This window comes from Salvia miltiorrhiza, chromosome 1 (assembly GCF_028751815.1).
Source record: "Salvia miltiorrhiza cultivar Shanhuang (shh) chromosome 1, IMPLAD_Smil_shh, whole genome shotgun sequence".
NCBI lineage: Eukaryota > Viridiplantae > Streptophyta > Magnoliopsida > Lamiales > Lamiaceae > Salvia > Salvia miltiorrhiza.
The window spans coordinates 1,667,959-1,740,047 of record NC_080387.1 but is presented as its reverse complement, the minus strand read 5'-3'; the positions used below and the strand labels follow the sequence as shown (position 1 = coordinate 1,740,047).

General features: G+C 41.8%; 1 protein-coding gene and 3 long non-coding RNA genes across 6 annotated transcripts; 2 read left to right on the top strand and 2 right to left on the bottom strand.

Annotated features, from left to right (window-relative positions):
* Positions 1 to 27,907: 27,907 nt before the first annotated feature.
* Positions 27,908 to 29,755, bottom strand: LOC131007233 (uncharacterized). 2 transcript variants are annotated; one of them, XR_009095989.1, is made up of 3 exons: positions 29,635 to 29,755; positions 28,551 to 28,627; positions 27,908 to 28,240 (listed from the first exon to the last, which is right to left on the bottom strand). It is a non-coding gene; the product is annotated as an uncharacterized LOC131007233 (long non-coding RNA). The 2 variants fall into 2 exon arrangements; XR_009095990.1 differs by having other exon boundaries at positions 28,551 to 28,621; positions 29,635 to 29,732.
* Positions 29,756 to 35,591: 5,836 nt separating this feature from the next.
* LOC131007232 (uncharacterized) lies at positions 35,592 to 37,519 on the bottom strand. Of its 2 annotated transcripts, none has more exons than XR_009095988.1 (3): positions 37,310 to 37,519; positions 36,226 to 36,296; positions 35,592 to 35,916 (listed from the first exon to the last, which is right to left on the bottom strand). It is a non-coding gene; the product is annotated as an uncharacterized LOC131007232 (long non-coding RNA). The 2 variants fall into 2 exon arrangements; XR_009095987.1 differs by having other exon boundaries at positions 36,226 to 36,302; positions 37,310 to 37,516.
* A 6,319-nt stretch (positions 37,520 to 43,838) lies between these two features.
* On the top strand, positions 43,839 to 45,698 carry LOC131007150 (uncharacterized). Its single transcript, XM_057934310.1, has 8 exons — positions 43,839 to 43,921; positions 44,073 to 44,179; positions 44,413 to 44,555; positions 44,641 to 44,688; positions 44,775 to 44,827; positions 45,066 to 45,150; positions 45,237 to 45,443; positions 45,591 to 45,698. Coding segments are annotated over exons 1-8 (753 nt in total). The 5' UTR covers positions 43,839 to 43,919.
* A 255-nt stretch (positions 45,699 to 45,953) lies between these two features.
* LOC131007231 (uncharacterized) lies at positions 45,954 to 55,596 on the top strand. Its single transcript, XR_009095986.1, has 4 exons — positions 45,954 to 46,084; positions 46,563 to 46,613; positions 47,065 to 47,135; positions 55,390 to 55,596. It is a non-coding gene; the product is annotated as an uncharacterized LOC131007231 (long non-coding RNA).
* Positions 55,597 to 72,089: the final 16,493 nt, after the last annotated feature.

Genomic DNA, 72,089 nt, shown 5'->3' with positions numbered 1-72,089 from the left:
GATGAGAAAAAGGAATTACATAAAAGGTGGCATAAGACGAATAATGTGGCTATATGCTATATTATGAGTATAATGACACAAACCTTGTAGCTTCAACATCAGGGCATGGACGATGCTATTAGCATCATGCTGAATCTCAAGAAAGTGTTTGGAGAGTCGGACTGAGCTGCTCATTTAAATTTGATGAGAGTAATCTTGTTATTTTTATGAGTGAGCACAGCTCAGTGCACGAGCATGTCATGCATTTTTTTTTGATGGACTTGACTTGCTCAGTGGGAGTATCGACGGTGAGGCAAAAGTCGATATTATCCTGAAATCTCTTCCCAAGTCTTTTAATTAAGAACTTCTACCTCAACGCTGTTATGAGCAAGAAAGATAATACTCTTTTGAGTTGTTGAATGTTCTAGTTACAGCTAAGGAAGTTGTGGGGAAAAGATGTGCAAACACTTGTTATTGCCAAAGGATGGTCATCTTCTTCGTCAAAAGACGGGAAGAAGAAGGGTCCAAGGGGCAAGAAAAACAAGGGAAATAGTGGGAGTAGTGGTGTGATAAGATTGAGTATTGGAGATTTCTTCTTTCAATACTCAAGGTAAAGGGTTAAGGTACTTCACTTGCTATAGTAACTGAGACATGTCAGCTCGTTTTCTACTCAGTTGTGAGTAGTGGATAACGAGAGAAACTGATAATGATTGTTGCACCTTGCATGGCTTTTAGGCTGACAAGGAAGCTGAAAAGTGATGAGATGATTGTCTTCATAGGCAACGTGACTAGAGTCGCAGTTGTTGCAATTGGAGACTTGTCTTTAAGTTCTAAAGACATAGTTTAGTTTTTTGAGAGTTCCTTATCATGTTTCAAAATTTTGAATAGATGGATCACATGTCTTTTTTGATAGTGGTGTTTCTATCATAAGAAATGACAAAGTTGTCTATTCTGGTATTTTTTGAACATCTCTCTTCATACTATAACTTGTCTACAAAGTACCTTTATATTGCATTTACATCATCGAACAAAAGAAAGAGAAAAGTTAAGGCTAATCTCTCATGAGGATCTTACACATATATTGATACCCTAGATTAGGTCACATCTAACTTAACAGGATCCAAAGGTTCGTGTCTAAACAGTACATTGGATTCAATCCAGGTTATACCATTTGGAACCTGCGAATCCTGTATAGAGGAAGAGATGGAGACCGGGTCATTCATGGCAAAGGGGAATAAAGGGCCAATAATGTGTTAGGAATGATCTTTTCTGATTCATTGTCAGTGTTTGGGATTCCAACCCAGTTTACTACACCGTGTAATCCCTATATAAGATGGTGTGGTGGAGAGAAGAAATAGGTCACTCTTGGAAAAATATGTCCGATGATGAGTTATGCATTTTTGCAATTAGTCCTAAAGAATCAGAAGGTGGTTATTAGCAATGACACACGATTCTTAGTAGTGGACTATGGTAATAATCATTAATCCAAGTCAGATAGTGTGCTTCAAGAAATTGAAGACATTAGACAGGCGATTCCATCACCCAAGCCAAGTGTGCAAGAGTTTTGTACCACAAGACACTGCACGCACTATTGACACACATGTGCCACCACAGATCCATTGTAGTGGGAGGATTGTGGGACAACCCGATCGATTTATGTTCTTGGGAAGATCTTTGGATTCAGTCCCTGGTAGTGAATATAAGAGAATCGACCCAGATATCTACTTGGAATTAGTGGAAGATGAGAATGTAGATTCCTGGCACCCCTCAATGGAGCAATCCATTAAGAATATGGTTGTATACTAGAAAATCTTGCTACCAGGAGGCAGTAAAGCCTTAGGTTGAAAGTGAGTATACAAGATAATGACAGGCCCGAATGAGCAAGGTCGTAGCTTCCGAAGCTAGACTGGTGGCGAAAGGTTATGCCCAGTGTAAGGGTATAGGTTATGATGATATTTTCGTCAGTGCCATGCTCAGAACATTCGGATCATTTTACCCATAGCAGCTCACTTAAACCATCGAGGCCTGACAAATGGATGTCATATACATTACCTTGGAAAAGGTAAGGACATCCATGTGCAACGACCTGAAGGATACGTGAGGGAGGGAGAGAAGCATCTCGTGTCAATCGCTCTCGTGTCATCGGTGATGTGGTTTATCTTGCATTTTATGTAGATAATATCCTCCTAATTGGCGACAATATGGAGCTGTTGTCAAGACATAAAGTAATGGTTATCCGAACAGTTTCAGATGGAAGACTAAGGAGGTACAGTATACATCTTTGTGATCAAGGTTATAAGGGATCACTAGAAAAAGATGTTGGGCTTATCTCGAGTGTCTTACACTGATTCTGAGAATACTCGTTTTAGTATGAATACCTCCAAGAAAGGATTGCTACCTTTTAGATATGGCGTTCCTTGATCTAAAGACTATGTCTTAAGATGCCTATTGAGGTTGAGGAAATGAAGGCAATTTTCTACATTTCTGCAGTAGATAGCTTCATGTATGGATTGCTATGTACGAGATCTTATATTTGCTATGCAGTTAGCATGGTTGTAAGATATCAGTATAGTTCTAGTTAAGACTGAACTGTGGTAAATTATATTCTCAAGTCCTTGACTAGAGAATAAGGGTAGTTTACCAGTTAGACAGTTTAGTTCCCTTTTTGGATTATACGGTTTCGGATTTCCAGGCTGACCGGAACAAAGAATAATTACCTCGAGCTATGTGTTTTCCTTGGGAGGTAAAACCTTTTGGTTTGACCACTACCTCCAAGGTCTAAGAGTGATTCCTAGTTTGCGTGAGAGCATCACCTTCGTGGTACCTCAAGTGCAGTTGCAAACTCTAAGGAATCCAAGAACCACAAGGGGTCAAACACATGGAGAGTAAGTACCAAGTTATACGATTATTCGTAAATCGAGGTTATGTGCTCAAAGAATAAATTATCACATATTGGAGAAACCTACTGATCTTTTCACAAAAGGCTTATCGCAAATGGTCATTGAAAGATGGGAATGCGATTGATGCCAGATTGATGCCACCCACTTAGGAAACTTTAAGTATAAGTGGGAGAAGTGTTAGGTGATTGGTAAATAGACGCATTGTATACTAAAAGTTTGCTTTAGTATAAGTGGGAGATTGTTGGATTTGTATACTGAAAGCAAGAACGTTTTATGCTTGTATACAATATTTCCTAAGTTCACTATCTAATCTCCTATCTGATTGTGTTCATGATTGCATATGTATGTTCTTTATCTCTATATAAGTAGATTATATGGTGTGTTGTAGATCACAGAAGACCATATAATTGGAATAACCTTAAGAGATATAATATGATCACAGCCGAAATAACTCTAGGACAAGTTATTGGTTTAGGCTGCAGTATAGATGGAAGTAGTTTGTCTTGGCTACTTGTCTATACTGGTACGTCATTACGTATTGATAGGACCAACAGTGCGATGTATTCTTCTATCTGACATAAGTGAAGAATCAAGATCTCGGTGACTCATAAGATCTTAATACTAATAAGTATTCAGATATATATGTTAATTCGTATATCACTTTGACTTACTATGGGTGAAAGTTATATACTAACTCGAGTACTCTGTATCTTGGGTGATAGCGGTTAATATATGATATTTGATTATCTGTATTAGTACCCGTATCCGGTATAGGATAATGACATCCCCTTAAGGAGCTCAATAAGGTTTATTGCGCTAAACCCTGCAGGTTGATTAAGTTCAGGCGTAATAATAAAGTTTGAGTGGTACTGCTTAAGGATTTATAAAGAGATTAATTAATTTAAGCTGTCAGAGCTCTAATTAATTAATGGATGTCGGATATTTTAAATACGGAGATTTAATAAGTCTAAATACAAGCCCCCCGACTCATCACCGGCAATAAAGGGGTAAGTCAGTATCGGTTCTCTAGTGGAATGAACTGATATATATAAATTAATTATGGTCTGGGCTGACCATAGATAAATTAATTTATTTGAGGCCCGTCTTTATTCCCTGTATCTGGTCCCTGGACTGGCCCAAAGTCTCCTAGCCCTAGAAGAAGAGAAGGAACGCCTATTACAGATTTCTAGGCGCCACACGTATTTAATTTTAATTAAATACAGCTATCAGCTCTCAGGAAAACAGACTGATAAAAATTAGGGTTTTGAGAGCTGTGGGAGGCGCAGGAAAACGTGTGGAGCATTCTCTCTTGGGACTTTCATAGATCGTTGTCCATCCAACGGTGAAAGCTGAGTGGGATACAGTTCAGAAGATCTGAGCTGGAGTCAGATTTTCGCAGGAAACCAAGTTCTGGCAGTCTCCGTAAAATGGCCATAACTTCCTCCACAGAACTCCGATTCAGACGAATCAGGCGGCCACGGAAAGCTCTCTCGAAGACGAAGAAGTCGTATTTCTGGGCGAAATATGATTTGAGGACATGTGAGGCTTAAAACGAAGGCTTGAAGATGACTGGTCTGTTCAGATACGAATCTGCGAATTCTTCTGAATTATTCAGGTATTTCTGAACTCCAACGTGCAGCTATTAAATTCATAGGAGCATGTTAGGATTAATCTTTGTATGATAAATTAATAATAACCAAGAAACGATCATCGGGCAAAGCGGAACGTTAATTCAGTTTAATATTCCTTCAGAGGGACCATGCCGGAGTTGCCTTGCCCATCTGGGCTTTCTTCGATTTCTTTATAGGAGGTGTAAGTTCAGGCTCCTCTTCTTCCGGCTTCTCCAGTTGTTTTGACTCGACGGTTGCCCTTGCGACCTCCTGTTCCTCCTGCTGTAGGACTTCAGCACGTCCTCTGTCCTCGGGCTGAATAGTCAGCAAGGGGTCTTCAGTGACCTTGGTAGAGGTCTCTTCTGAAGTGGTTCGCATCGTAGCCCGCTTCAAAGGTGGGGGTTTGGTGTTCTTCCCTTTCGGTGGTTGGGTGCTTCCGGATCCCGTTCCTCCTTTGGTTTTTGCCATGATTTGTGATTTATGCTTAATTGTTCTAATTTTAGGGGTTTGAATGTGCTCATTGTAAGTTAAATCTTCTGGAAATTGGTGCGTTTTATGGTGTATTTGATGCTTTTCAGGAGATTTAGGTTTTAATGGTGGAAGAGTATAATTTTGGGGATTTTTGGCTAAAAATGGCGTTTTTACGCCAGACCAGACCAGAGCAGAGAAATCACTGGCCAGAGCAGAGAAATCGCTGGCCAGAGCAGAGAAATGCACCAAGTCAGAGAAGTGGTCTAGGCCAGAGGAATCATAGGCCAGAGAAATCAACCGCCAGAGAAATCACCCGTCAGATAACTCGCTAAGCCAAAGAAGTCACGCCAGAGAACTCGCTAAGCCAAAGAAGTCACGCCAGAGAACTCGCTAAGCCAAAGAAGTCGCGACAGAGAAGTCGCGCCAGAGAACTCGCTAAGTCAGAGAACTCGCTAAGCCAGAGAAGATAGCCAGAGCAGATAAATCAACCATTCCTCTGCAGAGAAGCGCCAGCATCAGAGAAGTCAGCACCAGAGAAATCATCCATTTCTCTGGCGTGACCCATTCCCCTGGCGATAGCCATTTCTCTGGCGAGAGCCGCGATTTCCGCCAGGGTGGAGATTACTTGCTGCGCGCGTCACAGCTGGAAGTTACCTTTTCATACACGATTCTATTTCCTTTTAGAGTCCGGTTTTGCATGGCAACTTCCATGGTGATCCTGGAGGATTTGAAGTCTATAAATAGGGCCTTACTTTTCATTGTAAGATATCATCATCATCATCATCATCATTCTTGTCCTAGTTTTAGATGCCATCTTTGCGATCTGTTGGCATCCGAAGCTTAGGATTTACTTGCTTTCATAGTTTTTCATAGTTTTCGAATTCATTGTTTTAAGTTAGATTTCAATTCAGTTTTTTAGTTTATTCTTGGATTGTGATTGAGTGACACAATTACACGTTCAAGACGTTTACGGTATTTCGTATTTCAATTCAATTTATTTTGTTTAATCATGTTTACGTTTTTCGTTTATGATCATGCTTTCTTTTTAATTATGCAATTTAAATTATGCACTTTAGTTTCATGCTTAGATTAGAAGTCTTTAAATTTACAAGTATTTAATTTCATAAGTAGGTTTAATTTAAGTTCTTTAAAATCTTGCCTAGGGTTTAATAGTTCAATTTGCCTAGTTAATTTTAAGTTCAGTTTTTAATTAAGTTTTTAATTTCAAGTTTTAGTTTAATAATCAAAACCTTTACTGCTTTCTTTTACTGTTTTTCCTGCGATACAATTAAAAGCCCTTTAAGACTTTCCTTGAGAGATGACACTGGGTCAACTTACCATCACTAGGATGTCCTTGTCCTATTGCAAGTCAATCTAGAGGTGTTTCTAGTTGAGTCAATTTGCAGAGATCAAAGGTTAGGTATTGTTTTTTCTTTCTTTTTACGCGGAAGTTTTGGATTTTGTGGGAATTTTGGAAACAAGGTTGGCTTTTTAAAAGGTGATCGGCAGTTATGGAAATTTAGGGTTTGGAGAGAGTGGAGATCGTGGTGTAGCAGTTTCGAAGGTTAGGGTTTGTGGGTGAAAATCGTGGGTTGAGGGGTTTAAAGAAGGTAAGAGTAGCCGTTGACACGCCTACGTCAGCCCCCTTCGTAAGCCCTCGTCCAGAATATTCAAACCCCAACACGCCACCTACACACTTTGCAATGCAAAGTGGGCTCAGATTCTCCTCTAGGCCTCCTTCCTAAACTTTTCTTGGCCCGACTTCCTGCAGGGTTAGTACATCCAAATAAAACAAAACAAACTTAAAAGAAAAGAAACTCTGGTAAAGACCATACCGAAGAACAACACTGGGTTGCCTCCCAGCAAGCGCTCTTGTTTCCCGTCTCGAGCTCGACTCTTCCTTCATCCTTCACTCGTACACAGGGTCGAGAAGGTGGCATTCCTCCTTCTCTTTCTCTACTTCAGCAAGTTCATGGTAGGGCTTCAAACGATGCCCATTCACTACGAATGTATCAGCTCCATTGTGATCGTACACCTCTATGCTTCCATTTGAAAAAATCCCTTTGATCACAAATGGTCCTGACCATTTTGAACGAAGCTTCCCGGCCATCATTTTGAAATGAGAATTGAAAAGTAGAACTTTTTATCCTACCCAGAATTCCTTCTTTCTGATCTTGGCATCATGGATTCTCCTGGTTCGCTCCTTATAGAGCACAACATTGTCGTAAGCATCCAACCGAAGTTCTTCCAACTCACTCAGCTGCAACTTTCGCGTTTCTCCTGCTTGACATTCCAATGGGTGTTTTGAAAGCAGTTCGGTATGCCCATAACGTGTCTCCCAAATGGTTACTCCAGTCCTTGCGGTTTGGGTGTACCACCTTTTCCAAAATGCTCTTTATCTCTCTATTGGAAATCTCAGTTTGGCCATTTGCTTGGGGGTGATATGCTGTAGTGACCTTGTGTGTCACCCCCACCTTCTTGGTTAGTGCTCTGATTATGGCATTACAGAAGTAAGATCCTTTATCACTGATTAGGATCTTGGGTACACCGTACCTTTCGAACACTTGTTCTTTCAGAAAATCTCCCACGGTGTGAGCATCATTGCTTGCTGTTGCCTTGGCTTCAACCCACTTTGACACGTAGTCCACTGCTACCAAAATATATTCGTAGTTCTTTGACTTTGGGAAGGGTCCCATAAAGTCAATTCCCCACACATCAAAGATCTCAATCGGCATGATTGGGACTTGTGGCATTTCATTCCTTGCGGTAATGCCTCCAGTCATCTGGCACTTCGGGCAGCTCTGTACCCACTTCCTTGCGTCCGCAAATAGAGTAGGCCAGTAGAATCCACTTTCTAGAATCCTGTGAGCCGTGCGCTTCCCTCCAAAATGCCCACTGCATGCTGTTCCATGACACTTGGGCATGCTCATCCTCTGGTATGCACCTCCGTATGACCTGATATGCTCCAATCCTCCATAGGTATGGATCTTCCCAATAGTAAAAACGGGCTTGTACAAGTAGCTTCCTCTGCTCGAACCTTGTCAATCCTGGGGGTAACTCCTTAGTAATCAGATAGTTAGCTATATCAGCATACCATGGCTCCTGGTTGGTAAGAGCATACATTTTTTCTCCTTCTGTTCGGGTGTATACAGAGTATAGCTTTTCGTCTGGAAAGGTATCAGTAATAGGCATACCATCATCCTCTTCTAGTTGCAACCGGCTCAAACGGTCCGCCACTAGATTAGCTGCTCCCTTCTTGTCTCTTATCTCAATGTTGAACTCTTGTAAAAGTAGAATCCATCTGATAAGCCGAGGTTTGGACTCTTTTTTGGCCATCAAATATTTCAAAGCTGCATGGTCCGTGTAAACAACCGCTTTTGTTCCCAAAAGGTAGAAACGAAACTTTTCTATGGCAAACACCACTGCCAAGAGCTCCTTCTCGGTAGTGGTATAACTGCATTGTGCTGGATTCAAGGTCTTGGATGTGTAGTAGATTACGCAACTCTCTTTTTCTTTCTTTTGCCCCAGTACTGCTCCAACGGCATGGTTGCTGGCATCACACATGATTTCGAATGGTAAGTCCCAAACCGGAGGTTGAATAATGGGAGCTGACACCAACTTGTTTCTCAAAGCTGTGAATGCCTCCTTGCAATCATCATCAAACTCGAATGGCACATCTTATTGCAGAAGTCTGGTCATGGGTTGAGCAATCTTGACGAAATCCTTGATGAATCGCCGGTAGAACCCTGTATGACCAAGGAATGCCCGTATGTGCTTTACTATCGTCGGGTAGGGTAGTTTGGTGATAGAATCGACCTTCGCCTTATCCACTTCGATTTTCCTCTCCGAGATCACGTGCCCCAGCACTATTCCTTCTCTTACCATAAAATGGCATTTCTCATAGTTAAGAACCAAGCTTTTCTCCACGCATCTCTTCAACACAAGCTCTAGATGCCTTAGACAAGTATCAAAGGAGCCTCCATAGACGGTGAAGTCATCCATGAAAACTTCAATACATTTCTCAAGTAAATCGGAGAAAATGCTCATCATGCACCGTTGAAAGGTTCCCGGTGTGTTGCATAGCCCGAATGGCATTCTTCGATATGCAAATGTTCCAAATAAACGGGTGAAAGTGGTTTTCTCCTGGTCTTCATGTGCTACAAAGATTTGCATGTACCCGGAATAGCCGTCGAGAAAGCAGTAATAGGCATTACCAGCTAATCTTTCAAGCATCTGGTCAATAAAGGGCAATGGGAAGTGATCCTTCCTGGTTGCCTCATTCAGCTTCCTGTAGTCGATGCAAACTCTCCATCCTATTTGCAAACGGGTGGGTACTAGCTCGCCCTGATCATTCTCCACAACTTGTATCCCCGACTTCTTCGGTACGACATGGATGGGACTCACCCCGGATATGGGGTAAATGATCCCCAATTACAACAGCTTGAGAATCTCCTTCACACCACTTCCTTCATGACTGGATTCATCTTTCTTTGTGAGTCTCAAACAGGTTTGGCTCCTTCCTCAAGATAGATGTGGTGCATGCACTCCATAGGACTGATGTCCTTGATATCAGCTAAGGTCCAACCGATGGCTTCCCTATTCTCCTGTAAGACTCTGACTAAACGTTCTTGTTGCACAAGGGTCAGATCTGCACTGATGATGACTGGGAGTGTCTTTTCTAGACCCAAATAAGCATACTGGAAATGCTTAGGAAGCTTCTTGAGCTCTAGTGTGGGTGCCTTCTGTATTGAGGGCAATAGCTGTTCGTTCTGCCCATACTGAGCCAATAACTCTGGCTTGCTTGCCTCTGTTCCCCCCTGGACAGACCTGTTCTGACACAAATAAAGACAAATGGCCCAAAAGTCGAAGACGCATCAAGTACCAATCATGTTTAGCTCTCGTTAGCGTTATCTTTTTTATTTTAGGCATTTATTTTTATTCTAATACTTCATATATTGTTATTGAGATCATTAATTTTATAAATTAAATAAAAATCAAAGTCTAATTCATTCTTTTATTAATTATTTGAAGTTAAAGGGAATATGAACAAATCGAACTTTGATTTTTATGTAATTTATTATTAAATTGAGGTTTATTATAAAAGAAAAGAGAAAAAATCCCCTGAATGCACAAAGACGCAGACTAAGGGCACGAAACTCGAAAGGAGATCGTAAAACAAAAAGTACCAAACCAAAACATCTTAGTACCGAAGTTTAGGATAATCATCCATTTCATCCGACCAACGCCCCTGTACTATATTATTCATTACCTGCATGCTGGGACTATTGCTACGGTCAACCACAAAATCTCTCGGCTTGTAATCCATTTCTTCCGCATTCCTGAGGCGACTTTTAATGCAACATTCTGGAATTGCAATCACAGGCTCCCTGCCCTTTCTCGAGCCCTTTGGACGTCCACGTCCTTGCTTCGGCTCCGAGAGCAATTGCATCCCCTGACTCACCTGCTCTTCTAACCGACTTATAGTGTAGGTGGATTCACAGAAGACACGGACGAAAAGGTTGAAAGAAAAGAAATAAAACTAAAAGACACGAAACTTGCATAGATTTCAGGATCAGATCATACTAACATGCATCATTCAGTTCAGTCAAACCACAAACCAGAGTAATGATCATGCATAAAGTGTGATAGTAGTCTCTCTTTCGCTCAAGTACCGGGCTAAGTGTATACACTCGTAATTTGCTGTGCCAGTTCTTCTAAGAGTTTGATTGAAGACTACAAGTTGAACACACTAGTATGACTCATCAGAGGGTCTTTGTTTGGTTGTAATGGGGTATACGGAGCTAAAGTAAGGTAAATATGGTTCAGTGGCTGATTCAGTGTCACCCTTACTCAGTATACACATTCAGTACAGCTACAACCAACCCTTTATTCCCCCGCTTTCAATGGGGTGCATCTTTTCTTTGATTTTTGGCAATAATTTTAATTCATCATATTTTTTTTTTGTGCCCATATTTTCTTTCTTCTCTCTAGTTCCTTGTTTACCATTTTATGCACTTCATAAATTCTTTCTCCTAGATATAGCAATAGAAAAGCTCAAGAAAGAATGAATTCGGCTCAAATTGGCATACAAGGGATTCTTTTCACATTAATCAACAAAGAAGAATCTGGGGCCCTAATCAAAGAAACGTGCCCAAATCACACAAGTCATTTACTAGCAAAATAAGTCCTCAAACAAAGTCCAGATTCCCTAGTCACAGCAAATTCTCACCAGAAATATGCAATTTTTTTTACCTTGGCCCTGATCTCACCTGTGGGGTACTCTCAGTAACCTCACAACCACTATCATGCATCTCATACTCAATCCACCAATTCATACCAAGACCGAAATCAGCATGCACAATCTCATCACCATCAAACAATGCAAGTAGACTCGACTCAAACACAGATTATAAAGACACTAAAACAAGAAAAGCAAAAGACAAAATAAAACCTAATCTACGAGTTCAGGGGAAAAGAACTTAGTCGTTTTGGTCGGAGGATCTCGCCTCCGCATTCAGCCTCTCCTTGATTTCTTTAAAACCAGCTTCCATTGCTTTGAATCCTTCCTCCATGGCATCCCTCAGCGTGGCCACCTCTCCTCCCAGCATCAACAGCTCGTCTTTGATTTCCTTCAGTTCGACCGTCAACATGACAATCTCGCTACTGGTCGGGCGAGAAGTTCCCTGTTCCTTTGCAACTTTCGGTTCAGGTCTCACTGAGCTGCCATCCGGTTGGACCAAACGGTAGCCGCCTCTTTCATCCACCTCAACAATCCGCCAACGCACAAGCCGCCCGATATCAAAGAGTCGGGTTTCTGCCACAGCTGCTTCATCCGAGGCCTCATCGTTGAAACTTGCAAGCTTCTTCGCCAGGAGGGTCGCCAGCAGGCATAGGGAGAGGTACTTGTTGGTATGGGTTACCCCATACTGAAACTGTAGTGCCGCGGTGAACCCAAAGTTCACCCTCTTTCTCTCCACCATGCACCAGAGCAAAAAGAGCTCTTGCTGCGTGACTACGTTGGATCCCTCAATCCGGCCGTAAATGTTGTAGGCCAACCAACGATGGCAAATTTGCAGGGCTGGGTCGCGGAGTTCATTGGACTTGCTGATATTCTTCACATATTTGGCCCCCGTCGAGAGTTGAGACCAGTAAAGGTCAATCTGACTACGCCACTCGGGTGGAGCCATGGTTTTAGCTTGCTTATACTCATCATCGTACACCTCCTTATCCTCGATCACTCCCAGGTGGATGTTCAAGTCGTTGATGGAAAGTGGGAACATCTTCCCTCGCAATTGGAAACGCAGGGTACCTGGTGTTTCAATCGAGTAATTTCCCTTCGGCTTGAATTCCACCGTGCTCATGAACTCTTTCGATATTTGGTTGAACGCCAACACGTTCCATTTCAGAATCTTCCCCCAACCGATGCTCTTAAAATATCCCTCCACACGTTTTTTTATCCCGAAATCCTCCAGCACTTCAGTCACCAGAAAATACCAAGGGGTTATCTCCCGGTTCTGCAAAACGACATACCTCTGACTGTCCCTCGGTATGACCGTCTCCATAGTGCTGGGTCGTACCACCCCCTTGCGCTTGACGCCCTTGGGTTTTGAGGTGATTGTGCTCGTCACCGGCTTAGCAGGGGCGATCACATCCTCTGAGTTGGAGCTTTCAACTGTCTCGGTTCTTTCTGGGTCTACTTCCATCGGCTCTTCCACCTCCTTGGCCTTCCCTTTTTTGGCTGCAGTGGGCTTCCTTTGTTTCTTACTCTGTTCACCGTTTGTTCGGGTCTTACTGCCTGCCGGTGCTGGTCTGGCCTTAACTGGCAGTGGGGGCTTCGCTACATCAAGCTTTTTTTTCACTCCGGGTCTCTTGCTCTGTGGTGTCGGGACCTCTACCTCCTTCTCCTGAACGGCCTCAACTTCCTCTACTTCATCAGCCTCCCTCTCGTCCACCTTCTTTTCTTCCCCCTTCTCCTCCTCCGCTTTCTCTTGTTCTTCTTCTTCCGTATCCTCGGAAGCTGTTCTCCCCTCCTGCATGGAGGTTTCTAGAATTTGCGGTTGAGGTTGGGTTTGAACAGGTGATGGTGCGACAATGGATCGCGCCGGAGTTGCTTTGCTCGCCTGGGCCTTCTTTGACTTCTTCACAGGAGGGGTGAGCTCGGGCTCCCCTTCTTCCGGTTGTTTTGACTCGGCGGCAGTTCTTGCTATTTCCTGTTCCTCTTGTTGAAGGACTTCAGCACGCCCTCTGTCCTCAGGCTGGATATTCAGCAAAGGGTCTTCGGTGATTTTGGTGGAGGTCTTCTCCGAAGCGGTTCGCCTCGTGGTACGCTTTGGAGGTGGAGCTTTGGTACTTTTCTTCTTCGGTGGTTGGGTGCTTCCGGAGCCTGCTCCTCCTTTAGTTTTTGCCATTGTGATTTGCAGAGACCAAAAGACTTAGAATTTTGCGAGGAAGTTTTTGGATTTTGTGGGGATTTTGGGGGCAAGGTTAGCTTTTAAGAAGGGTGATCGACAGTTATGGAAATTTAGGGTTTGGGGCGAGTGGAGATCGTGGTGTAGCAGTTTTCGGAGGTTAGGGTTTGTGGGAGAAAAAATCATGGGTTAAGGCTTTAAAGATGGTAAGAATGGTGGTTATGGCAGAAAACAGAAATTTTTAAGGAAAGAAATCATGGCCGAAATTTGAATTTCAAATTTCTGCGGAAACCGAAGGGCTGCAGTCACATCGCCGCCTGCCTCTGACACGCTCACGTCATCTCTCTTCGTAAGCCCTCTTCCAGATTATTCCAACCCCCAACTCTCCACCTACACACTTTGCAACGCAAAGTGAGCTCGGATTCTCCTTTGGGCCTCTTTTCAAATTCATCTGGGCCCGTCTCCCTGTAGGGTTAGTGCATCCAAACAAAACAAACAATATAAAAGAAAAGAAAAGAAAATTCGGTACAGATCATACCGAAGAAACCACACTGGGTTGCCTCCCAGCAAGCGCTCTTGTTTCCCGTCTTGAGCTCGACTCTCCTTCACTCTTTACTCGTACTCAGGGTCGAGAAGGTGGCATTCCTCCTTCTCTTTTTCTACTTCAGCAAGTTCATGATAGGGCTTTAGGCGATGCCCATTTACCACGAACGTATCAACTCCATTGTCATCGTACACTTCTATGCTTCCGTTTGAGAAAATTTCTTTGATCACGAATGGTCCTGACCACTTTGAACGAAGTTTCCCAGCCATCATCTTGAAGCGTGAATTAAAAAGTAGAACTTTTTGTCCCACCAAGAATTCTTTTTTCCTGATCTTGGCATCATGGATCCTCCTGGTTCGCTCTTTATAGAGCACCGCATTGTCGTAAGCCTCCAACCGAAGCTCTTCCAACTCACTCAGCTGCAACTTTCTTGCTTCTCCAGCTAGGGTCATACTGAGGTTAATTTGCTTGATTGCCCAGTACGCCTTATGTTCGATTTCCACAGGCAAATAACATCTTTTCCCATAAAGCAAGCGGAATGGGGACATTCCAATGGGTGTCTTGAAAGCAGTTCTGTATGCCCACAACGCATCTCCCAAGTGGTTACTCCAGTCCTTGCGGTTGGGGTGTACCACCTTCTCCAGGATGCTCTTTATCTCTCTATTGGAAATCTTGGCTTGGCCGTTTGCTTGGGGGTGATATGCAGTGGTGACCTTGTGTGTCACCCCCATCTTCTTAGTTAGTGCTCTGATAATGGCATTACAGAAATGAGACCCCTGATCACTGATTAGAATTTTGGGTATACCATACCTCCCGAATACTTGCTCCTTCAGGAAACTTGCCACGGTATGAGCATCATTGCTTACGGTTGCTTTGGCTTCAACCCATTTTGACACGTAATCCACTGCTACCAGAATGTACTCGTAGTTCATTGACTTTGGGAAGGGCCCCATAAAGTAAATTCCCCACACGTCAAAAATTTCGACTGGCATGATTGAAACTTGTGGTATCTCATCTTTTGCGGTAATACCTCCAGTCATCTGGCACTTCGGGCAGCTCTGTACCCATTTTCTTGCATCCGCAAATATGGTGGGCCAGTAGAATCCACTCTCCAAAATTCTGTGGGCCGTGCGCTTTCCTCCAAAATGCCCGCTGTTTGCTGTTCCATGACACATGTCTAAAATTTGGGCATGCTCATCCTCAGGTATGCATCTCCGTATGACCTGATTTGCTCCAGTCCTCCAAAGATATGGATCCTCCCAGTAGTAAAATCGTGCTTGCACAAGTAGCTTCCTCTGTTCAAACCTTGTCAATCCTGGGGGTGACACACACCCGTCGTGCGGTGTGGACAAAATACATGTGTATGCCCAGTACAGACAGTACACGCTCCTACTTCTCACAACAAGAACTTTAGTCTTAGCGGTAAGCGTAGGGTCGAATCCCACAGGGAGTGAGGAACCACTTTGTTCTCCTACGACAAACTGAGGTGTCACAATTCTCAATCTGTATACGCTGCACAAGAAATAAACAAGATCAATAATAACAAAGGGGTGAGGTTATTCGGTTAGGTCATAACTGTTGTTAACATACGTTCGGTCATAGGCACACTGATGATCCGTCTATGATCCATACAAATCCAAGGCGTGGCCCAAAGACATTGGGGCGTTTCAAGGGGTTATACTTCACATATAGGATGGTTGATCTCATTGTGGTCACTTGGTCCGAAGATCACACAATCCCCGGTCACAAGGCAGTGCTTCACTTCTCCGTAGATAGTAGCCATACCCGTTACTCACCAAGTATGGCCCTCACCAACCTTCTCTCCCGAGGTCCCCAACTCCACGCTTTTAGTGACACATGCCTCCTGGACTCAACTATTTCCGGCTTTGTCAGCCGACCAGTCATAGACATGCTACGGCGCCGAGATTGCTTTCCTCGTTTGATAACCATGGCTTTATGCCTCATCACAGTTGATGGATAGCCTCTAGAGAAGCCCAAGACTGAGGAAGGGCAGTGTATCCCATCAACCCTTTCCCCACCTTCTGGATCTACAACGCCTTTTGTTGACGCTGCTCAGCTACTCGGTCTTGGGCATACCGATTGTTGTACCTTGGTATACCCTGGCCTTTGCTTGTCATGGACATCGTTTTACCGAACGGAGATCACCCGTTAGGCCCCTACTGCCCATGGTTTCAAACAGATCCTTCCGGAACCACGAGATTCAACCGGAAGAACAAGTGCCTCACGAATGTTTACATGTTAACAACAATTACTTCCACACCTAAAACCTCACCTAAAGAATTACTCACACATAACAGAATTCATAAATGTAAAATAGATTGAACACATGATAGAACGAAAAGAAATACTGAAATAGATAAATAGTACCTAGGCTTCAAGCCTTCGAACTTGTTCAAAGGTAAAAACACAACGGAATAGGGAAAAGCACGGAAATGTAAATTGTTTCGGATGCCACACACGGTGAACTTAAAATGATAACTAAAGTAAAACAAGAGTTTCAAGGTGCCAGAAACTTGTGCACGCTGCACATCGTTAGTCTTTTATACTGCCGGATGGTAGAGGCCTAACCCTAGCTGTGCCGGTTCTAAATCTTCGCCGGGATCTTCTTTCCTTAATTAGCTCGATCTTTGATTGATCCTGATTGAAGATGGCGTCCAGCTGCAAGCTTAGTCAACCTTTCCCATTCCTTCGATCCTTCCAGTTTCTTCTTCTTTCTTCCACTTGTTTCTTCGAGATCTCCGAGATTGACCTTTCCTTTTATGGCTCTGGCTGTCTGCTTCTCCTGGTAACGATCAGACGGACTGCTCTTATCGGTGTGGCTCATACCAGGTGGTTGCTCCAGGTTCCCATGCCCCAAGTTGAATTGGAGAGGTACTTGTTGGCCGAAGCTCCATGCTGGTAAACATGACTTAGCAATCTGGGCTCGGTAATGCCCATTCTGACCGCATTTCCTCCGTTTCTGCTCTACTGATCTTCCTTCCTCCACAACTTTGTTTTTCCCCCTGACAGACCTGTACCGACACAATTAAAGAGAAACATAGGTCCAAATGGCCCAAAAGTCGATGACGCATCACACCTACACACTTAAAGCATACTTGCCCTCAAGTATGTAGGTGGATTCACAGAAGACACGGACGAAAAGGAATAAAACTAAAAGACACGAAACTTGCACAGATTTCAGGATCAGATCATACCAACATGCATCATTCAGTTCAAACAGACCACAACCAGAGTAATGATCATGCATAAAGTGTGATGGTAGTCTCTCTTTTCGCTCAAGCACCGGGTTAAGTGTTTACACTCATAATTTGCTGTGCTAGTTCCTCTAAGAGTTTGATTGAAGACTACAAGTTAAGCACACTAGTATGACTCATCAAAGGGTCTTTGTTGGGTTGTAATGGGGCATACGGAGCTAAGGTGAGGTATATATGGTTCAGTGGCTAATTTCAGTATCACCCTTACTCAGTATACACATTCAGTACAGCTACAACCAACCCTTAATTTCCCGCTTTCAATGGGGTTCATTTTTTTTTTTTTTGATTCTATTTGTGGGCAATCATCATTTTTTTTTTATTCACCAATTTTTTTTTTGTGCCCAGATTTCTTTCTTTCTTATAATTCCCTGTTCACCATTTCATTCACTTCATAAATTCTTTCTCCTAGATATAGCATTAACAAAGCTCAAGAAAGAATGAATTCGGCTCAAGTTGGCATACAAGGGATTATTTTTCACATTACATATCAAAGAAAAATCTGGGGCCCTAAATCAAAGAATCGTGCCCAAATCACACAAATCATGTACTAGCAAAAATGAGTCCTCAAACAAAGTCAAGATTTCCTAGTCACAGCAAATTTTCACCACAAACATGCATTTTTTCAATTTGGCCCTGATCTCACCGGTGGGGTACTCTCAGTATCCTCACAGCTACCATCATGCATTTCATACTCAATCCACCAATTCATACCAGGACTGAAATCAGCATGCACAATCCTTCACCATCAAACAATGCAAGCAGACTCGACTCAAACACAGATTAAACAGACACTAAAACAAGAAAAGCAAAAAGATAAAATAAAACCTAATCTACGAGTTCAGGGGAAAGGTACTTAGTCGTTTCGGCCGGAGGATCTCGCCTCCGCAGTCAGCATCTCCTTGATTTCTTTAAAACCAGCTTCCATCACTTTGAATCCTTCTTCCACAGTATCCCTCAACGTGGCCACTTCTCCTCCCAGCATCAGCAGCTCGTCTTTGATTTCCTTCAGTTCGGCCGTCAGCTTGATAATCTCTCCACTGATTGGGCGAGAAGTTCCCTGTTCCTGTGCAACCTTCGGTTCAGGTCGAACCGAGCTGCCTTCTGGTTGGACCAAACGGTAGCTACCACCTTCATCTATCTCAACAATCCGCCAACGCACCAACCGCCCGATATCAAAGAGTCGGGTTTCTGCCGCAACTGCCTCATCCGGGGCTTTCTCGTTGAAACCCGCAAGCTTCTTCGCCAAGAGGGTCACCAGTGGGCATAGGGAGAGATACTTGTTGGTATGGGTTACCCCATACTGAAATTGCAGTGCAGCGGTGAACCCAAAGTTCACCCTCTTTTTCTCCAGCATGCACCAGAGCACAAAGAGCTCTTGCTGCGTGACTACGTTGGATCCCTCAATTCGGCCATAGATGTTATAGGCCAACCAACGATGGCAAATCTGCAGGGCTGGGTCGCGGAGTTCGTTGGACTTGCTGATATTCTTCACAGATTTGGCCCCTGTTGAGAGTTGGGACCAGTACTGGTCAATCTGACTGCGCCACTCCGGTGGAGCCATGGTTTCAGCTTGTTTATACTCATCGTCGTACACTTCCTTGTCCTCTATTACTCCCAGGTGGATGTTCAAGTCGTTGATGGACAGTGGAAACACCTTCCCCCGCAATTGGAAACGGAGGGTACCTGGTGTTTCGATTGAGTAATTTCCCTTTGGCTTGAACTCTACCGTACTCATGAACTCTTCCGACAAATTCTTGAACGCCAACACATTCCACTTCAGAATCTTTCCCCAACCAATGCTCTCGAAATATCCCTCCACACGTTCTTTTATCCCGAAACTCTCCAACACTTCAGTCACCAGAAAATACCAAGGAGTTATCTCCCGATTCTGTAAAACGGCATACCTCTGACTGTCCCTCGGTATGGCCGTCTCCATAGTGCTGGGTCGTACCACTCCCCTGCGCTTGACGCCCTTGGGTTTTGAGGTGATTGTGCTCGTCACCGGTTTAGCAGGGGCGACCACATCCTCCGAATTGGAGCTTTCAACCGTCTCGGTTCTCTCTGGGTCTACTTCCATCGGCTCCTCCATCTCCTTGGCCTTCCCTTTTTCGGCTGCAGTGGGTTTCCTTGGTTTCTTACTCTGTTCAGCTTTTGTTCGGGTCTTATTGCCTGCCGGTGCCGGTTTGGCCTTAACTGGTAGTGGGGGTTTGGCAACATCTAGCTTTTTTTTCACTCCGGGTCTCTTGCTCTGGGGTGTCGGGATTTCTACTTCCCTCTCCTGAACGGCCTCAACTTCCTCTGCTTCATCATCCTCTTTCTCGTCCACCTTCTCTTCTTCCGCTTCCGTTTCCTCGGAAGCTGTTTTCCCCTCCTGCATGGAGGTTTCTGGAAATTGTGGTTGCGGTTGAGCTTGAATAGGTCGTGGTGCGACAGTGGTTCGCGCCAGAGTTGCTTTGCTCGCCTGAGCCTTCTTTGATTTCTTCACAGGAGGGGTGAGCTCGGGCTCTCCTTCTTCCGGTTGCGTCGACTCGACTGCTGCTCTTGCTACTTCTCGTTCCTCTTGTTGGAGGACTTCAGCACGCCCTTTGTCCTCGGGCTGGATCTCCAGCAAAGGGTCTTCGGTGATTTTAGTGGAGGTCTCCTCCGAAGTGGTCCGCCTTGTGGTACGCTTTGGAGGTGGGAGTTTGGCGCCTTTCTTCTTCGGCGGTTGGGTATTTCCGGAGCCTGCTCCTCCTTTGGTTTTTGCCATTGCGAATTGCAGAGATCACAGGACTTAGAATTTGTGCGGAAGTTTTGGGTTTTGTGGGGTTTTTCGGAGGCAAGGTTGGTTTTTAAAGAAAGGTGATCGGTAATTATGGGAATTTAGGGTTTGAGGCGAGTGGTGATCGTGGTGTAGCAGTTTTTCGGAGGTTAGGGTTTGTGGGGAAGGAGATCGTGGGTTGAGGCTTTGAATATGGTAAGTGTGATGGTTATGGCAGAAAAAGAATTTTTAAGGAAATAAAAACTTGGCCAAAATTTGAAATTCAAATTTCTGCGGAAACCGAAGAGTTGCAGTCACATCGCCGCCTACCTCTGACACGCTCGCGTCATCTCCCTCTGTAAGCCCTCTTCCAGACCGTTCCAATCCCTAACTCTCCACCTACACACTTTGCAACGCAAAGTGGGCTTGGATCAACCTCTGGGCCTCCTTCCAAATTATCTCGACCCGACTTTCCTGCATGTTAGTGCATCCAAACAAAAACAAAACAACCTTAAAGAAAAAGAAAATTCGGTATAGACCATACCGAAGTAACCACACTGGGTTGCCTCCCAGCAAGCGCTCTTGTTTCTCGTCTTGAGCTCGACCTTCCTTCACTCTTCACTCGTACTCAGGGTCGAGAAGGTGGCACTCCTCCTTCTCCTTTCCTACTTCAGCAAGCTCATGATAGGGCTTTAGGCGATGCCCATTCACTACGAACGTATCAACTCCATTGTGATCATATACTTCAATGCTTCCATTTGAAAAGATTCCTTTGATCACGAATGGTCCTGACCACTTTGAACGAAGCTTCCCAGCCATCATCTTGAAGCGTGAATTGAAAAGTAGGACTTTTTGTCCCACCAAGAATTCCTTCTTCCTGATCTTGGCATCATGGATCCTTCTGGTTCGCTCTTTATAGAGCACCGCATTATCGTAAGCCTCCAACCTAAGTTCTTCCAACTCACTCAGTTGCAACTTTCTTGCTTCTCCAGCTAGGGTCATACTGAGATTAATTTGCTTGATTGCCCAGTACGCCTTATGTTCGATTTCCACAGGTAAGTGACATCTTTTCCCATAAAGCAAGCGGAACGGGGACATTCCAATGGGTGTCTTGAAAGCAGTTCTGTATGCCCATAACGCATCCCCAAAATGGTCACTCCAGTCCTTACGGTTGGGGTGCACCACCTTTTCCAGGATGCTCTTTATCTCCCTATTGGAAATCTCGGCCTGGCCATTTGCTTGGGGGTGATATGCAGTGGTGACCTTGTGTGTCACCCCCATCTTCTTGGTTAGTGCTCTGATAATGGCATTACAGAAATGAGACCCTTGGTCACTGATTAGAATTTTGGGTATACCATATCTCCCGAACACTTGTTCCTTCAGGAATCCTGCCACGGTATGAGCATCATTGCTTGCGGTTGCCTTGGCTTCAACCCACTTTGATACGTAATCCACTGCTACCAGAATGTATTCGTAGCTTTTTGACTTTGGGAAGGGCCCCATAAAGTCAATCCCCCATACGTCGAAAATTTCGACCGGCATGATCGGAACTTGTGGCATTTCATCCTTTGCGGTAATACCTCCAGTCATCTGGCACTTTGGGCAGCTCTGTACCCATTTCCTTGCATCCGCAAATATGGTGGGCCAGTAGAATCCACTCTCCAAGATTCTGTGGGCCGTGCGCTTTCCTCCAAAATGTCCGCTATTTGTTGTTCCATGACACATGTCCAAAATTTGGGCATGCTCATCCTCAGGTATGCATCTCCGTATGACTTGATCTGCTCCAGTCTTCCAGAGATATGGATCCTCCCAGTAATAGTATCGTGCTTGCACGAGTAACTTCCGTTGTTCGAATCTTGTCAACCCTGAGGGTAACTCTTTGGTAATCAGATAGTTAGCTATATCCGCATACCAGGGCTCCTGCTTGGTTAGAGCATACAGTTCTTCTTCTTCCTCCAGGATGCTCATGGAATATGGTCTCTCGTCTGGGAAGGTATCGGTAATGGGCATACCATCATCCTCTTCCAGTTGCAGCCTGCTCAAATGATCCGCCACAAGGTTCGCAGCTCCTTTCTTGTCCCTTATTTCTATATTGAACTCTTGTAATAGTAAGATCCACCTGATGAGTCGAGGTTTGGATTCCTTCTTGGCCATCAAATACTTCAATGCAGCATGATCCGTGTAGACCACCGCCTTCGTTCCCAAAAGGTAGGATCGAAACTTTTCTATGGCAAACACCACCGCCAAGAGTTCTTTCTCAGTAGTGGTATAGCTGCACTGTGTTGGATTCAGTGTTTTGGATGCGTAGTAGATCACGCAACTCTCTTTGCCTTTCTTCTGTCCCAGTACTGCTCCAACGGCGTGGTTGCTGGCATCGCACATGATCTCGAACGGTATATCCCACACCGGCGGTTGAATAATGGGGGCCGACACCAACTTGTTTCTCAAAATTATGAATGCCTCCTTACAATCATCATAAAACTCAAACGGCACATCTTGTTGAAGAAGTCTGGTCATAGGCTGGGCAATCTTGGCGAAATCTTTGATAAATCGCCGGTAGAAACCTGCATGGCCAAGGAAAGCCCGTATGTGCTTTACGGTAGTCGGGTAAGGCAATTTGGCGATGGAATCAACTTTCGCCTTGTCCACTTCAATTCCCCTTTCTGAAATCACATGGCCAAGCACTATTCCTTCCCTTACCATAAAATGGCACTTTTCATAATTGAGGACCAGGCTCTTCTCCACACATCTTTTCAAGACAAGCTCTAGATGCTTCAAACAAGTGTCGAAAGAGCTCCCATATACAGTGAAGTCGTCCATGAAGACTTCAATGCAATTTTCCAATAGATCGGAGAAGATGCTCATCATGCACCGTTGAAAAGTTCCCGGTGCGTTGCATAGTCCGAACGGCATTCTCCGGTATGCGAATGTTCCAAATACGCAGGTGAAAGTGGTTTTCTCCTGGTCTTCATGTGCCACAAAAATTTGCATATATCCAGAATATCCGTCTAGAAAATAGTAATAGGCATTACCGGCCAATCTCTCCAACATCTGGTCGATAAAGGGTAATGGGAAATGGTCCTTCCTGGTTGCATCATTCAGCTTCCTGTAGTCGATGCAAACTCTCCATCCAGTTTGCAATCGGGTGGGCACAAGCTCGCCTTGATCGTTCTCCACAACTTGTATCCCCGATTTCTTCGGTACGACATGGACTGGACTCACCCATTGGCTATCGGATATGGGATAGATGATTCCCAATTCCAATAGCTTAAGAATTTCCTTTAGTACCACCTCCTTCATGACCGGGTTCATCTTTCTTTGAGAATCTCGAACGGGTTTGGCTCCCTCTTCTAAGTATATGTGGTGCATGCACTCCGTGGGACTGATGCCCTTGATATCAGCTAAGGTCCAACCGATGGCTTCCCTATTCTCTCGTAATACTCTGACCAATCGCTCTTGTTGCACGACGGTTAGATCAGAACTGATGATAACTGGTAGCGTCTCTTCTGGTCCCAGATAAGCATATTGTAAATGCTTAGGTAATTGCTTGAGCTCCAAAATGGGTGCTTTCTGGATTGAAGGTAGCAGCTTCTCGTTCTGCCCATACTGAGCCAATAACTCCGGTTTGCTTGTCTCTGTTCCCCCAGCTAGATAGACCTCCTGTATTAACTCCTTGATCTTCTGGTCTACCTCCACCTCGGCTTCTAAAGTGCTTTCTCGGAGAGAGTAAAGCTCCATGATGGCTTCCTTCATTTCCTCGTCCTCCATATGTTCGGCATCCCGATCAGTCAGACCATACTGAATCACCTTCTCTGTGGTATCCCGGGAACCGAAAGTAATTCCTTGTTCTTGCACCAAGGGTTCAAACACATCGACCATGTCCACCGTCTCCATTGCTTGTTTTCTCTTCATAGTCTCATAGATGTTGAATTCTACTTGGACTCCATCGAACTCACATGTCAAGATTCCGGTTTTCATATCGATCTTAGTTCCAGCGGTCATCATAAATGGCATCCCCAATAGTATGGCATTCTCTCTAGTTTCGGGTCCCGTATCTAGAACATAGAAGTCTGCTGGGAAAATCAAATCCCCAACCTTGATCAGTACGTCTTCCACTACTCCTTCAGGGTAAGCGTTGGACCTGTCAGCCAACTGTATGACCACACGGGTGTCCCTCATCTCGCCAATATTCAATCTCTTGTATACAGCCAATGGCATCACATTAATGGAGGCTCCAAGATCCATCATTGCCTTATCCATATTGGTTTCTCCTATGTTGCATGGAATAGTGAACATCCTCGGATCTTTTCGCTTAGTGGGTAGCTTCCGTTGGATCACTGCTGAAACACTTTCTCCCATCACGTAGCGGACCTCTTCCTCCATTTTGACTTTCCTTGAGCAAAGGTCTTTCAAGAATTTGGCATATTTGGGGATTTGCCTGATAGCATCGAGTAGAGGTATGCTCAACTCAACCTTTTGAAACATCTTCATCATTTCACTTGCTTCCTTCTCTCTAGCTTTCTGTTTCAGGCGTCCCGGGTAGGGTGCCTCGGTTGGATTGCTACCTCCAGCTTGTTCATCAGTTGGTCCCTTCCCGTTCTTGTTCCACCCTCCTCGGAGCAATTCAGCCTCTGCTAACAATTCTTCCTCCTTTTCCTCTCCCTCAAGAAACTCGGTTAGCACCACTTGGGCATGCTCTCTGGGGTTGATTCCCATGGCTGGGAGTTTACCAGCGTTCTCCTCTAGTTTGGCCACTGCCTTAGTCAAATGACTAATTTGCTGGTTAGTTTGGTTCATGCCGGCACAAATTTCATTGCGAAATTTCTCGCTCTCCTTAGCCATGCTTTCAATGGCTTCTTCCCATGGTGCCCTCCGATGTGGTGGTTGGTAAGGGGGTTGTTGCTGATTCTGGTTGTGGTGTTGAGGTGGTCCCAACTGGTACTGTTGTTGATGCTGGTTCTGATTATACTGAGGACGTTGCACTGGTACGCCCATATTGTTCTGCTGTTGGGGCTGACCATCTTGCTTCCACCGGAAGTTGGGGTGATCTCTCCACCCAGGATTGTAAGTATTTGCATAAGGATCATACTTCCGTGGATTCCCATCATGTCCTCCAATGGCATTGACATCAACAATATCTTCGCCAAAATTGGGGCAATTTTCAGATTGATGTTCTGTGGCATCGCAAAGGCCACACTGGCGAATCTTCTTCGGTATAGTCAAGCCCGACAGAAGTTCCTTGAGTTCGTTCATACTCTTCTCCATAGTTTTGTCCAGTTTAGACATCTCCTCCTTCTCTTCAGCTCTCCTTGGTTTTTCCAGATTCCTTTCATGTCCTTCATCACGTGATTCTTCTGCCATGGTGCCCAACAATTGGAAGACCTCCAATGGAGTCTTACTCATCAGCGATCCATTGCAAGCTGCCAGGACCAAACTGCGATCGTTTTTCCGCATGCCTTTTACAAAACTCTCCACCTGATCTTTTGGAGAGATTTGGTGATGAGGACAATTGCTTAACATTCTCTTGAATCTCGTCCAGTATTCGTAGAAGGATTCCAGCCCATCTTGCCTGATGCTGCGGATATCCCATCTCATCCGCTCCACTCGTGCTGCTGGGAAGAATTCTTCCAAGAAGGCCTGTTGCAGTTGTGCCCATGTAGTGACACTGCCTTCGGGTAGGTCATACAGCCATCTTCTCGCGTTGTCTACCAAGGTAAAAGGGAAGAGTATCAACTTGACATACTCTTGCTGCTCATCAGTTGATTGGTGCATGATTGTCATCTCGAAATCTTGGAGATGGGTATGAGGGTCATCTCCTGGGTATCCATTGAACTTCGGCAAGATCTGAAGCAATGAGGGCTTCATGTCATACCGACGAGGTGCGAACGGATTTGCGGGTAGGGTGATCCCGTTCGGCCTCAGGTTGAGGTTAGTTGGGTATGCCAACTGTCTGAGGGTCTGCTCCGGTACGGCTTCTGCTTGCTCAGCCTCTGCCATAGCTTCGCGTCTCGCTATTCGTGCTCCTGCGCGCAGTCGTCTTTCTGTACGATCAATATCAGGATCAAACACCAATGCTCTTACAGCTCTACGAGTTCCACGCATACACCAATAGCGGAAAATGGAATGAGGAGAGAACAAAATTGCTGCGCGTCACTTCCCGGCAACGGCGCCAATTTTGACACACACCCGTCGTGCGGTGTGGACAAAATACCTGTGTATGCCCAGTACAGACAGTACACGCTTCTACTTCTCACAACAAGAACTTTAGTCTTAGCGGTAAGCGTAGGGTCGAATCCCACAGGGAGTGAGGAACCACTTTGTTCTCCTACGACAAACTGAGGTGTCACAATTCTCAATCTGTATACGCTGCACAAGAAATAAACAAGATCAATAATAACAAAGGGGTGAGGTTATTCGGTTAGGTCATAACTGTTGTTAACATTCGTTCGGTCATAGGCACACTGATGATCCGTCTATGATCCATACAACTCCAAGGCGTGGCCCAAAGACATTGGGGCGTTTCAAGGGGTTATACTTCACATATAGGATGGTTGATCTCATTGTGGTCACTTGGTCCGAAGATCACACAATCCCCGGTCACAAGGCAGTGCACTTCTCCGTAGATAGTAGCCATACCCATTACTCACCAAGTATGGCCCTCACCAACCTTCTCTCCCGAGGTCCCCAACTCCACGCTTTTAGTGACACATGCCTCCTGGACTCAACTATTTCCGGCTTTGTCAGCCGACCAGTCATAGACATGCTACGGCGCCGAGATTACTTTCCTCGTTTGATAACCATGGCTTTATGCCTCGTCACAATTGATGGATAGCCTCTAGAGAAGCCCAAGACTGAGGAAGGGCAGTGTATCCCATCAACCCTTTCCCCACCTTCTGGATCTACAACGCCTTTTGTTGACGCTGCTCAGCTACTCGGTCTTGGGCATACCGATTGTTGTACCTTGGTATACCCTGGCCTTTGCTTGTCATGGACAGCGTTTTTCCGAACGGAGATCACCCGTTAGGCCCCTACTGCCCATGGTTTCAAACAGATCCTTCCGGAACCACGAGATTCAACCGGAAGAACAAGTGCCTCACGAATGTTTACATGTTAACAACAATTGTTTCCACACCTAAAACCTCACCTAAAGAATTACTCACACATAACAGAATTCATAAATGTAAAATAGATTGAACACATGATAGAACGAAAAGAAATACTGAAATAGATAAATAGTACCTAGGCTTCAAGCCTTCGAACTTGTTCAAAGGTAAAAACACAACGGAATAGGGAAAAACACGGAAATGTAAATTGTTTCGGATGCCACACACGGCGAACTTAAAATGATAACTAAAGTAAAACAAGAGTTTCAAGGTGCCAGAAACTTGTGCACGCTGCACATCGTTAGTCTTTTATACTGCCGGATGGTAGAGGCCTAACCCTAGCTGCGCCGGTTCTAAATCTTCGCCGGGATCTTCTTTCCTTAATTAGCTCGATCTTTGATTTATCCTGATTGAAGATGGCGTCCAGCTGCAAGCTTAGTCAACCTTTCCCATTCCTTCGATCCTTCCAGTTTCTTTTTCTTTCTTCCACTTGTTTTGTAACACCCCCATCCCTTGCGAATAGGAGATGCTACCCAAAATATTCATTTATTTGATTTCTCTAATATTAATTTAAGTATAGGATATAAAGAAAAATAGGAAAAGAATTCCCTTTTTGATAATATAGTAATCTAATAAATATTACTATTAAAATTAATAATACTTAACCAATGAGTTATTAAAATATACTATATGTGTAATAGAAAAATTATCAAAATTTTATTTCTCTTTTCCAATATAAAAAATATGTAACGGAAGCTGTAAAACTACAATAATAATCCTGCCAAAACACTATATATATATATATATATATATATATATATATATATATATATATATCAAAGGCAACGGAAGCTGTAAGTTATATAAACGACATTCAATAATAACTTTATCTAAGCATCATATTTATATATATAAAAAGATGGAGTACATACAAAACCATCAAGTTTAAAAGTATAATTAACGTGTTCGAGGCACAGCTCGTAACTACACATACGGTAAACAAAATATATATATTCGGTCACAGCGGTCATCAAAATGCATGATCATAAACCAATATATATAAAGTCTCGACCCACCAAAATTGGAAGAGGCTAAGTTGGTTAGTAGCAAGATATATTTACCAAAAATAGCAACATATAATACTTCATCATATAATAGAACGGGAGAATGTGGAGCTCCATGTCTGCCGTCTTGCCGTCAACTCCTTAACCTGAAAAGAATCATAAATAATAGGGTATGAGTGCGCAAGCACACTCAGTGGGGTAAACACTGCAAGCAGTTATAACCAATTGTGTAATGAATCATAACATGTTGAACTCTTATAATTTTTGACTTAGCTGACATCTTGTGAGACTAGTCTCGGTCCCTTGTGGACCTGACCCCTTGTGGGCCGTTCAGCTCTTTGATCCCTTGTGGATCCGACCCCTTGTGGGTTCCCATTAGTTCATATGAATGACGCACAACACAATAATGATTATAACCATGTAACAACTACGCTTACAGATAAAAGTAAACCCCACCTTAAGTGATTGAATTCAAACCTCTTCAAGCTTGCTTCGGTTGTCCTCCTCGAGCCTTGGATGCGCCGCTCCTAGCACTTGAAACACTTTAAACTTAGTTTCATTACAAGCACTTATTCTTGAATAAGCTCTCATTTCTTTAAACAATATTTTTAATCTCTCTTGAATATATTCTTGATAATTCTACAATACACTTGAAGCCGAAGACCATATTTGAACATTTTATGAATCTACAAATTATAAATTCATAGTTTCAATTACTAGTATAAATTATACTAATCTAACTTCATTATAATCATATCATTTAATTATATAATATACTAAGTTTAGATCACCATAATCCTTATAATTTATTTCAATTCTTGGCTAATAATATTAAAAGCAAATGTCTTGATTATCTATTTATGTGTTCAAGGTGAAACAATCATCAAAAATCTAATTCAAATTCCCAAACAAAAATTAAAATAAGCATAACATATTAAAACTCATATTCGACACATATGGAGCTACATCTCGACGTCTATTCTGGCCAATTTGACCTTAGATCTCAAGAAGAAAACCTATGATTAGAACGTCTACGACATGAGCTACAAAACCCCTAAACTTATTCTCCCTCACGGCATCGATTTGACGCCGGAAGGTTGACTCAAACTCGCGCGGAAATCTTCGCGCACAGACCCGACACCCTGACTTGATTGGCTCATAACTCCCTCGTCCGGTGTCGGATTGACGATCCGAAGGTACTGTTGGAAAGCCAACGACGATAGCTTTCTAATGGTACCTATATTGATGGGGTTTGATGAAAGAAAACAGATGAAAAACGGTCTGCAAGGTACGATCCTGCTGCTGTCAAAAACAGGGGAAAAATAAAACACAGCAAAACACATGCCGGCAGCCACCACGCCGCCGGAACTACTGTTCCGGTAATCCCTCCTCCTCACTCACACACAACAGACTTCATCCCACCAATATCTACTCAAGACCTTTAGCCATCGATTAAGAAGAACAAGAATGGAAGAGAAGTGCAAAACCCTTTCAAATTCAACAAGCAAAAATCGAAGAAACAAGAATTATGAGAAATTACCTTGATGGCTGCAGTAAATCGATGAGTGGTGAAGATGGAGAGAAGAGAAAAGACGCAGGGGAGAGAAGATAGGGAAATTACCAAACCACAAGCATATCCTTATATATATACATGGATTATCTATTAAAAAATCTAACTTATACAATAAAAATCTAACACTTTATAAATATTTTAATGCTATTTGCTAATAAAATCTTAGATATTTTTATCAATAGCAATTCTATAATATTCAAGTTTATTCATTAATATTATATGACTTATTACAAAAATTCTTAATATTTTAATATTAAATCAATTCTAGAATATTCCATTTACTTATACCCCATTTTTTTTATAAACAATTTACATATTAATATCTAACATATTCTAGAGTTTTCATGTACTTTATTTTACTAATCTTACTCTTTAAGATTTATTTATAAGTAATTTTTAATTTTGCTAAGGCGGATCCTCGCTCTAAGTCGGACAACCTGTACAACATTTTAAAATCAAATCCGTTAGTTTTAATAACGTCATAAAAATATTTTACTTAAACATAAACATCTCTAATATATTGTAATTAAATTATAAATAAATTAAAAAGGTTCGGGGTATTACACCCTACCACCCTTATAAATAATTTCGTCCTCGAAATTAACCTTGCAAGTCTTTAATGTGAGGATATCGCGCTAAAATGTCGTCTTCTTTCTCCCACGTTGCTTCTTCAGGTCCGTGCCTACTCCATTGGACTTTTACTAATGGCACTAATCTATTTCTTAAGGTATGAACCTTTCGATCTAAGATGGCAACAGGCGTTTCCTCATAGGTTAAGTCAGCAGATATTTGGAGACTCCCACGAGAAATGATGTGGCTTGGGTCAGAAACGTATTTCCTAAGCATCGACACGTGGAATACGTTATGTACGCCTGCTAGGTCTGGGGGTAAAGCTAAGCGATAAGCTACGCCCCCTATCTTTTCAAGTATTTCAAACGGTCCTACGTATCGAGGTTGTAACTTTCCCTTTTTGCCGAATCTAATGACTCCTTTCATCGGTGCTATCTTCAAGAATACTTTGTCTCCAACCTCGAAATGCACGTCTTTTCGTTTTGCATCGGCGTAAGACTTTTGACGATCTTGGGCTATCTTGATTCTTTCTCTAATTTTTGCAATTACTCCAACTGTTCTTTCAATGATCTCGGGTCCCAAAATTCGTCTTTCTCCGACTTCATCCCAGTGAATCGGTGATCGACATTTTCTTCCATAAAGAGCTTCAAATGGTGGCATCCCGATTGTAGCTTGGTGGCTATTATTGTACGCGAACTCAACCAATGGTAAGTGTTTCTCCCAACTTCCTCCCAAGTCAAGCGCACAAGCACGAAGCATATCTTCTAAGATTTGGATAGTTCGTTCCGATTGTCCGTCCGACTGAGGATGATAGGCCGTGCTGAAATTTAACTAGGTGCCTAAGGCTGATTGAAGGCTCCTCCAAAACATAGAAGTGAATCTTGTATCTCGATCTGACACTATTGACACTGGTACTCCATGTAGCCTTACTATCTCATCAATGTAGAGTTGCGCCAATTGATCCATGCTATAGGTCATCTTTACAGGAAGAAAGTGGGCTGATTTCGTCAACGTATCAATAATAACCCAAATTGCATGATGGCCTTTCACTGTGCGAGGTAATCCAACCACAAAGTCCATAGCAATTTTCTCCCATTTCCACTCGGGAATCTCGAGCGGGTTTAGTAATCCAGAGGGGCGTTGGTGTTCAGCTTTTACCTGTTGGCAAGTGATACATCTTTCTACAAAGCTCCCAATAGATCTCTTCATGTTTCGCCACCAAAAGATCGTTTTCAAATCCTTGTACATCTTGGTTCCACCTGGATGCACGGAGTATGGAGTATTGTGTGCTTCCTCAAGTATCTCCCGTCTGAGCTCTTCATTATTTAGCACGCACAATCTTCCTTCGTAAACGAGTGTTCCGTCCTCTGTGACTGCGAATCCTTGGATGGTACCTTCGAGTGCTCTCGTCTTTATTTTGCACAAAAATTGATCATCTTTTTGCGCCTCTCGAATTCGATCTCTTAGCATTGGACGGACGACAAGTGCAGCTATAACTCCTGATGTGGTGTTCGGCGGTTGCACCACTTCCAAATTAAGCATCTCGAATTCTCTAATAAGCTTCTTCTCGCTAGTAGGTAATGTGGCAAGATAACTTTTTCGACTTAACGCATCAGCAACCACGTTCGCCTTTCCAGGGTGATAGTGGATTGTGCAGTCGTAATCTTTAACTAACTCTAACCACCTTCTTTGGCGGAGGTTTAACTCCTTTTGAGTGAAGAAATATTTGAGGCTCTTGTGGTCGGTGTAAATTTCGCACTTGCTGCCATAGAGATAATGACGCCATATTTTCAATGCATGCAAAACTGCTGCGAGCTCGAGGTCGTGAGTCGGGTACTTCTCTTCGTGAGGCTTCAACTGCCTTGATGCGTATGCCACGACCTTACCATGTTGCATCAATACACATCCGAGCCCTTGCTTTGAAGCATCCGTATAGATAACAAAGCCTTCAGCACCATCGGGTACTGTCAAAACTGGGGCTGATATTAGGCGTTGTTTAAGCTCTTGGAAACTCTTCTCGCATTGGTCACTCCATTGGAACTTTTCATTCTTCCGCGTTAGCTTTGTTAACGGACCGGCAATTCTCGAAAATCCCTCTATGAATCGCCGATAGTACCCAGCCATTCCAAGGAAGCTCCTGATCTCTTTCACGTTGGTTGGCGTCTTCCAATTACTTACTGCTTCAACTTTGGACGGATCTACTTCTATCCCTTTCGGTGTAATCACGTGTCCGAGAAAAGCTACTCGTTCCAACCAAAATTCACATTTTTGAAATTTCGCATACAACTTTTCTTTCCTCAAAGTCTCCAAGACGATCTTCAGATGCTCCGCGTGTTGCTCCTTGTCTCTCGAGTATACAAGGATGTCGTCAATAAAAACGATCACAAATTGATCAAGGTAGGAATGGAAGACGCGGTTCATTAAATCCATGAAGACGCCAGGTGCATTGGAGAGTCCGAAAGGCACGACTGTAAACTCAAAGTGGCCGTATCTCGTCCTAAACGCGGTCTTGGAAACGTCGCTCTCTTTGATTTTGAGTTGGTGATATCCCGATCTCAAGTCGATCTTCGAGAACACGCCCGCTCCTTTCAATTGGTCGAATAAATCTTCGATTCGGGGCAACAGATATTTATTCTTAATCGTTAGCCTATTGAGTTCGCGATAATCTACGCACATTCTTAAAGTCCCGTCCTTTTTCTTCACGAATAATACTGGAGCACCCCAAGGAGATACACTCGGTCGAATGAATCCCTTGTCAAGCAATTCTTGTAGCTGAACTTTAAGTTCTTGTAATTCTTTAGGTGCCATCCTATAGGGTGCCTTCGAGATTGGAGTTGCTCCTGGTACTAAGTCGATGGTGAACTCGATTTGTCGGTCTGGAGGAATCCCTGGTAACTCATCAGGAAATACATCGGCATACTCTCTTACTATAGGCACTTCAGAAACCTTACTTTCGTTGGGTAGTGTTGTGGTCATACTAACTAGGTACCCTTGACAATATTTCTTTCTTAGCATCTTGATTGCCTTCATCGCGGTTATAATCCTTGGATGAGCTTTTGTTCGAGCACCATAAAAGATGAGCTTCGGTTCTCTAGGGCGTTGAATCTCCACCTTTCGCTCACGACATCTAATTGTTGCATTATTCTTGCCCATCCAATCCATGCCTAAGATTATATCGAAATCTCGCATTTCTAGGACGTGAAGATCGGCTTCAAGCTCTTTCCCGTTTATGTCTATCTTTATACCCTTCGCTATCTTATCGCTCCTAATAATTTTTCCCGAAGGAATGCTAACCTCTAGTGCGTCGCTATTATCATAGGAGACTATACTAATCTTCGAACAAAATTTCGTAGATATGAAGGAATGGGTAGCTCCCGAATCAAATAGCACCAAAGCAGGAATATTTGAGACTTGAAGTATACCTGACATGGTGTCTGCACCGTCCTCGGGATCGGGGTCTCCTTCTGTCATGGCAAAGACTCGGGGCTTCACTTTCTTCATAGGCTCTTGAATATTCTTTTGCGTCTCCTTCTTGTTCTTTGGACAGTTATATGACATGTGTCCTGGATCGCCGCAGGAGTAGCAGACGTTCTTCCCACGCCAACACTCGCCTATGTGGAATTTATTACACTTTGGGCATTGAGACTTCTCATTGCTTGATTTGGATGATGCAGATCCTGTTGAAGAACCACGTGTTGGTTGCCATTTCTTGTTTGTTGGAGCATTTTTCCCTTTTCCAAAATCTTCCCATTTTCTCTTTCCGAATGAGTCACGGTGTTGTTGATCTTTGATCTCTAGTTGCAAGCCATTGGAGACTGCTTGAGCTCGGTCGATAACTTCTCTATAAGTTGGCAATCTCAAGGCGGATATTATTCCACAAATTTCAGGTCGTAAGCCTTGCTCGAACCGACGCGCTTTCTTCACATCCGTGTCGACTAGGTATGATGCATATCGAGACAATTTGTTGAATTTTCTCTCATAGTCGACAAGTGTCATATTTCCTTGCTTGAGATTGAGGAACTCGGTCTCCTTTTGTGTTATGTAGGATTGAGGAAAATAGCGATCCATTATCAACTCCTTGAAGTCCTTCCAAACCAAAGCTTGGCGTTGTTCAAGTGTCAACGTTCGAGCATGAGATTCCCACCAGTGGCTTGCTTCTTCGGCCAATTGATAGATCGCACACGAAACTTTTTGCTCTTCACTACAGCCCATAAGCTCAAATATTCGTTCGAGCTCACGAATCCATTCTTCCGTGTCTTCAGGCCCTTCGGTTCCCTTAAATCTTGGTGGACCCATCCTTCGAAACTGTTCAATAATTTCAAAATTCCTTACTCGAGGTTGTCCAGCATTCATGCCACCCTCCTGTTGTTGCTGCATAAAGCCTTGGAGAGCTAGTAGAAATTGAGCAAAATCAACCCCATTGTTATTCACAGGTGGGGCTCGCTGCTCATCTTTCGGAGCGCGTCGCGGGGGCATTATCCTTTAACTAAATCAAGATGTTAAGAACCTAAAGTCAATGTCCTAACGGTTATATTTCGAGGACTAATTCTATTAGAGCATAAATCTATGTAATATAAATCAATCAAGATCACTGAGGAAACTTCTATTTCTTTATTTAAAAACTTATTCTATCAAACTTTATCATTGATGTGTCGGAAATTCAAAACATAGCCAGTAATCGTATCAACTAAATATTAAAATCATTTTTTGTCCCTTGTGGACACACATATTCTTTCACATTATTCAAATTGATATGATCAAGCTTTCAATTTTTTTTTTCGACACGATCATTTCATACTCACACCATAATTTTAAGCAAAATAAAATTATTTAATAAATACATATTACCTTGGAGTCGGCATAGAGCAGCAGCCACGAACCACATTCTCTCCCGATTCGAAACATGTCACAACAACTCATATATTACTAATAATTATATTTCAGATGCAAGTCTACAGGAACGTAGACCTGCTCTGATACCACAATGTAACACCCCCATCCCTTGCGAATAGGATATGCTACCCAAAATATTCATTTATTTGATTTCTCTAATATTAATTTAAGTATAGGATATAAAGAAAAATAGGAAAAGAATTCCCTTTTTGATAATATAGTAATCTAATAAATATTACTATTAAAATTAATAATACTTAACCAATGAGTTATTAAAATATACTATATGTGTAATAGAAAAATTATCAAAATTTTATTTCTCTTTTCCAATATAAAAAATATGTAACGGAAGCTGTAAAACTACAATAATAATCCTGCCAAAACACTATATATATATATATATATATAAATATCAAAGGCAACGGAAGCTGTAAGTTATATAAACGACATTCAATAATAACTTTATCTAAGCATCATATTTATATATATAAAAAGATGGAGTACATACAAAACCATCAAGTTTAAAAGTATAATTAACGTGTTCGAGGCACAGCTCGTAACTACACATATGGTAAACAAAATATATATATTCGGTCACAGCCGTCATCAAAATGCATGATCATAAACCAATATATATAAAGTCTCGACCCACCAAAATTGGAAGAGGCTAAGTTGGTTAGTAGCAAGATATATTTACCAAAAACAGCAACATATAATACTTCATCATATAATAGAACGGGAGAATGTGGAGCTCCATGTCTGCCGTCTTGCCGTCAACTCCTTAACCTGAAAAGAATCATAAATAATAGGGTATGAGTGTGCAAGCACACTCAGTGGGGTAAACACTGCAAGCAGTTATAACCAATTGTGTAATGAATCATAACATGTTGAACTCTTATAATTTTTGACTTAGCTGACATCTTGTGAGACTAGTCTCGGTCCCTTGTGGACCTGACCCCTTGTGGGCCGTTCAGCTCTTTGATCCCTTGTGGATTCGACCCCTTGTGGGTCCCATTAGTTCATATGAATGACGCACAACACAACAATGATTATAACCATGTAACAACTACGCTTACAGATAAAAGTAAACCCCACCTTAAGTGATTGAATTCAAACCTCTTCAAGCTTGCTTCGGTTGTCCTCCTCGAGCCTTGGATGCGCCGCTCCTAGCACTTGAAACACTTTAAACTTAGTTTCATTACAAGCACTTATTCTTGAATAAGCTCTCATTTCTTTAAACAATATTTTTAATCTCTCTTGAATATATTCTTGATAATTCTACAATACACTTGAAGCCGAAGACCATATTTGAACATTTTATGAATCTACAAATTATAAATTCATAGTTTCAATTACTAGTATAAATTATACTAATCTAACTTCATTATAATCATATCATTTAATTATATAATATACTAAGTTTAGATCACCATAATCCTTATAATTTATTTCAATTCTTGGCTAATAATATTAAAAGCAAATGTCTTGATTATCTATTTATGTGTTCAAGGTGAAACAATCATCAAAAATCTAATTCAAATTCCCAAACAAAAATTAAAATAAGCATAACATATTAAAACTCATATTCGACACATATGGAGCTACATCTCGACGTCTATTCTGGCCAATTTGACCTTAGATCTCAAGAAGAAAACCTATGATTAGAACGTCTACGACATGAGCTACAAAACCCCTAAACTTATTCTCCCTCACGGCATCGATTTGACGCCGGAAGGTTGACTCAAACTCGCGCGGAAATCTTCGCGCACAGACCCGACACCCTGACTTGATTGGCTCATAACTCTCTCGTCCGGTGTCGGATTGACGATCCGAAGGTACTTTTGGAAAGCCAACGACGATAGCTTTCTAATGGTACCTATATTGATGGGGTTTGATGAAAGAAAACAGATGAAAAACGGTCTGCAAGGTACGATCCTGCTGCTGTCAAAAACAGGGGAAAAATAAAACACAGCAAAACACATGCCGGCAGCCACCACGCCGCCGGAACTACTGTTCCGGTAATCCCTCCTCCTCACTCACACACAACAGACTTCATCCCACCAATATCTACTCAAGACCTTTAGCCATCGATTAAGAAGAACAAGAATGGAAGAGAAGTGCAAAACCCTTTCAAATTCAACAAGCAAAAATCGAAGAAACAAGAATTATGAGAAATTACCTTGATGGCTGCAGTAAATCGATGAGTGGTGAAGATGGAGAGAAGAGAAAAGACGCAGGGGAGAGAAGATAGGGAAATTACCAAACCACAAGCATATCCTTATATATATACATGGATTATCTATTAAAAAATCTAACTTATACAATAAAAATCTAACACTTTATAAATATTTTAATGCTATTTGCTAATAAAATCTTAGATATTTTTATCAATAGCAATTCTAGAATATTCAAGTTTATTCATTAATATTATATGACTTATTACAAAAATTCTTAATATTTTAATATTAAATCAATTCTAGAATATTCCATTTACTTATACCCCATTTTTTTTATAAACAATTTACATATTAATATCTAACATATTCTAGAGTTTTCATGTATTTTATTTTACTAATCTTACTCTTTAAGATTTATTTATAAGTAATTTTTAATTTTGCTAGGGCGGATCCTCGCTCTAAGTCGGACAACCTGTACAACATTTTAAAATCAAATCCGTTAGTTTTAATAACGTCATAAAAATATTTTACTTAAACATAAACATCTCTAATATATTGTAATTAAATTATAAATAAATTAAAAAGGTTCGGGGTATTACATGTTTCTTCGAGATCTCCGAGATTGACCTTTCCTTTTATGGCTCTGGCTGTCTGCTTCTCCTGGTAACGATCAGACGGACTGCTCTTATCGGTGTGGCTCATACCAGGTGGTTGCTCCAGGTTCCCATGCCCCAAGTTGAATTGGAGAGGTACTTGTTGGCCGAAGCTCCATGCTGGTAAACATGACTTAGCAGTCTGGGCTCGGTAATGCCCATTCTGACCGCATTTCCTCCGTTTCTGCTCTACTGATCTTCCTTCCTCCACAACTTTGTTTTTCCCCCTGACAGACCTGTACCGACACAATTAAAGAGAAAAATAGGGCCAAATGGCCCAAAAGTCGATGACGCATCAGGGGGCAACTCTTTAGTGATCAGATAATTAGCTATATCGGCATACCAGGGCTCCTGTTTGGTCAGAGCATACAGTTCTTCTTCCTCCTCTCGGGTGCTCGTGGAATATAACTTCTCATCTGGAAAAGTATCGGTAATGGGCATACCATCATCCTCTTCCAGTTGCAACCTGCTCAAATGATCCGCCACGAGGTTCGCAGCTCCTTTCTTGTCCCTTATTTCTATATTGAACTCTTGTAACAGTAAGATCCACCTGATGAGTCGAGGTTTGGATTCCTTCTTGGCCATCAAATACTTCAACGCAGCATGATCCGTGTAGACCACCGCCTTTGTTCCCAAAAGGTAGGAACGAAACTTCTCTATGGCAAACACCACTGCCAAGAGTTCTTTCTCAGTAGTGGTATAGCTGCATTGTGCCGAATTCAGTGTTTTGGATGCGTAGTAGATCACGCAACTCTCTTTGCCTTTCTTCTGCCCTAGTACTGCTCCAACGGCGTGGTTGCTGGCATCACACATGATCTCGAACGGTAAGTCCCAAACCGGAGGTTGAATAATGGGGGCTGACACCAACTTGTTTCTCAGAATTGTGAATGCCTCCTTACAATCGTCATCAAACTCAAACGGCACATCTTGTTGAAGAAGTCTGGTCATGGGCTGGGCAATCTTGGCGAAATCCTTGATAAATCGCCGGTAGAAGCCTGCATGGCCAAGGAACGCCCGTATGTGCTTTACTGTTGTCGGGTAGGGTAATTTGGCGATGGAATCAACCTTCGCCTTATCCACTTCAATCCCCCTTTCCGAAATCACGTGCCCCAGCACTATTCCTTCCTTTACCATAAAATGGCATTTTTCATAGTTGAGGACCAGGCTCTTCTCCACACACCTTTTTAATACAAGCTCTAGATGATTCAAACATGCGTCGAAAGAGCTACCATATACGGTGAAGTCATCCATGAAAACTTCAATGCAATTCTCCAATAGATCGGAAAATATGCTCATCATGCACCGTTGAAATCCGGTGCATTGCATAATCCGAACGGCATTCTCCGGTATGCAAATGTTCCAAATACGCAGGTGAAAGTGGTTTTCTCCTGGTCTTCATGTGCCACAAAGATTTGCATGTATCCAGAATATCCGTCGAGAAAACAGTAATAGGCATTACCATCCAATCTTTCCAGCATCTGGTCGATGAAGGGTAATGGGAAGTGGTCCTTCCTGGTTGCATCATTCAGCTTCCTGTAGTCAATGCAAACTCTCCATCCAGTTTGCAATCGGGTGGGCACAAGCTCGCCTTGATCATTCTCCACAACCTGTATCCCCGACTTCTTCGGTACGACATGGACTGGACTCACCCATTGGCTATCGGATATGGGATAGATGATTCCCAATTCCAATAGCTTAAGAATTTCTTTCAGTACCACTTCCTTCATGACCGGGTTCATCTTTCTTTGAGAATCTCGAAAGGGTTTGGCTCCCTCCTCAAGGTAAATGTGATGCATGCACTCCGTGGGACTGATGCCTTTTATATCAGCTAAAGTCCAACCGATGGCTTCCCTGTTCTCTCGTAATACTCTGACCAATCGATCTTGCTGCACAACGGTTAGATCAGCACTGATGATAACTGGTAATGTCTCTTCTGGTCCCAAATAAGCATACTGTAGATGTTTAGGTAGTTGCTTGAGCTCCAAAACGGGTGCCTTCTGGATTGAAGGCAACACCTTCTCGTTCTGCCCATACTGAGCCAACAACTCCGGTTTGCTTGCTTCCGTTCCTCCAGCTAGATAGACCTCCTGAATTAATTCCTTGATCTTCTGATCTACCTCCACCTCGGCTTCCAAAGTACTTTCTCGGAGAGAGTAAAGCTCCATGATGGCTTCCTTCATCTCATCATCCTCCATATGTTCTGCATCCCGATCAGTCAGACCATACTGAATTACTTTCTCTGTGGTATCCCTGGAACCGAAAGCAATTCCTTGTTCTTGCACCAAGGGCTCAAATACATCGATCATGTCCACCGTTTCCATTGCCTGTTTCCTCTTCATGGTCTCATAAATGTTGAATTCCACTTGGACTCCATCGAACTCACATGTCAAAATTCCGGTTTTCATATGGATCTTAGTTCTAGCGGTAATCATGAATGGCCTTCCCAATAGTATAGCATTCTCTCATGTTTCGGGTCCAGTATCCAGAACATAGAAGTCTGCTGGGAAAATCAAATCCCCAACCTTGATTAGTACGTCCTCCACCACTCCTTCAGGGTAAGCATTGGACCTGTCAGCCAACTGTATGACCACACGGGTGTTCGTCATGTCGCCAACATTCAATCTCTTGTATACAGCCAATGGCATCACATTAATGGAGGCTCCCAGATCCATCATCGCCTTATCCATGTTGGTTCCTCCTATATTGCATGGAATGGTGAACATCCCTGGATCCTTTCGCTTCGTGGGTAGCTTCCGTTGGATCACCGCCGAAACATTTTCTCCCATCACGTATCGGACTTCTTCCTCCATTTTGACTTTTCTTGAACAAAGGTCTTTCAAGAATTTGGCATATTTTGGAATTTGCCTGATAGCATCGAGTAGGGGTATGCTCAATTCAACCTTTTGAAACATCTTCATCATTTCACTTGCTTCCTTCTCTTTAGCTTTCTGTTTCAGGCGTCCTGGGTAGGGTGCATCGGTTGGGTTGCTACCTCTAGCTTGTTCGTCAGTTAGATCCTTACCACTCTTATTCCAGCTTCCTCGAAGCAATTCAGCCTCTGCTAACAACTCTTCTTCCTTTTCCTCTCCCTCAGGAAACTCAGTTAGCACAACTTGGGCATGTTCTCTGGGGTTGATTCCCATGGCTGGGAGTTTACCAGCGTTCTCCTCCAGTTTGGCCACTGCTTTAGTCAAGTGACTAATTTGCTGGTTGGTTTGGTTCATTCCGGCACGAATTTCATTGCGAAATTTCTCGCTCTCCTTAGCCATGCTTTCAATGGCTTCTTCCCAAGGTGCTCTCCGATGTGGTGGTTGATAAGGGGGTTGTTGTTGATTCTGGTTGTGGTGTTGAGGGGGTCCCAACTGGTACTGTTGTTGATGCTGGTTCTGATTATACTGGGGACGTGGCATCGGTGCGCTCATATTGTTCTGTTGTTGGGGCTGACCATCTTGCTTCCATCGAAAGTTAGGGTGATCTCTCCACCCTGGATTGTAAGTGTTTGCATAAGGATCATACTTCCGTGGATTCCCATCATGTCTTCTGATGGCATTGACATCTACAATATCTTCGCCAAAATTGGGACAATTTTTAGATTGATGTCATGTGGCATCGCAAAGACCACACTGGCGAATCTTCTTCGGTATAGTCAAGCCCGACAGAAGTTCCTTGAGTTCGTTCATGCTCTTCTCCATAGTTTTCTCCAGTTTGGACATCTCCTCCTTCTCTTCAGTTTTCCTTGGTTTTTCCAGATTTCTTTCATGTCCTTCATCGCGTGATTCTTCTGCTATGGTGCCCAACAATTGGAAGATCTCCAACGGAGTCTTACTTATCAACGATCCATTACAGGCTGCTAGGACCAAACTGCGATCATTTCTCCGCATGCCCTTTACAAAGCTCTCCACCTGATCTTTTGGAGTGATTTGGTGATGAGGGCAGTTGCTTAACATTCTCTTGAATCTCGTCCAGTACTCGTAGAAGGATTGTAGCCCATCTTGCCTTATGCTGCGGATATCCCATCTCATCCGCTCCACTCGTGATGCTGGGAAGAATTCTTCCAAGAAGGCCTGTTGCAGTTGTGCCCATGTAGTGACACTGCCTTCGGGTAGGTCATACAGCCATCTTCTTGCGTTGTCCACCAAGGTAAAAGGGAAGAGTATCAACTTGACATACTCTTGCTGCTCATCATTTGATTGGTGCATGATTGTCGTCTCAAAATCTTGGAGATGAGTATGAGGGTCATCTCCTTGGTATCCATTGAACTTCGGTAAGATCTGAAGCAATGAGGGCTTCATGTCATACCGACGAGGTGCGAACGGATTTGCGGGTAAGGTGATTCCGTTCGGCCTCTGGTTGAGATTAGTTGGGTATGCCAACTTTCTGAGGGTCTGCTCCGGTACGGCTTCTGCCTGTTCAGCCTCTGCCATAGCTTTGCGTCTCGCTATTCGTGCTCCTGCGCGCAGTCGTCTTTCTGTACGATCAATATCAGGATCAAACACCAATGCTCTTACAGCTCTACGAGTTCCACGCATACACCAGTAGCGGAAAATGGAATGAGGAGAGAACAAAATTGCTGCGCGTCACTCCCCGGCAACGGCGCCAATTTTGACACGCACCCGTCGTGCGGTGCGGGTAAAATACTTGTGTATGCCCAGTACAGACAATACACGCTCCTACGTCTCACAACAAGATTCTCAGTCTTAGTGGCAAGTGTAGGGTCGAATCCCACAGGGAGTGAGGAACCACTTTGTTCTCCAACGACAAACTGAGGTGTCACAATTCTCAATCTGTATACTCTGCACAAGAAATTAACAAGATCAATAATAACAAAGGGGTGATGTAACACCCCGTACTTTTCCCTTATGTTGGGAGATAGTGTTTTAACACTATTGAGAATACTGAGATGTCGAGATGCTAGATTTCACTACTACAAAAATTTACATACATAACAGTGAATAGATAACGGTTTTTTTAAAAAACCGTTATGTATGAGCGCACTTTTAGGAATAGATAACGGTTTTGCGAAAATCTGTTATCTATGTAGTGTTGTCTAAATGCATAGATAACGGTTTGAACAAATGCGTTATGTTTTTGCGTTATCTATTAGTTGCATACATAACGGTATTACAAAACCGTTATCTATGAGCATTTTTTATAACGGTTGTTTTAACCGTTATATATGAGCGCCTTGATACTGTTATGTATTACTTTTATGAATATTGATTTTTAATTTTAATAATATTATAAAAAATTAAAATCCTAACCCTAGCCAACCCCCCTCTCTCTCCCACCGTTCTCTCCTCTTCCTTTTCTCTCTTCCACCGCCTTACTCCCTTCAAACCGGGCTTCACTGTCGCCGCCAGCCCCCATCCTCGCCGCCATTCTCCACCGTCCTCGCCGCCGTGTAGCTGTTCGCGCCGCCGTCCTCGCCGCTGAGGCCCCCTATCCCTTTCTCTTCCGCGAACAGCAGCGGTCCGAGGCGCCGCCGCTGATGTATCCTTCTCTGAAACTCCGGCGCTGCTTCTGTAAAATCTGGCGACTAATTTTGACCGTTATTTCCCTCTTTTTCTCTTTGTCTCGGTTTCCCTCTCTAATCCCTCACTGGAAGCGCGCAATTGAAGGGAAGAAGTAGAGCCCTAGCTTCTCTGTCTGAAATCGCCGGTCGCCGCCCTGGCTTGACGCCGCCGGATATCCCTTGCTCGGAGATCGCAACACCGCTAAAGCCCTTCCTCTGCTCAAAACATTCTCAATATGAGGTTGATTCCAATGTATTTCCATTTCACTACTGAACTATTTCTTGTTTAATTTAGGGTTCTGGTGGATGTATTGATGCTGTTGCAGCTGCAATTCAAGTTCTGGAGGTATTTTGTTGGTGTTATTTGGGTATTTTTTCTACAGAGTATCTTGTGATTAAGTAGATTATCATGTAGATTTATTGACGCGTGCTTGATAATTTCTGATCATGTCTGTTTTTTTCTTTGCCCCTGAATCCAGATCTCTGTCTTTTTTGGTTTTAAGTCTTTGCCTTATGATAGTCCTATGTCTTTCAGGAACTTCTGTTTTTCACACATGTAGCTATTTTGTATATTTGAAGATATTATATTATTCTGATCAGGATATTTGCTGGATACAATAAAGCTATCAGAATTTTTGAGGTTCATCGCCCAGGGAGAGATTTTGAACAACACTCGACTGTTTTAGGAAACAAAGAAGGCCAATCAGGTGATTTTATCTAATTTCTAGATTAATGGGGCTTTGGAATGAATTCCACCAACTTTGGATTGACCCTAAATCTGTAAACTTTTAAATCATTATATAAGCTCAAGTATTTGATAAGTTATTTGTTGTGATCTATGTGGGTTCAATCGAGTAGTATCTATGTGGTGTTAATGCATTAAATATATTTGTTTTTAGTGGGATCTAATCTTCCTGAGCTTCTTTCTTCTTATGGTCAGGTATTATATCTTCTATTGCTTTTTCCCCCACTTCTTCTGGTATGCTGGCTGTGGGCTCCTACAACCAGACTACTGCTATATACAGAGAAGACAATATGGAACTGCTGTATGTGTTGCATGGCCAAGAAGGTGGGGTTACACAAGTAAGTTGGTAGAGTTGCCTTCTGTGGGTTCATGTTTTCTTGAGTTTCTAGAAGTGGTTAATCATTCGAAGTATGTATCTGCCAGGTTCAGTTTTCTAAGGATGGAAACTATTTGTACTCTGGGGGACGGAAGGTAGAGTCCAACTGCTCCTCTTTTGACAGCATACTAATGCAAAATTAGATGGGCCTTTCATGGATGTTCTTTCAAATATCTTGCAGGATCCTTATATTCTATGCTGGGATATTCGCAAAACTGTTGATATTGTCTACAAGTAGGTTTTTTGCTCCTCTCTAAAACCTCATATGGGAATTGGGCATTTGACTGCAGAAAAAGCTAGCTATGTTCATTATCAATCTCATAAGTTCTCCTGTTGGACTAGTCTTGAATTATTTTTTCTTAGTTGCTTGCCAAATGCTAATTTCTCCTCTGCAATAGTTATATAAGAAGTGTGGGCCTTGTTAAAGCTTTAGGATCCAATTGTTACTAACTTTTCTTCTGTATTTGGTTAGACTATATCGATCATCTGAAAGCACCAATCAGAGAATACAATTCGCTATTGAACCTCTTGGTCGATATCTTGGAACTGGTGGTCAGGTACCTTTTTAGCTACCAGTAATCTTTTCAGGCATTCAATTCAACAGCAGTTAAGTCTCTAATTTTGTCCAAACTCTCTTTTAAAGGATGGTCTGGTGCATATCTATGATCTTCAGACCGGGGAGTGGGTATCAAGCTTTCAAGCGGCACTAGGTTCACTCATCCTCCTCTTTATACCTGTCTGCTTAATTAGAAAGATTATATTCCTCAGGTTCTTGGTCGGTGAAGGGGCCCATATGTGGGTGAAGTCCAAGGGTATTGCGACTGATGGCACTATAGAGGATGCGGATGAGGTAGCTTTTATCCGACTACATACACTGTCATCTAATCATTTTGCCAAAATCCCACCTTTGCTTGTGAAATCTATAGTTTTATTATCAAGACAAAAGAGCCGTATTTGCACTTTTGACTTGTCGTAGCTTATGCATTTCATGGTGCAGTGGTTGGTGAATTTTGAGCGTGCGCAGGCTGAGATTGCTAAGATACGAGAACTGGATGATGACGAGGATGAGAACACTGATACTTCTGCTGAGAATTTTGGAGATTGATGCAGGTAATTTTTCAGCTCAACATATGAGTGGTTATGGCAGCTTAATGCTCTTAGTTGACTTGGTGAATTTTCCTTTTTGGTTGTTTGTGGTGGCCTTTGAGTTATATTACATATGGTTGTGGTTCTACTTCTTGATGAATGAAGATTTTAAGGTGAAAACTATTGGCTTTGTAAGAGAGTTATATTACATATGGTTGTCGACTAGCTTTTACTGAGAACCATTTGGACGATATATTTGATTCTGCAGATAGACCACTTGAAGGAGAGCGTTGGTGGTTAAAAGCAGAAGATCCTTTTCAATGTTTGGCAGCATGCATTACCCTTGCTGAGGCCCTTAGAAGTCCATCTCCCGAGACAATAATATCTCATATTCCAGTCCACCAAGTACTGTTTTCATAACATGCAATATTCTAAATCCTCATTAGATCATATCTACAACTATTAAATTGAATTAATAAATCTCCTATGTAGCATGTGCTTTTTCATAATATATTCTGATGTTGCCTATAGATTCTTCTATATTTTAAAGCATATAACCTGTTTCTCTGCAAGATTAATATTTACAATATTGTAGTTAAATTTCTTCTTGTCTATTTTAGTTGAATTTCTTCTTGTCTGTTAATAGTATTAGGAGCTAAAGTCATCCAATTATGCATTATCTATTTGCTTTCCAGCTTGTCGATTTGACGATTTCATGTATGATATGCAATGTTATTAACTTTGATATGTAAAGTTGATGTCAGTTTTCTCTTGAAGTACTTGATGAACTTTGTCGGAGTGCATTCTTTGTTAATTTATCTAAAGCATCGCTATTTTATTTTTAACTGCTCTTCTCATATTTTTCAATTTGTGTTCTATCTAGGATGGTTCTTGCAATGGTTTACAGCATTATGCTGCCCTTGGTAGGGATAAGGTGGGTTTCTTACTTAATTATTCTCAGTTTTCTTCTCTCCTTATGTGTAGCTACTGCTTTCCATGTTTGGAATTCAGGGTCTTGTTTCATTTTGAAAGTGGACTTTGTGAATATCTTGAATTTCTAGTACGCATGCTGATGGCTTAGATATTAATACGTGGCTTCAAAAATTTGAATATTCTCATCAGTTGTGCACTGTGAGAATAATCAGATGAAGGACACACCATATATGTCACTTGTTTTATGTATTCTCTTGTATTATTTATATGCTTTCTGCATCTTTCTCATGAAACCTCTCTTATTCTTATTACTTACTTCTTTTTCCATATATCTTTTTTTTGTACTTCATATTATACCGACCCACATTTCGAGGGGATGGTTCCAATGATGTTGATGCTTTATGCTTTATTTTCGCTCAACCTGGACTGAATTTGTCATTATAATGATTCAGCCAGGGGCAGCTGCTGTTAACTTGGTTGCTGGAGAAAAGCCCGCAGATGTTTATTCAGGAATTGCTACGAGGTAGCCTCTGCTCTTTCCATATCAGGCGTTCTTGCTGTTGATATATTATCCCATCTGAGCGTCTCAATGAGCCTCTTCATATCTGTCGTAAAATTTTCTACCGCTTTATATCTGTCGTAAATTGGTCCATTACACACACACATAGATATATATTAATGTGAGAAGACTTTCAGATTTTTTCATGATTAAGTTGATGCATTCTGCTGGAAAGTACTCACCTCAGAATTTCTTTGCTAATGTGGACTTGTCACACCCCAATTCTTGAAGGAATAAATATAATCGAGGTGTGAATAATTTATAGAAATAAACAAGGGAAAAACCTTGTTAAAACCGAATAATAAAATATCCAGTCGAGCTATGCCCCTTTGGATCACAAGTTTTGTTTCATGCTTCTGACAACCAACATTCATTAGCATAAATTTAGTAGTGAAGAGTCTAAGCTCGGTCAGGTATATCATTTGAAATTTGACATGGAGATCTTAATTTGAGGAAACAAAAGACGTATATGAGTAGTTGCTACAGCGGAAGTCTAACATAGGAATTTAACTCTAGCCTCAGCTCCGTCCCGTCAGCACCGGCCAGCCAACCTGAAAACATTTGAAAGTATTTTTGGGCTAAGTACTAATGTACTTAGTGGGCATGCATTTTCTGAAACATCTCATATTTTAATAAAGATAGTTTATCCAATCATACTTGACATGACTTAGAAGGTTTTAAATTGAAAGAACTTCTAAGCATGTTAAAATAATTTCTTTCATTTGTGCGCACATGTCACACTCCCTTTCTGTTACTCGCTGTGATCCCGGACCTTTTAGCCACCGACGGATCCATTTCTCCTTCTTACTTGAACTGAGGGCGTAACCCAGTCAAGTTCCCATTTGGGACCCAATGCTCCGGAACACATCCCGTCGAGCACCCTTATAACGCCTCATACATACATGATTAGTGCCCGATGGAGATCAACCCACCAGGTCAGCTAATAGGTGTACACAATTCTCAAATAACGTGTTAGGTCAAGAGAGAACCTCGATCGATTCATTATTGCGAGCCTTAAACAGAGCAGAGTGCACAAAATATTTTATTGGATAAACAGTTTGCATTTTTGAATAAACAATTTGCATTTCATTGAAACATTTAGAGCTTAATAACTCAATCATACTTTGTACATTTGGAAAGTAAGCCCACCTGTATAGGCAAAGCCTGTCGTTTATTCTTATCTCTGAATCGGAATAGCAGTGCTAATCCTTCTGACGTTCAAAGCCTACAAGAAAACTATTCTTAATAGGTCTCCTTGAATCTAATCTTAAGTCGTGGTGAAGTGCTTAACATTCTATGATTCACTTAGCCGGGTTTTCAAAATTTAATGAATAAATAATTGAAAACAAATCTCTTGAGTTAAGAACACCAACAATATTCTTACTCGTCTTTCTTTAATAATTGGAATTATAATTAAAACCAATTAAATCATAGATACTCTTATTGCAAATAAAGATGCAATTTCATGTCATGCTTAGCATATAATAAGTAATTTACTTAAAATATGCACATAATAATAATTTAATATTATTATGAAAATTAAAATAATTAATCAAACTAATTATAGTCAAATTAATAATTAAGGCAACCCAATTTAAAATAATAAGAGGCCCTCCTTTTTTTTATAAAAATCGCAGCCCATAAAAATAGGGCAATTCATGCTTCCAAAAATAATTCAGTGGCCCATATTATTAAAAGAGCCCAAGCAAAATAAAATTTGAATCGGCCCAACTCCTCTAAACCTAAGCCCATCTCACTGGGCCCATCAGAAATCTCTCTCTTATCCCTCTCTTTCTCAAATCACACGCACCACACAGCTTCTCTCTCATTCTCACGCCTCTCTCGCCTCTCTCTTCTCTCTGCTCGGTCGAGGGCGCTACCTCCGGCGAGAAGCCGACGACCGGCCCTTCTCCCTCTACCCCATCTTCTTCTCCCTAGTTTTCCATCTACCTACACAAACACACGCACCCAGCGGCTGCGCCGTCCAGCCCTCTCTCCCTCACGCAGCAGGCGCAACCGCCGCGGAGCGCCGCCGCCTCCGGCGTCCTCGCAGCAGATCCGCCGTCGCCTCCTTCTGAAAATCCAGCGGACGACAGCAGCGGCTTCACGCCACCACCACCAGCGTCCTAGCCCCCAACTCTCTCTTTCCTCCAAAGTCCAGATCGGAAATCCGCCCCTCACCTCTTCTCCTTCGGCCACCGCGACCAGCCATTAGGTGCCGCCACCCTCGTCTCCCTCGACTTCTTCTCTCTCAGCTCAACCACCTGCACACAGCGGCAGCGCCGCTCCTTCCACAGGAAAGAGCCGCCGCCGACCTCCCTCAGCTCTCTCTCAAATCTCCCCCGTTAACAGATCCGACGGCCCAACAGCAGGAGAACCGCCGCCGCCGACAGCATCTGCCTCCCTCCACGAAGACCCACCATCGGCATCTCCCTCAACAAACTCTCTTCTCCTCCGGCGATAGCAGCCCCAGCCGCCACCGCTCTTCCCCCTCATTTAACTCGGCTCGTACATACCTCATCAAGTTCAGAAAACCTCTAGCCAAAATTCTAGCTTTCGCTTTAAAAACAATATTTGTTTTACCTTTGTTTTCAGTTAAGCCTATCATTTCAATGAATATTGAAACATGCATCTCATACATATCATGAATTGAATCTTAATATAAATTCTATTTCTTGTTTTCTGATTCAGTTTGCACAATAAGCACACAGATAAAGCATGTTGTGAAATCGAATTAAATGATAATACGTTTGAAAGAATCGCAACCTTAAGGTGGTGGTTGAGCTTGGTAGTTTCTGTGAGTCAAGGAGATGGAATTTCTTGAAGTCCAGTGGGTCGAAATATCTTCTTAGATGTGTTTGTTTGAAACAGAGTACAAGAGGTGTGATATAATTGAGAGGTAGCAGACTGATGTGGAGATATTAACGTATAGAGGTGTGATATTTAAGTTGCTAGTGAAAGTGCAAGGGATGGGTTTCCTTCAATTATGCAGAGATGTTTGACCGCTGAAATTAGGGGAGTTGGTGGCAGCTTATTTTGACAAGGAGTAGATGGCGTATGTAAGGTGAGGGAGGAAGCATGGTGATCATGGGAAGACATGATGGTAGATGACAAGTGGTAGCATGTGCTCATAGAATAATTTAAACTAAGGCTCGAAATGTGAATAATTAAATCAAGCACACATAAATAACTGAAGACTTCAATTAAAATCTCTATAATATTGAAAATTTTGGATATGTAAAAATCCTTTAAAGTTTGCTAATTGAAATACTAGTGCAACTATTTAAATACTCAATTTAAATAAATATGCAATGCAAAAGAATTTAAATGATTAAATTTTACAAAGTTTTTGTAAATCATTTTTGTTGGAATTAAAATAAACTCGTTTTTATTCACCAGCGTGAATCGTCTCATACTTCTAAGTTCAAAATTTACTCTAAATTTAGCTAGGGAAAAGCGGGGCGTTACATCCCTCCCTCCTTATAAAAATTTCGTCCTCGAAATTGCATATCTGACTAATCTAGTTTGGGATACTAGACTTCACTATCAGTGCGGCTACATAGCTTGATTGTTATCGAATCTTTCTAATTGTGAGAACACCATGTCTATAGTCTCGAGAACTGGTGACAAACTAACTCATTCTAATCATATTATGCTTATCGTGATGGAAGAAAAATCTTATTGTGGCAACTACATAGTGAGAGTCTATACATTGGGATGACGCTCTACTCAAGGTCAAAATCCTAATTGACAATCACCGAGATCTTAGTTATGTGGGCTGGCCAGACCCAGCACAACGAATCACTCAGTCAAATGGGAGCTTCGCCCCTAATCATGTCAACTTCTTATCTCTTATAAAGCTCTAAGTCAACTTTTAACTTAAAGTACTTACTTCTAAGTACTTCAATCATAAATCTTTGGTATCATATAGGTCCATTCTATGTCGTTCTAGCGGTGCTATCACGACTAACATTCGTAAGGCATTATTGGGTGGTTCTCAAACGATTTGTAAAAGAACTCATCATTCTAATCATATAGGCAGTGAACCTAAAATGATAACATAAAGCTTTCTCATCATTCATTCATACATACATACATACATATATTTGCTTTCTTTGAAATTTGAGTCATATGGACATTAAATGTCCCTTTTATGAAAAACTTTGCTTATGCCGGAAAGATTCAAGGAATCTAACTCGACCATACATACATTGATTCGTTAAGGGTTCGGGCAGTCCCAAACACGAAATAACATTCATTTAGTCGTTATGGGTTCGGGTAGTCCCAAACACGACAAATAATCATTCACATAGCATCATAAATGTAAGGCGCACATTTTCTTGAAAATTTTCATAACATCTGAAATACATATATGTATATTTTTGAAACTATTATCGTACCTTAGTTGCGACAGTGTGACGGCGAGCTGAGGGTTACTGACATTCTTAGAAGTCTAGAGATACTATTCTAGACTCGACATCAAAAATTTATAGTTATCAAAGACATGAAAGAAAACTCATGCTCTGATACCATTCTGTCACACCCCAATTCTTGAAGGAATAAATATAATCGAGGTGTGAATAATTTATAGAAATAAACAAGGGAAAAACCTTGTTAAAACCGAATAATAAAATATCCAGTCGAGCTATGCCCCTTTGGATCACAAGTTTTGTTTCATGCTTCTGACAACCAACATTCATTAGCATAAATTTAGTAGTGAAGAGTCTAAGCTCGGTCAGGTATATCATTTGAAATTTGACATGGAGATCTTAATTTGAGGAAACAAAAGACGTATATGAGTAGTTGCTACAGCGGAAGTCTAACATAGGAATTTAACTCTAGCCTCAGCTCCGTCCCGTCAGCACCGGCCAGCCAACCTGAAAACATTTGAAAGTATTTTTGGGCTAAGTACTAATGTACTTAGTGGGCATGCATTTTCTGAAACATCTCATATTTTAATAAAGACAGTTTATCCAATCATACTTGACATGACTTAGAAGGTTTTAAATTGAAAGAACTTCTAAGCATGTTAAAATAATTTCTTTCATTTGTGCGCACATGTCACACTCCCTTTCTGTTACTCGCTGTGATCCCGGACCTTTTAGCCACCGACGGATCCATTTCTCCTTCTTACTTGAACTGAGGGCGTAACCCAGTCAAGTTCCCATTTGGGACCCAATGCTCCGGAACACATCCCGTCGAGCACCCTTATAACGCCTCATACATACATGATTAGTGCCCGATGGAGATCAACCCACCAGGTCAGCTAATAGGTGTACACAATTCTCAAATAACGTGTTAGGTCAAGAGAGAACCTCGATCGATTCATTATTGCGAGCCTTAAACAGAGCAGAGTGCACAAAATATTTTATTGGATAAACAGTTTGCATTTTTGAATAAACAATTTGCATTTCATTGAAACATTTAGAGCTTAATAACTCAATCATACTTTGTACATTTGGAAAGTAAGCCCACCTGTATAGGCAAAGCCTGTCGTTTATTCTTATCTCTGAATCGGAATAGCAGTGCTAATCCTTCTGACGTTCAAAGCCTACAAGAAAACTATTCTTAATAGGTCTCCTTGAATCTAATCTTAAGTCGTGGTGAAGTGCTTAACATTCTATGATTCACTTAGCCGGGTTTTCAAAATTTAATGAATAAATAATTGAAAACAAATCTCTTGAGTTAAGAACACCAACAATATTCTTACTCGTCTTTCTTTAATAATTGGAATTATAATTAAAACCAATTAAATCATAGATACTCTTATTGCAAATAAAGATGCAATTTCATGTCATGCTTAGCATATAATAAGTAATTTACTTAAAATATGCACATAATAATAATTTAATATTATTATGAAAATTAAAATAATTAATCAAACTAATTATAGTCAAATTAATAATTAAGGCAACCCAATTTAAAATAATAAGAGGCCCTCCTTTTTTTTATAAAAATCGCAGCCCATAAAAATAGGGCAATTCATGCTTCCAAAAATAATTCAGTGGCCCATATTATTAAAAGAGCCCAAGCAAAATAAAATTTGAATCGGCCCAACTCCTCTAAACCTAAGCCCATCTCACTGGGCCCATCAGAAATCTCTCTCTTATCCCTCTCTTTCTCAAATCACACGCACCACACAGCTTCTCTCTCATTCTCACGCCTCTCTCGCCTCTCTCTTCTCTCTGCTCGGTCGAGGGCGCTACCTCCGGCGAGAAGCCGACGACCGGCCCTTCTCCCTCTACCCCATCTTCTTCTCCCTAGTTTTCCATCTACCTACACAAACACACGCACCCAGCGGCTGCGCCGTCCAGCCCTCTCTCCCTCACGCAGCAGGCGCAACCGCCGCGGAGCGCCGCCGCCTCCGGCGTCCTCGCAGCAGATCCGCCGTCGCCTCCTTCTGAAAATCCAGCGGACGACAGCAGCGGCTTCACGCCACCACCACCAGCGTCCTAGCCCCCAACTCTCTCTTTCCTCCAAAGTCCAGATCGGAAATCCGCCCCTCACCTCTTCTCCTTCGGCCACCGCGACCAGCCATTAGGTGCCGCCACCCTCGTCTCCCTCGACTTCTTCTCTCTCAGCTCAACCACCTGCACACAGCGGCAGCGCCGCTCCTTCCACAGGAAAGAGCCGCCGCCGACCTCCCTCAGCTCTCTCTCAAATCTCCCCCGTTAACAGATCCGACGGCCCAACAGCAGGAGAACCGCCGCCGCCGACAGCATCTGCCTCCCTCCACGAAGACCCACCATCGGCATCTCCCTCAACAAACTCTCTTCTCCTCCGGCGATAGCAGCCCCAGCCGCCACCGCTCTTCCCCCTCATTTAACTCGGCTCGTACATACCTCATCAAGTTCAGAAAACCTCTAGCCAAAATTCTAGCTTTCGCTTTAAAAACAATATTTGTTTTACCTTTGTTTTCAGTTAAGCCTATCATTTCAATGAATATTGAAACATGCATCTCATACATATCATGAATTGAATCTTAATATAAATTCTATTTCTTGTTTTCTGATTCAGTTTGCACAATAAGCACACAGATAAAGCATGTTGTGAAATCGAATTAAATGATAATACGTTTGAAAGAATCGCAACCTTAAGGTGGTGGTTGAGCTTGGTAGTTTCTGTGAGTCAAGGAGATGGAATTTCTTGAAGTCCAGTGGGTCGAAATATCTTCTTAGATGTGTTTGTTTGAAACAGAGTACAAGAGGTGTGATATAATTGAGAGGTAGCAGACTGATGTGGAGATATTAACGTATAGAGGTGTGATATTTAAGTTGCTAGTGAAAGTGCAAGGGATGGGTTTCCTTCAATTATGCAGAGATGTTTGACCGCTGAAATTAGGGGAGTTGGTGGCAGCTTATTTTGACAAGGAGTAGATGGCGTATGTAAGGTGAGGGAGGAAGCATGGTGATCATGGGAAGACATGATGGTAGATGACAAGTGGTAGCATGTGCTCATAGAATAATTTAAACTAAGGCTCGAAATGTGAATAATTAAATCAAGCACACATAAATAACTGAAGACTTCAATTAAAATCTCTATAATATTGAAAATTTTGGATATGTAAAAATCCTTTAAAGTTTGCTAATTGAAATACTAGTGCAACTATTTAAATACTCAATTTAAATAAATATGCAATGCAAAAGAATTTAAATGATTAAATTTTACAAAGTTTTTGTAAATCATTTTTGTTGGAATTAAAATAAACTCGTTTTTATTCACCAGCGTGAATCGTCTCATACTTCTAAGTTCAAAATTTACTCTAAATTTAGCTAGGGAAAAGCGGGGCGTTACAGGACTGAAAGAAGGTGATATCGTATCGATGCTCTGAACTGTATATAGTCATATCAGAACATATTTATGATTTATACTGTAAACTGAGGCATCTTGATATCTTGTGTAGATATGTGGAATTTGAACTTTACATGGATAAGTTTCCTATCCTTTGCTCTTTGGAAATTTGTTAGAAAAAAAAAAGACCCAAAGGTTTAGTTAGATCTGGCTGATAACTAACAAAATATTGAGGTTTAACTCCATCATATTCCTTGAATGTACATATGCATGAAGAACAATGTCTTTTTCCTTTTTATCATTTCTTCAGAAGGGGATTTTCTCAATCAATAATGCTAGTGTATGCATAATATCTTTTTTTAACACTATTTTCCTTTCATATAACTGAGTATTTGACAAGTGGCGTATATGTTTGTATGTTATCAAGGGATGTTACTTTCAAAAAGGGAGGAAGATCAAGATGGAGATGAGCGCGAATGAAGCCTTTGAGAGGTCGATGAGGACTTTGTCGGAGTGGATAAGCCAGGAAGTGAATCGAAATATGTAATGATCTTAGATACTTGATACTTGGTTCATTCGGATGATAATGTACGAATATTTTGGATAATATATAATATTGTTATTGTTGATTTTATCATTTTGTTGTTTTAAAGTTATTTATTTATTTCTTGATATAAATAACATAAAAATTGAGAAAAAAATATTAAATATTAAAGATAATGGTTAAAATCCGTTATCTATGTCTTACATAGATAACGGTTTAAACCGTTATAAAAAGTATAAAAAACTGTTAACTATAATATGGAAAAAAAAATATTACATAATACATAACGGATAAATTCTATAATACATATCAGTGGAAAATCGTTATCTTTGTGAGAAAAAGATAACGGTTTAAACCGTTATAAAAAGTATAAAAACTGTTAACTATAATATGAAAAAAAAAATATTATAGAATACATAATGGATAAATTATAATACATAACAGTAAAAAACCGTTATCTTTGTAAGAAAAAGATAACGGTTTAAACCGTTATAAAAAGTATAAAAACTGTTAACTATAATATGAAAAAAAAAAATATATTATAGAATACATAACGGATAAATTATAATACATAACAGTAAAAAACCGTTATGTATAATCAATATAGATAACGGTTTCATAACCGTGATATATGTATGTTTATATTGTTATCTTTTCCCTTCATAGATAACGGTTTTTAAACCGTTGTGTATGACACCTATAATAGATAACACCACTATACACAACGGTTTTTTTGCTCATAGATAACGGATAAAATCCGTTATCTATGAGCGTTTTTCTAGTAGTGTTTATTTTCTTTTATGACCAGAGAAGATAGATTTTCTTTTAAATAGAGTTATAACTGGACAAACCAATGATGGAGTTAGAGTGATGAGATTTGAGAAACGAGTCGAGTTAAAGATGCTGATTGAATTGAATTGAGATTCTATTTTACTTCTGACTACCGGGAATAGAATTACCGGATACCGAGATATCAGAGACTGACTGTCCTATTAAGAAAATAGGAATAATGAGTTTGACATAGAGTCGAGGAAGAGAGGGAGAGAACCCTTGATGATGTAACACCCTGTATTTTGGTTACCTTGAAATAGTATTGAAATACTATTGAGGACCTTGAGAGTTAAAGACTAGCTTACCAAAATCGAGAAGAAGTTATCGATGGAGGGTAATATGAGTAAAATAGAGATGTTGATAGAATTGAGAATGATGTTAGAGTTGAAATAGAGAGGATAATTGATTTTGAGTTGAGATGAAAGAAGAGAGATAGATTCGAGGTAGTGATTGAGAGTCACTATAAAGAGGATTAAGCTAGAGTGGCGATTAGATTAATGACGAGTGATGATCCGTCTTTAATGAGAGAATTTCGTGAGCTATTTGATTGACGTTATGTGATTTACCTAATATGTGTGCACTTATATTTGAGTATTTGTGGTAGTACATGATTTTTATTTACCACCACACCTTCCTACACTCACTCTCATTATTTTAATCTTTCTCACATGGGTGATTTGACAAGTAGCCAAGTGGGGAGACAAAGTACTATTTGAGCATTTAATGCTTCCTAGATTAGAGTGTAAGATTGGTGATTAAAAACAAGAGACTTCTCTCTCTCTTGCCGTCACTTTCATTTTCGGCCTTCACTTTCCTCTTTCTCTCCCCCACGCCATTCCTTCTCTCTTCCATGGGAGACAAAGCTCGAGCTTCTAAAGACATAACTATGATGAAATTCTCCACTAAATCTAGTCCTTAAACACTTTCTACTCTTGATTCAAGAAGATTAGTGGAGTTTGATGCTTGAAGAATAGAGAGAATATTTCCTTTTCTTGAAATTATTTGAGTAAGTGTCCTGATCTTTTAGATCTAGACCTTATTATGTGATATATGTGTATAGAAGGATGATTGAAGCATGAGAAACTCCCCCTCCTCCTTTTCTTCATTTTCGAAAATTAGGGTTCATGCCCTTTAAAAATCTTTCTGATACTTTTCTTAAATTGGAGTGAGAAATATGTTATATGTGTTGATTTGAGGTGATTAAGATGTGTTTTGCAAAGCTGAGTCTTGAGACATGATTTTTACAAAACCAGTTTGATATAAGAATTTGGGAAAATCCCTGAGGTTATGTCTTGAATGACGATTTGATGATGAGCATGAATATATGAAAAGATTAACGTGATGTTTGATGAATGTAGAGTTTAAATGAGTTTTGAGTTAGCTATGATGATTGAGTGATAGTAATTTTGATGTTTGGGAATGTTTTGATGAACTTTGGGGAATAAAAAAGTTGATGAGTTTTCGAGTTGCTCTTGATAGCACTGTTCTACCTTGAGTCCTGTTCTGCTTTACCGAGTTGTGATTCCGCTGGTATGCCAGAGAAGTGTTTTCCCCGCTGGCATGCCAGAGAATTTATTCCTCCGCTGCCTTGACAGCGAATTCATTTCTCTGGTATAACGGAGAATTCGTCATTTCTCTGCTCTGACGATCGATTCCTCTGACGATCGATTCCTCTGACGTTTGATTTCAGTGACGATTGATTTCTTTGACGAGTGATTCCTCTGAGATGTTGATTTCTCTGGCTTCCCATTTCTCTGCCTTGACCCGAGAAGTCATTCCTCTGGCGACAGAGAGTTCGTCATTCCTTTGCTCTGGCGAGTATTTCTATTCTGCTCTGCTGAGCTAGTCTTCTCTGCTCTGCTGAGTTTTTCCACCTTGACCACCGAGCATTTCTCTGCTCTGGTCTCCGAGTCAAACTTATGTTTGCTTGTTTGTAATATGTTTATATGTGAAGTTGTATGCTTATGTGATTGTGCATGCCTATGTGCTTGTTTGCTATGAGTATAGTCAGAGTTGAGAGTTAAATCGAGAGTAAGACGTGTGAATCCTTAGAAGTCGAGTATGCCTAGGGATTTAGTTTTACTGGGTAAATAGACGTTGAGTGAGAAGTTATTGTTGAGATGAGTTTGGATTTTAGTAATAAGTTCTAACTAAGGTTTGTTTTATCACATGAACCTTCGTGATGATGTTGACGATTTATGAAGACCCGAGCGAGACGAAGAAGTAAGTCACCTATTTCCTATCCGAGCTTAAGCGAAGGACTACAGGTGGGCAATATTTTGAGTATACGTTTATCGTATGAGCTTTCTAAATGATTGATGATGATATTTATGAGTTTATCAAATATTGAGATAAATGATGTTTAAGAACTGTTTGACTTGCCAATTTTTGATGTTGAGCTTGTATGTTGCCCTCTACTGATGAGACGGATTCGGATCCTGCCACAAGCGGGGTTGTGTACACAGAGGTGACTGTGAGCCGTCTTCGGGTCGGCCGGTCACGGTACTTGAGAGGGAGGCCTACTTCTCAGTACCGATAATAATGATGAGTTGTAGACGTGGTACATACATGATGAGTATTTTGATAGCGCTATCGTTTCCTTATGATGTTATGATTATTAAAACTGCATGCACAGATTCATTTATGATAACTTACTCCTGTGCATTGCTGATGATGTGGCAAGTTTCAAACATTGAGCTCTAAGAGCGACTTTGATGTTTTTCCGGCGTTTGCCCACTGAGTATTATTACTCACGCCCTGCATATATTTCTAAATGTGCAGGCTAAGCAACGGAGCGAGATTGGACTGGTGCTGGTGGGGATGGTTTCATTGATTAAGTTTCTTTGCTGCTTTCCTTTGATGTTAGAGTCTAAAGGATGATGTACTTTGCTTTCCTACTGATGTCGATAAAATCTTAGTGAGATGATACTTTATTTCCTTCCTAATCAAGCAATATACTCACGGTTATGTGTCTCCATACATATAATCGGTTCGCCTTTTACTGTGATACTCTGCATATTATGCTTCCTTATGAAAAATGAGCTACACCCGTTTTGTTTTTGTTCGGGAAATTCCTGATAATTAAAAAGTTATAACGACGTTGACGATTTTACCCTTGGGTTCATTTATGATGATTTTCTTAACACCTTTGATGCGAGCTTCCGCTTGATGTTTGACCTATACATCTTATCTTCTATTCTTTTAAAAATAGCCGTATCGATACTCGTACCCCGCTATCACTATAGTTGGGAATCGGGCTGCGACAGGTGAGGTTATTCGGTTAGGTCATAACTGTTGTTAACATTCGTTTCGGTCATAGGCATACTGATAATCCGTCCATGATCCATATAAATCCAAGGCGTGGCCCAAAGACATTGGGGCGTTTCAAGGGGTTATACTTCACATGTAGGATGGTTGATCCCATTGTGGTCACTTGGTCCGAAGGTCACACATTCCCCTGTCACAAGGCAGTGCTTCACTTCTCCTTAGATGGTAGTCATACCCGTTACTCACCAAGTATGGCCCTCACCAGCCTTCTCTCCCGAGGTCCCCAACTCCGCACTTTGAGTGACACATGCCTCCTGGACACAACCATTTCCGGCTTTGTCAGCCGACAGTCATAGACATGCTACGGTGCCGAGATTGCTTTCCTCGTTTGATAACCATGGCTTTATGCCTCGTCACAGTTGATGGATAGTCTCTAGAGAAGCCCAAGACTGAAGAAAGACAGTGTATCCCATCAATCCTTTCCCCACCTTCTGGATCTACAACGCCTTTTGTTGACGCTACTTAGCTACTCGGTCTCGGGTATACCGGTTGTCACGCCCTGGTATTCCCTGGCCTTTGCTTGTCACGGACAGCATTTTACCGAACGGAGATCACCCGTTAGGCCCCTACTGCCCATGGTTTCGAACAAATCCTTCCGGAACCACGAGATTCAACTGAAAGAACAAATGCCTCACGAATGTTTACATGTTAACAACAATTATTTCCACCCCTAAAACCTCACCTAAGGAATTACTCACACATAATAGAATTCATAAATACGAAATGAATTAAACACATTATAGAACAAAAGGAAATACTTGAATAGATAAATAATACCTAAGGCTTCAATCAAGCCTTCAATCTTGTTCGAATGCAAAACACAACGGAAATAGGAAGATAGTACTGAAACGTAAATTGTTTTGGATGCCACACACGGCAAATTAAAGTAGTAGCTAAAGTAAAACAGAAGTTTTTAAGATGCCAAGAACTTGTGCACGCTGCACATCATCAATCTTTTATACTGCCGAATGGTCGAGGTCTAATCTAGCTGCGCCAGCTCCAAATCTTCGCCGGGATCTTCTTTCCTTTTTTAGCTCAATCTTTGATTGATCCGATTGAAGATGGCTTCCAGGTGCAAGCTTAGTCAACCTTTCCCATTCTTCGGATCCTTCCAGTTCCTTCCTCTTGCTTCCGCTTGCTTCTTCAAAATCTCCGAGATTTACTTTCCTTTCTTGGTTCTGGCTGACTGCTTCTCATGGTAGCGATCAGACGGATTGCTTTCTTCGGTGTAATTCATACCAAGTGGGTTGCTTCAGGTTCCCATGCCCCAAGTTAGACTGGGGAGGTACTTGTTGGCCGAAGCTCCATGCTGGTAAACATGACATAGCAATCTGGGTTCGGTAATGCCCATTCTGACCACATTTTCTCCGTTTCTGCTCCACTGACCTTCCTTCCTCCACAACTTCGTTTCCCCCCTGGACAGACCTGTTCTGACACAAATAAAGAGAAAAATAGGGCCAAATAGCCCAAAAGTCGAAGACGCATCAAGTACCAATCATGTTTAGCTCTCGTTAGCGTTATCTTTTTTATTTTAGGCATTTATTTTTATTCTAATACTTCATATATTGTTATTGAGATCATTAATTTTATAAATTAAATAAAAATCAAAGTCTAATTCATTCTTTTATTAATTATTTGAAGTTAAAGGGAATATGAACAAATCGAACTTTGATTTTTATGTAATTTATTATTAAATTGAGGTTTATTATAAAAGAAAAGAGAAAAAATCCCCTGAATGCACAAAGACGCAGACTAAGGGCACGAAACTCGAAAGGAGATCGTAAAACAAAAAGTACCAAACCAAAACATCTTAGTACCGAAGTTTAGGATAATCATCCATTTCATCCGACCAACGCCCCTGTACTATATTATTCATTGCCTGCATGCTGGGACTATTGCTAAGGTCAACCACAAAATCTCTCGGCTTGTAATCCATTTCTTCCGCATTCCTGAGGCGACTTTTAATGCAACCTTCTGGAATTGCAATCACAGGCTCCCTGCCCTTTCCCGAGCCCTTTGGACGTCCACGTCCTCGCTTCGGCTCCGAGAGCAATTGCATCCCCTGACTCACCTGCTCTTCTAACCGACTTATACGGCTAGCAATATCCTTCGGAGTAGGATTGGACTTATCACCAACAACCTCCTTTTGCGCCAGAGACTGCTCTAAATTTTCTGCCGCAACCCCCGACTGTTGCTCTGCCATTTCCTTCTCAAGCACCAAAGTTTCCTTCTTCAAGCCACTGTCTGCATTCACTATGGACTTCGCTGCCTCACCACCCTCTAAATCAAGACCAGCCAACACGTCAAACCGATTTTCTGTGCCCGAGGGAGAATCACGCACCCCCGTAGGACTTCCCCGCAAATTAATGCTGTCCACAACCGACTCCATCGGAACTTCCTGTAAAGAAGCAGCAGCAGGATCCCTCTTGGAAGATATCTCTCGAGGATTTTTATGTAATTTATAAAATTAATGATCTCAATAACAATATATAAAGTATTAGAATAAAAATAAATGTCTAAAACAAAAAGGATAACACTAACGAGAGCTAAATATGAACGGTGCTCACATAAGGTATGTAACATAACATTTCTATCTCTCTCTCTCTCTCTCTCTCTATATATATATATATATATATATATATATATATATATACTCCCTCCGTCCCAATAAAAGTGGCCACTTTTTTTTGGGCACGGAGATTAAGAAATGGATTGTTATATTTTAATTGAGTGTGACCCACCAAAATTAGTGAGTAATTTTTAGAAAGTGGCCTACAATTGTTGACCAAATTAGTGAGTAATTTTGGCATTTTTAGAAAGTGGCCTACAATTATTGACCAAATTAGTGAGTAATTGTTGACTTAATTAAAGTAAACTTTTGCCATTTTTAGAAAGTAGCCACTTTTAATGGGACACCCAAAAAGGAAATGTGGCCACTTTTATTGGGACGGATGGAGTATAACTTTATATCAAATTTTAGCAAAAAAACTAAAAAGGGCAATTGATGTATAAATACATGAACTTTACTCACATTTTGGTATTTAATATAACTTCAAATACTAATTATAAATATACGAACTTTACTCACTTTTGGTATTTAACATGAACTTTAAAATATAGTTATAAATATGTGAACTTTAAACTTATTCAATTTTTGACTTGTTTTTAATTTTTTCTTAAATTAAAGCTGATTCAAAATGCCTGAATTTTTCCCAAAATATTTGTTTTCTCAATAGATTCTGGATCCTCTCTCTCTATATATATATATTGTGCAAATATGTTGTCTATTTTATCACAAATTTTTGATAGATTTTTATTATCTGATCTTTATTTTCAACAAACTAAAATTTAAAAACATGCTTATAATTAATACTACTGAGATATTTGTTGATAATAATGGACCATAATATTTAATTTAATTTTAATTTAGATAAATTTTTGCTTATAAAATATGCCAACACATAGTTATGACGCATAAAATTCTTTGTATTTATTCAAAAATATAATTTATGAGTACTATGTATTTATATACACATATGTATTGGTTAAGTTTAAGATCAATATAAATAGCACATGTTTTATTAATTTTGTATAATAAAAATATTAAAAATAAAATAAAATTAATATAAAAAATCAAAGAAAAGAGGATAGAAGATAGAGAAAAAAATATTTACTTTGAAACTTACACTTGTGATCTTTCATTTAAGATGCCTATTAATTTTTTTTTCAATGATTCAAAAAAGAAATCAATAATAAAATTTGACTTGTTTTAATAATAAATGGTAGAACAATATTTTTTGAGAGATAATCTTATTCTATATGAGATATTTATATTGCACATATTTGTTTTATTCAATATACATCTTAAATTAGAAGATCATGAAAATCTTCAATCTAATATAAAAATAATCAAAAATAAATTTAAAATAAATAAAATATAATTATTTAATTTTAAAAAACAAAAATTACCTCTCTTCTTTTTCTCTCATCTTCCCTTCTCTCTCTCTCCTTAATAGGGTATAAATTTATCATATAAAGTGTGAACCATAGTTTTTATATTTTATTTGATTTTAATGATAACATATTTATCCACTCTTATAAGGTCGTATAAAATTATACCACCCTCTATTAAATATAAAATTATATATATTTCTCAAGAGAGATGCTACCCGAAAACTTCTACCATTTATTTGATTTTTTTTATATCAAAGCAAATAAAATATAAGATGATAAATTGAGCTTATCTATTCGTTATTGATAAAATATTTTATCAACACCTAATCTAGACCACAAATTTTACCTAGTGTTTGATCGTAAGAAGCGAGAGAAAAGGTTGAATTGCTTGAGAGCCGAAGAAAATTGCTATAGTATTAAGAGAGAGCGTAAGTTTACAAGATACCGGTGCATGGGTATTTATAGAATACATGCTAGGGGTAAAATAGTAATTTCGGCCTAAAGGACATGCTCCCCGCGTGGTCAGGGGTATAGCGGTAATATTGCCCGTAAACGGGCGATTCCTCTGTAAACGGTCAATTCTTCTGCTCTGGTGCTTCTCGGGTAAAGTGGTTCCTCTGACTTCAGCGATCCCTCTGACTATGTTCGTTCCTCTGACTATGTTCGTTCCTCTGATGTAGATGGTTCCTCTGACTGAGTCCATCCCTCTGGCTGAGTCCGGTCCTCTGACTGAGTCCGTTCCTCTGATGTAGATGGTTCCTCTGACCCGAGCGATTCCTCTGTTCAGGTTGATTCCTCTGCTCTGCATAGATTACTCCTCATCAGTTACATTGAAGCGAAGTAACTAGTCAGAGTGTTCACCCACATTGCTGACTTCACCTACATTAAATGCCTGCTTTCCTGCAGCATACTTTTCCGTATCCCGAGGTTACCTTTTCGGACCTTCCATCTTTTCGTGTTCCCGTAGAAATCCTCAACTGTCGATCCTCTCCCTGGTGCCACGTGTCATCCATCCCGCTACTTTGTTGTTGCCCGCGTAGGTTATACTTAGCAGTTTCAAACTCAATTTCTCACTTTTCATCTTCCTCATCTTCACTTCAAACCGCTTCAATTGTTCTCTCGATTTTCGGCGATTTTCCATCTTCAGTTCCGGCGTACACCTTGCAACCTTCCCTTTCCAGTCCCCTCCGCCAACTTACCTAGGTAAATCGCGCATCCTCCTCCCCTGGTACTTATATTTGGTGTAGATTAGTCATATTAAGTCTGTTGGTGCTCTGATTGAGCGTGCAAACCCTAGAATTTACTATCCATGGTTTCTTCCTCCGTTGCCCAACCTGCTTTTTCCCCTTCTCCCTCTCCCCCTCCTCCGGTTTCTCCACCTTCTTCCCCCAACCCCCAGAATACCCAGGACCTCCCCACTTCTTCCCCTCCTTCGAACCCTCAAAACCCTGCGGCCTCTCCTGAATCTCCTCCTTCTGCTCCCAAAATGCCGAAACTCGTCCCCGACTCTAGGCTAGATATCGCGGACCTACACCGAATGGCCGAAAAGTGTAGGAAGCCCGTCGGCCTAAGATTTGCACCCCAATCCAAATTCTTAGAGCCCCTCTGAAAAATGCAAATGAATACCGCGGTCATCTGGCGAGACCAGATTGACGCTGGCTTGAGGCTTCCTCCTTCTCCACTCTTAGTGGAGGTTTGTAACAGTTTCCAAATCCCTTTTCTACCAAATAACTCCCTCCACCATTCGGAGGCTATTTTGTTCTCACATATTGTGTAGAGCTCACGGTGTTGTAGACACTGATAACACTCATGTTTTCATTGTTTTTAGTGTTCATATGATGTCAACTTTATAGGGTTTTGAGTGTTGGATGATTGTTTTGTGCTTAAATTGCTTTATCTTGTGAAATATGTTACTTGGTCATACTTTGATGATTTTTAAAGAAATATGGAATTCGAATTTGGACCGAAGGTCTTAATGAAAGTTGTAGATCGTCTCGATACGAGTTCGTAGGGTCAAACGGTTCGTAAATCCGAGTTTGGACGAGGAAGATATGGCCGAAACAAGAAAGTCGCGCGCAGCAGTGTATAGTGCCCGACGGGAATTTCCGAATTTTCCGGATTTTGCGGGATTTTCGGATTTTATCAGTATTTTCGAGCTCTATACTGTATTTATCCCATGTGCCTATATATAGGTCCTCTTTTGACCTATTCAGGGTTCCCAACTTTATTTTTCAGTTCTCAGCTTTTATTTTTGAATTTCATAGCTTTAGAATTTATTGCTTTCCAGTTTTTACTGCTTGGATTAGATTTCCACAAGATTGAAGATTCAAGCCCCTACAATCTTTCTTATTCAGTTTTTATATAATTCAGTTCTTCCAATTGTGTTCTTTTTAATTATGTTAATGTTTTATTTCATTATGTCTGGCTAGTTTCGTTTAGCTGATTCTAGGGTTTGTAAATAGCTGATTGAATTTATGTGATTTATTTGTTAATACCTTTGTGCCTTCCAGTTTATGATTCATAATTCCTGGTGCTTGATTTCTTGTGGATTATTTGGCCAATAATTTGCATGTGTAGCTATTCGGTTTGAGACCTAGCGGAGATAACTGTTTAGCGGATTCAGGAATGTATGATATGATTTTAACCTTGAGACCTAGCGGAGATAGGTGGATCATAGGGGGCTATTCTTAGGAGCTATTGGGAGTTAGTAGATTTTCTTGAGACCTAACGGAGATAGAGAATTTACTAATCTACGATCGTTGCTGCTCTAGCGAGAGTAATTGATTAATTAAGTGATCTCTCATCATAACTGGATTAAACTGGTACATAGGATTAATAGATTAATTGCGTAGATTTAGTTAATGAAGGGGGCCTTGCTAGCCCTCGCGGAGAAGAGGAGGAATGGGAGTCTGCAGAAGGGGAGCAAGCTTGTGGAGGAAGGAGAACCGGCATGTAACAGCCCGGCTCCAGAGTTGACGGCTGTCCCCACAGACCAATACGAGTCTTTTCTAGCATGTTTTGTCCTCACTCGCACGCTCCCTGAGAAACTTCCAAGGGGGTCACCCATCCCGGAATTGCTCCAAGCCAAGCACGCTTAACCTTGGAGCTTCTTCCGTGTGGGCACCAGAAAAGAAGATGCATCTTATTGATATGAGTAGCACCTATCAAATCACTTAAGCTCTCCTCGAATAGGCAGTCCCATACCTGCATATTCTTGGAATCCCTCTCGTTCGGGTGTGTTTCGGTTCATCCCTGCGCCCCTCCGCTTGGAAGTCTTAACCGAAGCTGCTCCTTGTCCGTGCCTCTTTGGCACCGGCGATCACTCCGCACTTCGTCCCCGGGCATCACAGGCCCACCAGCTTCCGCTTGGTTCGTCCCCGAACCACACCGTACTGGGAGAGGTTCGGCTCTGATACCACCTGTAACAGCCCGGCTCCAGAGTTGACGGATGTCCCCACAGACCAATACGAGTCTTTTCTAGCGTGTTTTGTCCTCACTCGCACGCTCCCTGAGAAACTTCCCAGGGGGTCACCCATCCCGGAATTGCTCCAAGCCAAGCACGCTTAACCTTGGAGTTTCTTCCGTGTGGGCACCAGAAAAGAAGATGCATCTTATTGATATGAGTAGCACCTATCAAATCACTTAAGCTCTCCTCGAATATGCAGTCCCATACCTGCATATTCTTGGAATCCCTCTCGTTCGGGTGTGTTTCGGTTCATCCCTGCGCCCCTCCGCTTGGAAGTCTTAACCGGAGCCGCTCCTTGTCCGTGCCTCTTTTGCACCGGCGATCACTCAGCACTTCGTCCCCGGGCGTCAGACGGCAGGTAAAACGGAGACCACCTCCGTGGATGCTGGAGAGGGCACTCCTCTGTCTCGTCCATGAAAGGAAGAGACTTTGTTAGAAAGTTGCTGACCCAGATCCACCCCAAGGATCGGGAGGCAACTGTGAAGATGACGAGACCGAGGTTGGCCAGCAACATCGGCCAGTTGTGGATTCAGGTACCCTGCATTTGTTCTTGCCTTGTTAGTATTTGGTGTTTACCTTTTGATTAATCTGCTCTGACATTTTTTCCGCTGATTCCCTGCAGCTGGAATCCCAGATTGGTGAGGCCATTCAGTGCATCGATGACTATGGTGCATTGGAAAAAGACCTGAAAAAGGAAAGAGAGGCGCAGGCGACACGCGACCAGGAGGTCACGGTCTTGATGGAGCGTTTCAGTAAGGCAGACACGGAGGCAGTCGCACTGCGAGCTAGGATTGAGGAGCTGGAGGTGGAGAAAACTTCACTGGCCTCGGAGCTAGAGAGGTCCAAAAATGAAGGGTACGCGAACTTGGCGCGCTTCCGGGATCGGTACCAAGGGGAGTACAAGGAATCCAAGCGCCGCTGGAAAACAGCCTGCGAGGGTGTCCTGAACTGGGATTACGCGCTGGGTGCCCGGGACCAACGGCTGGAGTTCCTCGTCTCTCCTCGGGGCCAGCAGTTCCTGGACATAATGCTGGAGGATACTCTGGCGACATTCCAGAGGACCCCCGATTACCTGGAGGGGTTCTCCCAGCTCTTCGCCCATGTAATCAAAGAGACCGCGCTGAAGACGGCGGAGATGCTGGGGGCGTCAAAGGAGCAAGCTGCTGCCTTAGACTTGGAAGCATTGGTGGACAACATCAAGGACGAGGACCTCAACAGGCTGCTGAGCATACTCACCAATTCCCCGGAGAAGCCTGTGTGGTGGTATCCGGTTCTGGAGAAAGCCCTCCCTCAATTCGCCTTTGGGGTGTATCCCGATCCGACGCCGACTACTCCCAAGTATCAGCCCGCTTTCTGCAATTCTCTGACAAAGTTCGTGGGCCAACTGAGGGGCCTGGCTGGTACTAGCTCCCGGGGATTTGAGCAATTTAACATGGAGCCTCCTCTGCCCTCCGGCCTTGACGCCTCCGCCTTTGAGACTCCGGCCTCCTCCGCTGCACCTGTGATCTCCATTACTTGTTTGGGATAATACCCTGACCTTACTGCCTGCACGACTTGTTTCTTGGCCCGATTGGAAGTTGGTATCCCATTCTCGCCGAAAATCATGTGCACCTCCCTTCTGGGTGGGTGGGGAGGTGCCCGACCCTGCAGGCCCCTCTATGTTGATCACGGTTTTCCTCCGGGCGTCGATCCTGATCATTCCCTTGAACTTGTCTGTGGTCGTTTCCCTGGGGCGGTTGACCCTGACCCTCATTCCCTCTGGCGATAAACTGGTCCAAGTTGCCCTGGCACACTAAGAACTCCAGTTGATGCTTGAGGTGTCCACAGTATCTAGTGTAATTCCCGTAGGCGTTGTGGTATTCACATAATTTGTTGTTGGGCCCCTGCTGTGGCTGTCCGTCCCTATAAGTGCTTGGTGCCCGGAAAAACAGCTGATTCTTAATCAGATGGAAGATTTCTTCTTATGGTTTATTCAGGGGAGTGTATTCAGTGAAGCGATTGACCTCGTTCACGGTGCACTGTTGGTGGGGTGGTACCTCCGTCTGAGGAGGAAGTACCCTAGGGGGCAATCCTCTAAAAGGTACCCGCTCTTGATTCTTGGTGTTCTGCTTTGATGCAGCCTCGGCCCTCCTGGCCCTATGTTTGTCGTTTTCAGCTTTTCGTGCCATTCGGGCGTCCTCCAATTGCAAGTACCCCGGTAACCTTGCCATGATGTCGTCAAAATCCCTGCCCGGTCTTATATGCAATTCGTCGAAGAAGAGTCCGGGCTTCAACCCTCTGACGTATGCTTAATTTTTGATTTGTGACTCCGCCTCTGGCACCTCCAGAGCAGCGAGGTTGAACTGAGCAGTGTATTCCCGCAGTGTTTCGTTTTGATCCTGTTTTAAATCCATCAAAGAGATGGCTGATTTTCCCACCCTCTGCGAGCTTGCAAACTGTCTGACAAAGCGTGTCCGAAGGTCCTCAAAAGAATGAATAGAGTTCTGGGGAACGTTCCGAACCAAAGCTGGGCTGGTCCAGACAGAGTGGTGGAAAATATACGACACTTGATGCCCTCTGAGTACATGTGTAGTGTGACCAGTCCTTTGAACCAGTTGAGGTGTACCTCAGGATCAGTGGTACCATCATAATCAAGCGAGATAGGCTTGTAGTTCCATGGCAGAACATCCGCCAGGATATCCGCATAGAACGGGCTCCGGCTGTTAGTGGTCTTGGCTCTTGACGTCTTGGCATGTTTTTCATTCCTGTATCTCCCATGTTCCCTTTTGTCTTTCGGCGAATCATGTGCATGGTGGTGTTTGTGGCCTTTGTGTTCGTGCCTGCCAGAGGTATACTCTTGCTCCGGTTCCTCTAACCGTTCAGTCCGACGGGACTTCTCTGATCGATACGATTTCTCTGCTCTGCGGGATTTCTCTGACCTTCCCAATTTTTCAGTCCTCTGAGACTTCTCCCTCAGAGTATCCTCCAGATCTCTAAGTTGATTCTTTAGCTGTGACACCTGGTTCTTTAGTCTTGCAGTTTCTCATGGTTTTTCTCCTTCAAAAACAGGGGTAGCGGAATGGCTATCAGATTCACCCACCATTTCCCTTCGAATGATGTTGCACAGTACCGTGCGACTCCCCTCTGGCCTCCTCTCCGGTTCCCTGTCAGCGTGGGGCTTCTGTGTCTCCTTGGGCAGTGCGGGCTGTTTGGCGGTAAATGATTCGTTCATCTCCATAGCAGTGTGAGGTAAGAGCCCAGTGCCCTGTTGGTCAGGCCTTCCCGTCACAGGGGCGGTTGTAGGGACAGTTGGTGCGAGCGGGCCACCTAGTGCCTGTCGCACAACAGTGTAGTTCAGCAGAGCCATCAGTTGCTCCGCCAGAGTGAAGTTTAGCGGCCCACCACCAGACGTGGGGGCTAGGTGACGAAGCTGTCGTTTGAGCTTCGCGCAAATAAAATATCATGTGCCCACAACTAGACTAGCTAGTGGTAAGTCCAGAGTCGAATCCACAGGGAACTGAGCAGTAAAAGGGTTTTGTATTCTGCAGTGTTCTGACCACAACGTGCTTATGGGCAGAACGGGGTTTCCAACTTAAACTGAAATAACAAAGGTAGATAAATCAAATAACAAAACAATTTTGACTTGGGTTTGAATCACTAAACATGAACTGGACACTCGATCATTGGTGCAAAGATAAATCACTGTACTCGCATACCAGTGGTTATAGGCATAAGAATTGTTGCGCCCCTATTGTCACTCGTCACGCACGCAAAAACCCCTTGCCCAATCTATCCTTTCAGTGTATGATTCCTTAGAAGGGTCAGCTAATGGAAATCAACTATACCGGGCAACATCCACGCTCTCTGCGATGGCCTATCGCTAGTTGTGCTTTGCCCAGAATGCTTTAGGAATTAGATAGACCCACTTGACTCTTACGCCGATATTTCACAGCAGTCACGGCTCCAACACTCGTTGTACTATTTTGGAGGTCGATGGCGTTTCGCCTTATGCCCAAATTATTACTTGTGGCCAGAACTTTCTAGTTAACTAGTGATCAATTAATTAACCAAGTTGTTACAACCTTTTTGGAATCAAACCTAGTGTATCGGGAATATGCTCATACAGTTGTTATGCCCAAATTAGACCTCTCGAGTTAAGTGTTCATGCTTAGATCATCTTGTCCAAATCAGAATATAAAACTTAGCCAAACATAAAGTAAATAACATAAGCAAAAGATATAAAGGAAAACATAACGGAAATTGAAATTGCTTAAAGGGAAATATAAGTACCTACGGCCAAAAGTGCTGTGCAAAACATGCAACGAAAAGAACTAGACTATGCCCACAGCCCGGGCAAGCTTGCACTTCACACTAACTGCACAACAGGTCGGTTTTTCAGCCCCCTTGGCTTCAGAAGCTCTTCGGGTATTTATAGGAGTGATTAGGGCAACGTAAGGCCCAGCCCATGATGTTGCGGCCGGATCCATGCAAGCATGGAGATGCTTATCCCTTTTCAGACCTAATCTTCTTGAAGATTTCACTACTAGAAAAAAAAATCCGTTATCTATGAGAAAAAAAACCGTTGTGTATAGTGGTGTTATCTATTCTATACGTCATACATAACGGTTTTGAACGGTTTCAAAACCGTTATGTATAGTAGCATAGATAACGGTACGATGCGTCATACATAACAGTACGCATCCGTTATCTATAAAGGTTATACATAACGGTTTTTCACCGTTATGTATTAAGATTTTTCCGTTATGTATTAATTTTTTTTTAATTTTTTTTATCATAGTTAACAGTTTTTTGCACTTTTTATAACGGTTTTAACCGTTATCTTTGATAGAATACATAACGGTTTTTCACCGTTATGTATTAAGATTTTTTCGTTATGTATTAATTTTTTTTTTTTTTTTATCATAGTTAACAGTTTTTTGCACTTTTTATAACGGTTTTAACCGTTATCTTTGATAGAATACATAACGGTTTTTCACCGTTATGTATTAAGATTTTTCCGTTATGT

Coding starts and splice junctions, on each gene's coding strand:
- LOC131007150 (XM_057934310.1), top strand. Junction 44,689..44,774: donor TGTACTCTGGGGGACGGAAG/GTAGAGTCCAAC, acceptor AATATCTTGCAG/GATCCTTATATTCTATGCTG. Junction 44,828..45,065: donor ACTGTTGATATTGTCTACAA/GTAGGTTTTTTG, acceptor GTATTTGGTTAG/ACTATATCGATCATCTGAAA.